This window comes from Lonchura striata, chromosome 1 (genome assembly GCF_046129695.1).
Source record: "Lonchura striata isolate bLonStr1 chromosome 1, bLonStr1.mat, whole genome shotgun sequence".
Classification (NCBI taxonomy): domain Eukaryota; kingdom Metazoa; phylum Chordata; class Aves; order Passeriformes; family Estrildidae; genus Lonchura; species Lonchura striata.
In genome coordinates this window covers 123,891,910-123,963,529 of record NC_134603.1, presented here as the reverse complement: position 1 = coordinate 123,963,529, position 71,620 = coordinate 123,891,910, and the positions used below count along the sequence as shown (strand labels likewise).

The window sequence follows — 71,620 nt, the reverse complement described above, 5'->3', positions numbered from 1 at the left end:
ATGAATTTAAATAGGGCCAGGGACAGCTGAGAAATGTTATGTTCCAAAGGCAACCTGTGCCTTAGGAGGACCCTGCCCTGTGTATTGCCAGAAGCTGGAAGAGCTCAGCACAGGAATGATCCCACCCTGATCCTCACACTCTTTTCATCAGTGCTGGGAACAAGTAGATGTAACGAGTGATCTTTATAGGCTGCAGCAATCCAAACACTAAATATAAATTCCACACAATTAACAAGTCCACTTACTATTAAAAATAGCAGTGAAAATGTGAACAATGTCTTTCTTCTCTCAAGGCTCGAGAGTGAAACTTCCTTGGAGCAGCTGCTGCAGGAAGTTTCATGTAAAGGCGACAGCTACAAAGCAAAGCCTCTGAAATCCAACGACCTTGGGAGTGAAGCTGAAGATTTCCCAACCCTCTTCTGTGACATATGCTTCCCTTACCACCAAGGAACTCCTCCTTTTCCTTTTGCGTGTGAATTTTCATAGGAATTGCAAGTTGTTTCTCAGACAGATGGGATGCTTGAGTCACTCCTTCCATTTTGTTTGACAGGAAAATGGGATTTGTTGGGTTTTTCAGGAAGAGAGAAGATCCATCCATCTTATCCTCCATAAGATCTTCTGTGTTGCTGATTTAAAGATTCAGAATCACACAATACAAGACCAGCAAAACTGCCCATTCTAAGACAAGAAGTTCATTTCTGGCTGTAGTTGTGAGGACAGTAGTTTAGAATTTTTTTATTGCATTACAGAAATCTGCATAATACCATTTACAAATACTGTTTATAAATAGATATGTTAGGGTGAGTGTCTTTACTCCTCATTTGTACAGGGCATATGGACTAGTGTGATGATAAACCCAGTACATGCACATTCAGGGTCTCTGGTTGGGCTAAATGTTTTCCTGATTCAGCATACCATGCTTTAATAATATAATTCAATTTTTCCTCATTTTTAATGTTATTTCAGCCTGTTAACATAATTTGGTGAGCTATTACAGTTGTTACAGCTGCTAGTTTTGCCCTTAATACTGATTTCACTTATGACCTCAGTCAGAACTAGATTTAAAGTTTGAGATGATGTAAGTGAATAAGGATTATTAGATTTATTCATACGGCAATTTAAATAAGAAACTGCCTGGCTTAGAATAAACGGTAAATGAAAAATGCATGTGATTTATAGACCTGTCCACTTTAAAGATTTATACACACAGTGGGATGATTAAGTAAGAGACAGACCTGATTACATGAAATATGTAATTTTTGTAATGCAATATTGGAAGCAAGCTGCTAAACAGCAGCAGCATAACAATGATTGCCCCAACAGCTTTTATTACAATATTACTGTACAGCTGGTATGCAGTCATGTAAACACAAGTAGCAGGTTTATGACCATTTCTTTTCCTTGACCACTGGTAGATGTTATGTTCCCATGAAAAGCATCTTCTCCCCTCAGAGGCTGCAGTCCCATCTCCTGGGAGCAGCCTGTGGGACTGGAGCTCCCCCCAGGCTTTGTCTATCCCTCCCATCTGAGCCCCATTTTCCTGTGTGTCTCTGCTTTCCTATAAATGTGTGTACGAGCACTCCCAAGGCTGCATGTCAAGATCACGATTAAACTCTTGATTAAACTCTTCTGTATCTGAAATAGGTAGAGATTTCTGAGGCTTGGCAGAAGCAATTGTGCCTCTCTGTCAGAAACTGAGAAGGTCCAGATGCATCATCACAGAAACAACAGGATTGGAAAAAATCCTGTCATTTTTCTACTACTTAACAGAAAGAAAAAGCTCTTCCTTTGCTCTCCATCAAGCTTGAAAAGCAAAAAACTAAATGCATTTCCTTTCATGGGTTTTAAGGGCAAAAGAAGGTATTGTAATTATTTAGTCTTTCTACCACAATATAATGCAAGCTGTGGATCTCCATTAAGCAATTCCAGCTGTCTTCCCCTTTAGCTGAGAACTTGGAGAAGCCCTCAATCTCACCACTGCAGCAGTAAAAGACCTTTATAAAAAACACCAGTGAGGTCTAAGCATTGCAACAACCTGTTGTGCCTCCTAAGGCACTATCTTTGCACACAAGAATAAAAGAACAATACAGTCTGGGATTATTGTGGTATATTTTGTGTGTGCATGTTTTCTCCATGTGGAGAATTGAAGACTACATGGGAAAAATGGATACATTGTGTACAGATATATTAGGCTATGCCATTCTATATGAATTAAGACACTTTTTAGAAGAAAGCTTAATAAGTGTGTTTCAAAACAGGGGGTCTTCCATAACATAATTTGCAGAGAGCGAATTGACCCAGAAAATTTTAATCTAAATCCCAATCTGATTTGTATAAAGTAATTTAATTTCCTCCCTAGTAGTTATATGGATTTTATCAATTATACCAATTAAATTGTCAAGCAGATTTATTGACCAGTCATCTACAAGACACTTTCTTTGATGTACTATTCTGGTGTCATCAACTGGTCATGAAAGTCCAGCCTTAGTATTTTGGAATCATTATGTGCAGCTCAAAAGAGAAGTTCTATTAAATGAATGTTATGAACCAAATATTGAAATGAGGATGGAAAGCTCCTTGTTTTGAATTGCAGACACAAAATTACAGATGCAATCTGTTTAGATGCTTAGCCATCCTACATGCATGCCACACATTTGATTTCTGACCTCTGAGTTGCACCTCAGTTAGAGATCTCATTGCTAATAGCTATTATCTAAATGCAATAATTCTTGCTAAAATGCATACCCAGTAAATTTCAAATATAAAAACTGAGGCATAAAATTAAGGCTTGGTTTTGAACTTGACAACTCCTGCTTTTCAGTATGTTGCATTTTCTCTGTTGCCTGAGTTCTAGACAAGGCGCAAAACTTTGTTCCTATCCATCCTGAAAAATTTTGTTATTAAAATAAATTTTACTTTGTCAGAACGTATTACTAGGATCAGACATCTTGCTTCTATTGAGTGAGTCACAGTGCAACTTCTTTGTGACTTTTTCCTAACTTTCTTCTACAAGTTTGCCAAATGAGGATACTACTAGAAAAGAACCAAGAAGTTAGAGATCTTTGTCATCAAGACAAGAACAGAATTTGTAGTTGATAATCAAAGGAGGTTGCTGTGGAGCATATTCTAAAGTCTAAAGACAAAAGTAAATGTAAGTAATGAATCTGACACCCTCTGGAGTGCTTTGGTGCCTGTTTGGTCAAAAGACTTGGCATATAGACTCCCCTCCCATTAGGGGTTCAGAGAATATACACCACAATCTGCAGCATATTTGGTCTCCTAAAATATTCTTCTAGAACTGGGGTTTTTTTTTAGAAACTAGACACCCAGCATGAGTAAGAGAAGGTAATGATCATCAATGAAACAAAGTCCTATGGTTTCAGTTGTACGGAACCACAGATCTGGTGGTTGGTATTATGTCCTATTATAACTAAACTTAAGCTTTCACTTTTCACTGTTGGCATAGAAGTCCAAATTTTGGTTCATGTCACTGCTTGAATTCTAGTCTTAAAATATTTGGAGAAGTTTGCAAAAATCAATAGATAGAGTGAGATGGCAAACAGAGCTGATATGTGAAAGACACATATTTTTTTGAAAGAAAAGAACATGTTCCCTAAGCATTGAAATTGGAAGCACTGGAAGCACTGGAAGCATTGAAGAGCAACCAGAACTATTCCAGAAACACTTGCCTGCATGCCTAATCTTTTTTTTTTCTTTTTGTTAAACCTGACTGTGAATGCAGCTTTAGCCAACAGACTTTAGCTCTAATGAATGATGTCCTGAAAGATATTTCATTATAAATATAAAAGAAAAATAACAGTTATGTCAGTGCCTAGCTCAGCCTTGAGGAGTAACCTTCAGGAAAGTTTAGCATACCTCCAGGGAAGTATGCTTGATGTCCTCGCTATGAAAATGTGGGACTAGTCTCTTATAGAATAAAGTGTTTGACTGTCAGTCATATGCATTATTAGATTATGTGTGGTCAGGTTTACTCAGAAAAATATGCTTTGTTGCTGGAAAGGTGCTATGAGTTCTTTGGTTTCTTCTGCTTGACACTTCTGCCTCTCACTTCCGTATCAGGGCCTGCACAGCCTTGCTGCTCCCAGCCTCAGTCAGGAAGCACCTGGCTTTCGTATCCTCTAAAAACAGCAGACCCTTTGCTCAACCTTATCAGTGATCAGCAGACCCTCCTTGCTCAATCCATCACTGGTAAGTTGTAAATGTGAAAAGTTCAAGCTGCTCTATCCCTGCTTAGGCAGAGCACCTCGCTGCAGAATCTTAGGGAACTGTTTTCTGCTACAGCAATTTAATAATTTGGGTTTGATTTCTGGGCTCCAGTGTTTATCCTATCTGTAATTACTCAGGATTGTGATTTAAGGAGACAGCATCTCATTCCTTATTATGACTTGAAATAATACATAAAAATATCTAATTTAAAATGCACATATTGGTATCATCTGAGCGCCTCAAGGAGCAGTATGGTACAGAAGAAAGAATCATTATTAAATGAACTCATTCATCAGGCAGGTCAGCATCTGACACCACAGGGGAAGCAAAACATAGTCAGGAGCAAGGTCCTTGTAAGACCCTACTCCAAAAAAAGACTGATGGATCGCAACTGGTCCTGAACAAAGTGAAGAGAAGGACATGAGCTGGCAGCAATTCCCATCTCCTTCTCTGCCAGCTCCTTTTGGCCACTAACATTGGTGATGCTGCTTTGTGAGCTGTGCAGCCAGCAGCACCTCGGTGGGTTACCCAGCAGGTGGCTGTACTGCCTGCACCAACTCACAAACCCATAAGGGATGGTTTCTTTTTTCATTGCTTTCTGTGAAGAGCTGTGCCATTAGTGAATTATAAAACATGCCCTACCAGGTGACCAAATAAAAGCTCTGTGTTTGAAATGGTGCCAAGTTTTCACTAACATTTCCTTTCTTTGAAATATTTAAAGAAGGCAAAGGATTTTTAGAGAGAAACTTGAGAAAGTAGTGGTTCTAATTTGATTATAGGATTTTAAGTCAATTTTATACTTAGAGTAAGTATTAATTCAATTTGCTCTATTAATTCCATTTATTCTATTCTCTTAATTCTGTGCATTCAATACAGACCAAGACAGAAAAGAGTAGTTCAGCCAACATGGAATTTGCACACAAATGCAGGTAGCAGTTTCTATTAGCAGAACTTGTCACTAGCAGAACTCATCACTAACAGAACCTGTGTTCCTTGTTGGTTCTTCAAATATTATTGTTATTGCTACTGTTAACATCATGTTGGCATTTTTGTAACAGCAACCATATTAAGGAATTTAAAATAAATATAAGATGCAGGACCCCAGCAGATAAAAGACATTTTAGCTTTTTATTTAGGCATGCATAAGTGGTGCCTTCCAACATACTCTTCACTGAGAATTGCTGCAAGATATTTTGCAAAAGATTTTCAACCAGGCAATAATGAGCTGGTTTGTGTACGTCATCCTAACTGTAAAGGATGCCATTGGAGAATACAAGCAGGTGCCTGAAAGAGACCTATACTGATGCTGAAAGTGTAATGTAAAAACAAAAAAAACAAAAAACACAACAAAAACCAACAAAACAAAACAAACAAAAAAAACCCAAAACCACAAAATACATAGGGTGGGATAAAAAAAACAAACAGAGAAATAAAGAGATGCTACTCAAAAGGTAAACACAGTATTAGCAATGCCTCTGTTTGCAATCAGCTTCCAAGAGAAAACGAATTATGAGACACATCTAGTTTCAACATGCATTTAGTCTAACCAAGGTGAAGATGCAGCCTTTACAAAGGTAGAAGCTGTTCTAGTAACATAAATAATATGACACTTTCTACCTTCTTCATCCTTTCTCTTTAAGCATCTCCAAGCCAAACAAGCTATATACAGTGCATTGTTGACACAAAGAAATCCAGTAGGAGAGAATCATAGAATTGTACATATTTGCGATATCAAAGAGGAAAAGACAGCAGAAAAATATTTAGGAATATTTAAATGTTTTGAAGATAGAGTTACAAAAAAATTGCTCAGGCAATTATCAATAACATAAAGGCAGCTTGACTTAGAAAACTCAGAACTGAAATCCCATGTTCCTGTTGAAATCTCCAGTCTAACAAACTCCTAAAACCGCTAAGTCTTTTAAGACTGAGGAAAACTGCAGAGCTACTTCTCTGAACTCTTTATGTTCCAGCAAATCCTCATGAGTCAAGACATATTCAGCATTTAGCCATGAACTCCATTGCTGGCTGGATGCTATCTTTCCAAATGCTGTGGCTCCTCTTTCACTTTGCACTATCTTTCCCTTCTATTCTAAGTTACCACAGTCTCAGTGACAAATTGTTCCTGGCATACAGCTGCATCAATTAGGAAAAAATAAATCAAATATAAAAACATCTTGAAAGCACCAAGTGTTCTGTCTCTACTGTTTTTCTCTACTTTGGCAGTTAGTGGCCAAAAGTAGAACAGTGCTTCAGGCTCTCAAGAGTTAAGGCATTGACTGCCTCCAAAAATCAGGACCTCTTATCACACCATATATCCTTGGATTCCACAGATGCCACTACTATGGAAGTGACAGCTTCAGCTGAAAATGAAGTGGAAATGTAGTTCTTTCTACTGACAAGTGCTAACCAGTTTTAGTACATTATGACTTCTGTCCTCTTCACAAACAAAGCCAACACATTTCTGCTACATGCATCAAATTATTTTATTTTCTGCATTTCAGTATATTTATTCTGTTTGAGATTGTTTAAAGGATTTCCTTCTTGGTTTGTTTTTGAGGTTTTCTTTTTATTCCGTCTTCTTTTGTTGTATTTTGTCTTTCGGTGTTTATTTAATATGGATCAATCACTTTTTTTTTAAATGGATCAATCACTTCTTACTTATCACTCTTTCCAGGAAGAAATCAAGTGTTCCTCAGGTTACAACTGTTATTTCTACAGCCTTGTACTCCAAATGTGTTTTTGTACATGAGTGCTGTCTTCTCCTCTGGCACATGCCGTTGTGACTGTGTTGGTAGGAGGAATTCCTGCTGAGCTGCAGCCTCAGCTGGTCCCCAGTAGTATCTGAAGAAGGAATAAAGCATTAAGGCACAGATCCACAAAAAGCCCATCTATACAGGGCTGCCACCAACTCTTCAGGTATTGAGATCAATTGACGTAACAAAAAGATGCCACAGAGGAACAAAGAGTGAATTTCCCAGACCTAAGGCTACTGGGACAGGACAAATGGCCTCACTTGTGGAGGATGGAGAGGGAGCTGGATCATACCCAGGCACACCTTAAAAAAGGCAGTGTTGAAGGTTGGATGTCTGCTGTGTTTTGAACTGTATGTCAACGAGAGAAAATGATACCTCCCATGGTTTTGAAAAGAATTGACATTTATTTTATGCTCTCCAGATGGTACAGAGATAAAACAACAAGTAGGTGGATGGTATGGGTCAAAAGAGAAAACCAGGACCCATCCCTTCCTGTGGGAGACTGCTGTGCATAGGCAGAGTGCCAGCATGGGGGGCAGCTTGTATAAGCATTTGGAGAAAGAGAGTTAGCAGCTTGAATCTAGGGGATGAGCTGTGAAAAGAAAGTGAGTTTCAGCCTTATACCACTTCTTGTCACACACTTAACTATAGCTAAATCTGTGAATGAGTGGCTCAATGTCCAGAGGACAAAGCTTTTTATTCTTTCAATTTCTAGAACTTAAGGTCTTTCTGTGTGGAGGCATAACTGACCTCCCACTCCTGAGGAGAGATAGATAGATAGATAGATAGATAGATAGATAGATAGATAGATAGATAGATAGATAGACAGACAGATGGACAGATTTAGTTCTGTATCTGATTATAACCCTTGCAAGGAGGCTTAAGGAGAGACAAGACATGAAAGCATGTGTGCATTACAGACCAGCTTAGGAGGACTTCATAAGCCACCCTCCCATGATCTGTGTCCAGCTCTATAAGCCATGGCCCCAGAAGCACTAATGCAGCTATTTCAGAGCCCTTCCAAAGCATTTGTAGTAAGAGCATAGCAAGATACATGATCCAGCCTGGTGTTTATGCAGTGATTTCACTGGCATTGTATCTGTGCATCTGACATAAAGGAGAGCTGGTTTGAGTAAGTGAAAGTGATAAAAATATGATGTGTATAAAACGGGTTCCAGGTTCATGCTCAGCTTGTGCCTTTTGACTCAGAAAAGGCCAGACCAGGCCACTGCAGATTCATTTGCTATTTTTTCTTGCTGCCCATACAAACACCTGTAATGAATTATTTTTTTTGCAAAGCACACAGCAAAAATTTAACCAAAATTAACAAAGGATTTTTCTTTTTTTCCTGTTTGTTTATAGCTAACACTGTTAGGTAATAACATAAAAGTGATAACTGAAACCACTTATACATAAATTTGTGAGAGAATTGTTAAGCCCACTACCAGTTGTAGAATCTTCTGTGACACAAAAAGCATGAAAGCGAGACTAGAACAGGGGCATCTGTTAGGGAAGTAATGAAACTATTGTTACTTGGTCACAGTCAGGGTGACAAACTTAATGTCATGGTAAGAAATCAGTCAGACAATAAAGTAGGAAAATTCTTACTGTCTAAAGCCAGGCAACAAATTCTTGTTATTTGTATGTTTGCAGCAGTACCTGCCTGCTCTAGGGGTCCAAACTAACACTTGCATTAGCTGCCACAAGGATTTCTACCCCAACACTTGCCTTCTGTAAATGCTCTGATGGTAAAGAGCCTGTTCCTCCTTTTCAACACTGGCATGAAGCACAAAGGCACAGTGGGGACCAAGGCACCAGGCTAGCACAGCAGATTCAACACCAAGCATTTGAGCAACATACTTATTAAAGCTGATGCTAATGCTTCCCTGAGAGAAGATTATCTAAAAGGTTACCTTGATAAAAAGCATGTTTCATGAGAAGTAGGTTTATAAATTGAAAGAATCCAGAATTATGTATGAAATGTCATATGCAAGCGACTTCGCTGATGTGTTATTGAATGAAATAAATTGTTATCAGAGTTTGGCATAAGAAAAAAACCCCAGTTATTTACTAGATTCACTGAATATTAGATTGAGTACTTGAAACTACGGAAAGATTTCTCTGGAATTAATGACTACAGATGCACTTAGGAGGCTGTAAACAGCTGGGATGTAATCGCCTGCAGCTCCATACATGAACTCATACATACACTCTTTGCTCTCTAGGAATTCATACCAGGAGTCTTGAAAACCATTGTGGCACTTACCTGGGCTATGTGTCCAGCTTTCTGGTATGCAGAGACAAGTGTAGGGAGCCACATGCCATAGGGATGTGGTCCATTACTCCATTTCCATTTGAGTAACTTGGGAGAAACACTGAGAAGTTACTACATTGCAAACTGAGGTAAAGAAGGAGAAGGCAGCTTTCATTTTTATGTGCCCAGGCAGCCAGGAGAACCAGCCATGTCCTAGATGACACATCAGGCACAGCATCACCAGCCAGACCAAGGGAGGGTGCTGTCCCACTCTCCTCTGCACCTGGGGTGGCCTCACCTCAAGTGCTGGGGCCAGTTTTCAGAACAACAGCATAAAAAACCCATTATGCTATTAGAGAGTGTCCAAAGGAGGGCCAACAGGATGGTGAAGGGTCTGGAGGGGAAGCCTTATGAGGAGGTCACTTGGTTTGCTCAGCCTGGAAAGAGGCAGACTGAGGGGAGACCTCACTGTGGTCTTCAACATCTTCATGAAGCTGAGGGGAAGCAGAGGGGCAAACACAGATCTCTTCACTGTCATGACCAGTGCCAGGACTCAAGGAAATTACACAAAGCTGAGTCAGGGGAGGTTTAGGTTGGATACCAGGTAAAAGCTTTTCATCCAGAGGGTGACTGGACACTGGAACAGGCTCCCCAGGGAAATGGTTGAAGCACCAATCCTGAGTTCAAGTAGCTTTTGGACAATGGTCTCAGGCACATGGTGAGATTCTTGGGGTGTCCAGTGCAGGGCCAGGAACTGGACTCAATGATCATGATTGATCTCTTCCAACCCAGCATTTTCTATGATTCTGTGATTTTTCACAGGCTCAGATCAAGCTTTTAGTCAGACATAGGGAAGCCAATTGACTCTTTTCCCTCAGCGATGAGCTGCCAGAGCAGACCAAACTGGTATAATTTGTCACATCGGCTGTTGCATTGTGTCGCCCTGTTCTTTTGAAAGTTTTAAAGTTCTTCTAAAAGTTTTCTATGCCTTCTGATGTTTACATATTTCTGCTGGAGTTTCTCACCCACTGTCATATAAATAATGATTGTTTTGCATTCGTCTTTGTGGGAGGAGAGAACTGAGGGACCAGTGTGGTTGGAGAGGAGGCAATTGCATCTTCCAATACACTGTCACTTTTGGAATTCTATATATTCTGAGGTCAGAAATAAAATTTCCTCTTTTCCCTCTTTTGCATCTAGCATGGATGTGTGAGTTATTTTTTGTCATAGTGTGACAGAGCTGAACTTGACTAAGAGGTTAGGGGAGGTGTCTTGTTTAAGGGGTTCATTCCAAAAGGAGAGTTCATGCTATGGCACTGTAATGGTCTTTGCGATTGATTTCTTAGTAAACATGCACACAAAGAATACTGACTTTGCAGATCAGGAGAAAGGGCTGATTGTCTATGTAGGCAGTGTCTGATGTGCAAAATAGTTCCAGCAGTTTTTGGGAGAGGGTACACAAGGGCTCTCTGAGACCAGTGCCTTCTCTGTGGGACAGTGCTAACTGAGCACACACTTGCTCATCACTGTTTTAGGGCAGGATTTTAAAGTTATGAATACTGGGAGCCAGGAACCTGAACAGAATCCCTAAATCTGCCACCATGGAATGTCTCCTGAGTGAAGGTTACCAGTTTAAGGTATCTGGGCAAGCCTGAGTCCCTCTCTAGTGGTCCATGTGTGTTGCTGAGTGTCATAAGGACCATGATTTAAAACTCAGTTGAGACGAAAACCAGCAGTTAAAAGCAACTGTAACTGTTCAGAGCTTCTATTAAACATTTTGAACACTAATTGTTGAAGACTAAACAATTGAACAGGCCTGTTTCATGTATATCCTTGCAGTGGCCTATAGTGGCCTTAAAGAGGCACTTGTCTTCCTTGGGGAGTGGGATGTGCCAAGTTCCTTCTCTGACTCTCACAAGAAATTCTACAGGCAAATTGAAATTCTTCAGTTGTCATATATTTTCTTATCATCAAAAGACTTGATCTACAAACATAAAAATTACAAGCAGATTTTGATCATGCTGAATCCCCTCACTCCAGCCAAAATTAAAGGTTTAATACCAATGTCTAATGTGGAATATAAGGGCTTGTGGTGGTTGTCTTGGCTTTTATGAAGTGAATCACAATTGCAAATATATTTACCTTAGCACACATATTTATTTTTCCCAGAGCAAAATCAATATTACTTCCACTTTAAAAGCCAGAGATCTCACTTAGGCATTTAAAAACAAACAAACAAAACAAAGAAAAGAAACAAAACGAAAACCAAAAAACAAATAAAAAAACCCCAAGCCAACCAACCAAAAACAAAACAAAAAAACCCAAGCCAACCAACCAAAAAAATAAAAAAAAACTAAAAAAACCCAAAAAAAATTGGCAATGGAAAACTGGAAGACTGTATCCTATTCCAGTACCTTTAGATTTTTTAAAGAAAGTTGTTACTTCGTTAGACTTCAATAAACAAGTTTTGCAATAAAACGTTAGAAATACTGTTAATACACTCATTGTGTGGTATCGCACTGGACCCCACAAAAAAAGGGAAATGTCATCTGCGATAACAGCAAAATTGAGCAACTACACCCGTTACACATAGAGTTATCACTGGAGAAGTGACACTGTCAGGGTCTGCCCGAACAGCCTAACGCTTTGCAAATACCAAAACAAGTCTGAAACACTCAGATAAGTAAAAGTGATGAGAAGTGACACAAGACCTTTTCAGAGGACAGAGAGAACACAACTGGAAAATCTATCTCTAGCATATGCGAGAGTAAGTTCCTATAGTGCTGGGTAGATGTGTTGAGGAAAACACAGTTCGATAGGTGAGAAAAAAAGGCACTGAAAAGATACTTAAAGCAGCAGGTTGATTGTAGTTAAAACCTGCATCTGAATCCTGTGACTTTATTAGGAGATTCTATTGACCGGGGGTTGTGGAGGATCTCTTAGCTTTTAATGTATTATTTTTTCATTTCCTTCCGGCTACTGCCCCTTGTAACTCGTCTCCTTTATTTCCAGCTCCCCTCAGCAGCCGCACGCTGCTCCTGCCCGGGGCGCGCAGGTGGGATCCCCGTCCCCGTCCCGCCCCGGCGCCGCCTCCCGCCCGCGGGAAGGGCCGGTGCGGCGGCGGCGAGAGGAGCGGGGGCAGCTGGAGCCGCGGAGCCGGGGCACACGCACCCGCCAAGGCCTGCGATGGGGCAGCGATGGGGCAGCGGTGGGGCAGCGATGGGGCAGCCAGACCCAGAGCCCCCGGCCCCGCCCGCCCCGCCCGGGTGGAGCCCTGCCCCGCCCCGCCGCGGCAGCAGGATGAGGCGGCGGCGGCCCCGGCCGAGGCGGCTGCCCCATGGCGGAGGTAAGCGGGGCACGGGCGGCTCCGGGCGGGCGGGCTGGGGTGTCCGTGGGGAGCGAGCGCTGGGGACGCTTTTCTGAGCCAGGCGCCGTTCCACAACGGAAAAAAAAAAAGACGGCAGGAGGGAGGCACAGGTCCGGCGGTGCGCTGGTTGGCCCGTGCCCTGCGCGTCCCGGGCGGCGGGGCCGGGCCGCCGCGCAGCCCGCGCTGCCGGAGCCCCGCGGAGCCTCCCGCACCGCAGCGCGGGCAGAGCTGCCCTGGCCCGGGCACGGCCCCAGCGCCGCTGTCACCTGCCGGGCAGGCTTGTAAGGCCGGGACGGACAGTTCTGCTTGGCATTTCCTCCGGCATCGCCGCTGTTTTCTTCATGTGGGCACACAGGCTTCTCAAGAACATCACGCATCTGCAGAAGCGCGGCTTCTCCGGAGTGTTTCGCATGGTGCACCCCTCACCTGGGCGCGGGGCACCTGTGCGTCGTAGTGCGCTAACAACACTTGCCAGGAGCATTTCTTAAGTATAGAGGGTCTAGGGCAAACCTCCGGGCTCCTTTTATCTGCTACCCGTTATCAGCGCGGCAGTTTCGGAGCCCGCCGTAAGCAACGAGCAGTGAGCAGCGCTGACCAGCTTCCCTGTTCGCACCTCGTGCGGTCCGTGCTGCGCTTCTGTCGCCTTGTGCCCGCTCGGGCCCTGTCCTGCACAGAGCTGAGGAATTGTGTACAGCTGTAGCTCCAAGATTAGCCGAGCCACTCAGCTGCGAGGCTGGCTTTTCCCGGTTAAATTGCTATTGGGAATAGAGTTTCATTGTTTCCTGCGTAGGTTATGATCTGGGATTTTTGTTGTGCACTTCGTGGATATAAAAGGTACAGGAGTGCCAAAACGGTGGGATTTTAACTCTGAAGTTCAGTACATTTTGAAATACCAAGTTGAACTACCAACATTTTTCAAGTTGATTTTGAACAATTGTGAATAGCTGATTCTTATTGTGAATTAATGGACCAGCATCAACTAGTAATTGTTTAATTTGTCATGCATGGTAGATTTTATTTTCCTTTTAAATTTTTCTTTTTTTTTTTTTCCCTATTTCCCCATGTGTTAACTTGGTTATTCTTGTAAAGTAGTTGCAAAACGAGTTTCAACACCCTGACTGTAAGAGATGACTCTTTTTATGTGGAGAGAAGATGATTCATTTCTTTGCTAAGTGTAGCTCTGGGCCTCTCTCTTTACCACAATGCATTTAAGTGAAATAATGTTTGGAGCAAGATAAGGCATTGTTCAGTCCTGAAATAAAGTGTAAAGAGACATCTGTCTAGAAACCCCCATGTCATTTCCACTTCACGTTTTGAAGTACATGGCAGGTCCAAAACATGAAACGCAGATTAAAAAGTAGATCTTTGTTTTTAAGGTGACCTTTGGTAGCTTTGACTGAGTCTACTTATGCTGCCAAAATGTTATTGTAAAAGTATAATGGATTCCAGAGTGGTTCAGCTGATTTATAACCTTCAATTTGCCTTTTATAAAAATAGATTTGAGCTATTTTTAGCATTTTTCTTATCCATACTAGATCAGGATGAAAAGTCTATGTAAACAGATGGAAGCATTTGGGTTTTTTCTGCTTAATATTGTGTGGCATCATGAAAAGTTTGCAGCTGGATTTTGCCATCCCTGGATTAATTTTATTCATTGGACTCCAGTCCCTGCTGAGAACATTTCTGGCAAAACAATGCAAGCTATTGGTCCTCATCTTCTGAGATCTAGTACTTAAAATTATTCTTGAATACAACTGCAGATGAAGATTAATTCACTGGCCAAAGCATGCTGTTGCAGCGTACTAAACTGCAGGGGTTTAAACTGTCCTGTGTTAAGATGAGGTGCAGTGTTAGAACAGCCTGAGCACTTTGGTTTTGACAAGGAGTAAAGTGAATAGGTGGATTCCTACACTCAGCTTGCTGCCCAGTGGTCTTGAATCAGCCCTAACTTTTGTATTCCCAGCAAACTATTTCATTCTGTTTGTTTCTGTAATCAAACATAGGCTTGCTGGTGAAATGCAAACCCCACAATATTTTATTGCTTTAGTAATAAAAAATATATTTCCTCTGAAGTTACACCCTTTAATGGAGAAAATCATCATACTATCTCAGTGTCTTGCAATTAGTTTTCTTAGATGGATGTATGTAGCAGGACCAGGGATAAAAGTGTTTGTACTGCTACAGAGACTGCATTTAAAAAGGGTTTTGTGTTCCAAGTTCTGCACTGCCCATACTGCTCTGTCCTGCATGCCCTACAACAGGTCAGAGCAGGTGTTGGTAGATGTGCCCTATGGCTAGGGGTGTTAGTTTAATGCCTCTGCACCGTTCTGACCTGGGTCAGCTACAGAATCAAAGCTTGTAGGTTTCGTTCTCAGGATGTTTAAGATTGAGACTAAGCTCCCTGAGAACCATGAGTTTAGAGGAAAAGAAATAAAAAAGCAATAAACATTTGCTTTGAATAACTGGAAAAACATTCGTTTCATGCAAGGAAATGGGTTCATTTCTGTAGTAATGAAAGGTGGTGTTTCAGGCCCTGCCTCTTTGCAGAACGCCTGAGTCCAAGAGTTCGGGCTCCAGTGGGCATGTTTGCTAAGGAAACAGATAAAAAGCCTAAGAGTGAGCCAGGTCTTTTCTTTGGAGTGATTATTTCTCATGCTGCTTTTTTTTTTTTTTTCTTTTTTTTTTTTTTTTTTTCTCCCAGTTCCCAGTGTTAGTGCTGCACCTAGTCTTTCTTCTCACAGTTTGCTGGAAAATGAGATTGCAGTCCTGGTTGTGCTTGCATTCTTTTTAAGAAAGGGTTTACAATGGGAGCACCACTTGCTCCTTAATATTCAGCACCTGTTTGAATGCTGGCATCCCCTATTGAAAACAGGGTGCCTGACTATTTTGTTCTACTCAAACCTACTCACACAATTTAGTAGGCCATGTGTGAGTAGGCCACACTGAATTACTCACACAGGTAAAGTTGGGCATATCTGCTTATTTTTCCCCAATGTGAAGGAAAGTAAGGTATTGTCGGATTGCTCAAAGAAATAGCTTATTATAAGGAAAACTAAAACTGAAATTTAGAGACACTGTGTGGCTGTGTACATTTTGAAGTTTTAAACTCAGAAAGAACCAAAAAAAAAGGGGAGGCAGGAGGAAGACACATAGCTGACACAGGGTATAGGTCTTATATTGGTGGGGAAAAGAGAAGCCATTCTACAGGCACATAACTTGGGTTGCATTCCATGCCCCACTCTGCCAACTGCATTTTCCTTAAGCTTCTCAATGTAACACTGCCTCAACAACACTTCTGAAAGCTCTTACACTAACCCCTAAGTCCATGTGAAAAATGAATGAGACACATTTTCCAAAGCACCTTAAAAAATGTGGGGGGAAACTGGAGGCCTCAGTGCTACAAGATGTGGCATCAGTCCTATGTGTATGGTCATAGTATTCCCTCCCAAAGAGAGAAAGTCTCAAGAAGCTTGTCACACAGCAGTGTCTTAGCTGAAGGTCTTGCAAGTGTTCAGAACTGCACTAGTTGGTTCAGTGATTTTCTTTTCCCTTTTCTGTATATCAGTATTCCTGTGTGTGCAAGTATGTGTTTATGTGTGTATGTAGACATTTGAAGAAAGGGAGTTTAAAAACTCAATGGTTTCTTTATCTCTTGTGGAATATATGTGGGAGAATATTTGGATTAGCAAGAATGGAATGTGTAGCTCTTCAACTTTTTCTCTGTGTTAGTCTTACAGTAAAAATGTTTGTTCCAAATCACATGAACCCCAGGCAGTGATGCTGCCTGTGCCAGCAGAAGAGGCAGTACTTGAATGAGAGCAGGCGTTGCTGTGCTAGGTCATTGCACTCTGTGTGAAACAAGATCCAGCTCAGGGTGGGATAGAGAAGGAAGGTTCTGCTCCCACACAAGTCAGGTAGGTTTGTTATATCTGAATGTATTGCATTCTTTCAACAGATCTTTGAGGCCTTTCCCAAAAGCTGAATTCCTGTACTCGATTAAACAACACCCACTTTAATTAATAATTAACAGCATAACATTGCTGTTGTTTATGAATTACAAAATTTAAGGAAGAAGATGCACAGTGGATAATTTGTATTGTTTGTACCATTGTCTCTATGTTACTTTTTAGACACGGCAGTTTGAGTCAAACTGAGTATGACGTTATGTAAAACCTCATACAAGTACAATTATTTGAATACCATCAACAGCAGAGTTTTATGGTATTAAAGCACTAGAAGGGGGAATCCATCCCAGACTTTGAACACCATTTGAAGTATTTATATTGAGTGAGAATAATTTGGGTTATGGATTTATTTTTTTTTTCCTTGGTGAGTGTCAAAGTTTGGTAAAGTAAGGGTTAAGTAGGAACCAGGTAGGCTTTTCTCTGAAGATTTTTCTTCAAAGGCTGTTTTTGTAATCCATTTGAGAGCTTCCCACTGAAGCTGTGTGCTTAAATTACAGAATATATTTCAAATTATTCTTTTCTTTTTTTCTTCTGGATTCTTTTGGAGCAGTAGGACATGGCAATATTACTGTGGAGAGACATCTGGAAGTAGACAAATGGGATGAGTCCCTGCTTGTGAATGGTCCTTACCTGTTAGCCAGAGCTCGCCTTAAGGAGGTGTGGGAAGGACTTAATGGCTTTTCAGAAAGAGGTGGCATAAGAGAAGAACCTCAAAGTTAGTTTTGCAAGGGTTTGAAAGAGCCTAGTCAAAGGAGTGTTCAGGGAGGGTGTTAAAGGAAGTTGGAGTTGTGGTGTAGGGCTGACTTGCAACAGCATTTTCCTGCTCTCTGGAGAGTAGCCAAGGTATTGCCAGTGCAGGGGGTGGATGAAAAGTGCCTGTGAGAGTAGATGAGGGGAATATCACGCATAAAGGAAGAATTAGGGTGTTGTAAATGTGGAAAGTAGAAGAGGAATTACAGGTGAGGGTCAGGAGGAGGGTGGAGATACTCAAGATACTAGGGGAGCTGAAGCGTCAGACTGACTTCTAACAGTGCTCTCTATTCAGAGCTGTGAGTTGGCAGGCATTTGGTGTTGCAGAGAGGCTGATAGCTTGGAAAAGCTGGGAGCTGGATAAGCTGGATACCTGAGAAAGTATGTTTGCCTGGGAGGACTCAAAAGGAAGACATCTGGAACTGAATTGCAGACAGTTTTATCTAAAAGGGTCTCTGGGTAATTTTGTCTTTATTCGGTACTGACTACATCATGCCAATAAGGGTATACAGCCCACTCTATGGTAAAGGTAGAGCAGGAAGGGAGGGAGGTATCTTACAGAACCCCAATGTCAAGTAGTTCACTGACCACAGAAGAAAGCATTTTGGGACACCAGAGGCATAGAAAGATGTTTTGGGTTTGGTTGTTTGGTTTTTGTTTTTGTTTTTTTTTGGGGGGGGGAGGGGGCACGATTGGTTTGGTTTGTTTGTCTTTTTACTGTGCTCTGTCTGAAAGAGTGACTGAATAAACTTAATTACCCTCATCACGTTTACTCTCAGGGATGTTCATACTTTACTGATAACAAAATTGGACAGAAAACAAACTTTAAAACACAATTTGAAGTATTAGGAAGCAAGCATTCTTTATTCTCAGTGTGCTGAACACACCCAAAAAATATATCCTCTAATCAAATGTATTGTGAAACTTTTCAACAAGATATTTATACAGTCAAGACCATATGTATTCATTACAGTGTACTAGCTAATACATAAACATCACTTTTCCTAGAACTAATTTGCATGCATGTGCCTCTTACTGGAAGCCCTTTTATGGTCCTAGAGGGCTGTCTGAAGGAGTCTCTGGTGGTCATACTCACTGAGTGCCCCCATCGTGACAGATGACCTTGCCTTCAACTTGCCTTAAGGCATGTGCTGTTACTTCTTATTATGTGGCTTTGCCACAAAAGCCAATATATTCCTCATTATCTACTTATCCACTGGTTGCAGCTGTATTTAGCATCCTGTGTGTCTACTTTTGCATTCTTTTATCTATTTTGCTAGTCAGTCTTTAGGCTCTATTTAGCAACTTTGAGGGAAACTGAAAATTTCTATTCTTTATGTTGTCTGTCATTACAATGAAATTGGTTTCTGGTGAAAAACATCTGCACATGACCAAATGGCTGGAGTGTGCACCTGTTTGGTGTATTTGTTAGAAGTGGTTTTAAAAGCTCATTTTGAAGGGGTTGTTGAGCTATTTTCAACATGAAAACTGATGTTTTAATTGAAGTAAATGGCAACATTATTAGTCTCTATATCTTCAACGTGTACCTGTCTCTGCCTCCATCTGGGGGGTAGGTTGGTGTTAATTTTGTGTTGGAACAGAGTGCACACAGTATGTGTGTTTTGTAATAGCTGACACAGCTGGCCCATGCTATCTAAAGCCCTGAAATGCATGTGGTTGGAGAGGTGCCATCATCTCAGTGCAGCACATAGGAGGGCTCACACAGGGAGTGTTTGGTGGCAGCCCAGATGGCATTATTAGGATTTACAGTAGATATGACATAAATGTTCGATAGGTGCTACATTTGGAGTCACATCTATGAACTATTTGATTTACTCAGTTGCATTGCCTACCTAGCATGGTTTACTGTCATTTTTAAGCCGAGTCATATATAACATGGAAGTTACTTTGATATTTGGTGTGTCCATTTACCATTCTACCCTCCATGCATTCTAAACCGTAGCTGCATTTCCAAAAATAAAGTACTCTTCTCTTCTGGTGTCCACCATTCCACCCTCCATACCTCTGAAACCCTAGCTGCATTTCAAAAAATAAAGTACTTTTCTGTTCTGGTGTTTTCAGGATATTTTAGGGCTTATTATGAATATAGAGAAACAGCAAGAAACATTTGTCTTCCTGTTTTTCTTATCTATTAAGTAGATATCAGTTTCTAAGATTATCACATATTTAAAGTACACAGGCAAAGAGCAAGATCACTAGAATTAGAACTGAATTATATCAGATACACATAATTATATTTAATTATTAATTGTATTTTATTCTACCAAGTAGTAAAGTGAAACTACTGGCTATGTTACTAGGAGCTGTTTTGCTTAACTTCTGCTGGTATTGTGCAAACTTAAAGAAGTTTCAACACAAACCATTCTATGATTCTATTTTGGAAATGCTACTTAATTATTCAAAACGTGGCAAAGAGCACCAGGCCTGTGCCACATCTTTTCAGCTAATAATGAGAGGGCTAATTCTACAGAGAAGTGAACTTAGTAATGGAGAAGGGACAAAAGTTTGTAGAAAACCATCTCAAAGGTTAATGACATCAATGGAGCAGTTTAAAACTTAACAACTAAAATAAAGAGAGCATAATGTAGAGTAATTGGAAGATAGCACTTGAACAGGATACACGAGTAAACAGCACCAAAAAAATTGGTTTTTGCAAATAATTGTGGTTGTGTGCCTTTGCTCCAGCACTGAGGTATCTGTAGGGATAACTCAAAGTCTGACTGCAGTGAAGCAGCTTTGCAGGGGCAGGTACTCCCTGCCTCTCAGTGCTGTCTGTGCACCCAGGCAAGCCACCCTGTCTGCTCTGCTCTCTTCCAGCGAGACCTTTCTGTTACTCCAGAGCTACTTCAAATACTTCTGTGCACTTGTAGCCCTGGGTTGTGTAGTTCTAGTCCTGTGTGCCAAACGCACACAGATAAATAGCTGAAAACAGATTGATTATGCTTTGTGCTGCTCCTTCAGAGAGATCTTCTTCACCCATCCAATACATCACAGTAGACCTTTTTTTATTTTGGTCTCATTACAAGTTCTGCTCCCTGTACATTCTTTTAAGGACAGCAGATAAGACATGGGTGTAGGAAGCAAGAGGAGGAGATATGTGAGGATAGTTTGATGTCAAGTACACGCAGTTCATGCTGAGATCAATTCTCTGGTTTACTTAATTGGAAATGGAATGTTCTGTTTTTAACATAGAATAAGAACCTCTGGAAACCTGCCTGCATGCTTCCAATTAAGTGTAGGCCAGGCCACCCACAAAACCATACTTTCTCTCACTTCCACATTGATTCTTGTCCCTCCTTAAGTAGCAGATTTGGCATAAAGTACTGTTTTTAATATCCCAAAGACTGACAAACTGAAGCCTGTAGCTGACCTGTGGTAAGCTGTACCTTAAGGAAAGGGCAAGTGCAGGGTTAAAGCCCAGCCCACCATGTACAAGGCTGGTGGATAATTTGGTAAATCATATTCAGTCTCAGACCACGTTCTTTAATGAAACTGAAAATATTAGATGGCAGAAGCAAGATGAAAATTTCAGATACTTGGAATTTTATTTTTTTATTATTATTTTATGATGAGAATTTGAGTGTAACTCCCTGGCTTTGTGCTTGGACAGAAGTCCTTCCAAATGCAAATGAAAGGCTGCCTTCGGGTGGGGTTGCAGTTTACCATTTGGAAACAGCCTGCTGTTGGAGGCATGAACTTCCACACCCTCCAGCGGTAGAAGTGGAAAGGCTTCTGCAGTAGATGGGTTTGGTGGTATTATTAAGTCTTCTACAATCAGCAAAAATTAAGTCTTTTTCTCTATACAGAAACAACCACATGGTGTCCCAATTTCTTGGGCTCAGTGGTATTACTTAACTCAATTACTGTTTCTTCTATTACCTGTGTTGCAAAATAAGGATGAGAAGGACAGAAATACTGAATGTGTCAGTACAGTGCTGAGTAAATGCTATCTACACCTAATCCTTCTTGTTAATTCAATTAATAATTGAATTTATTAATTTAATTGATTAATATCCAGACTCTGTAATAAAGCTTTTGTCATTAGATGTACATCCACTCTGTAGAATTAAGGTATCTTTAATGAAATGCCTTATTCAAAAACATGGTGTGACTGTTTCTTGGGGAGACACCCCTCCTGTTCTCCCCATAGCAGTAGTCCAGCAGCCAGTCCCAAGTGATACAGCAGGCATGGAAGGAAGCATTCTGTTGAGCTGTGCTGGTCATTCTCAATCACTGAGGAAGAACAAGCTGGTGCAAAGGGTAATAAAGAGCAAAAACCTTTAGCAGCATAATCCACGGGATTTTTGTGAACAGCCAAAACAGAGAAATGAAGGCAAAAAGGTTCTGGTTGATTGCTGTATAGAGTGCTTCGTTGAAATGATCCCATGGGTGAAAATTTGCAATGTGAAATATCTTGTGTGTGCTGTATCTATACCACCGCTGTTGTGAAAACCTGGCTACAGGGCCAGGATCCTTAGCAAGTGCTCTGGTAATGGTGAAAAGTTTTTTCAAGGGCTGGAAAACTTATTGTAGTAATAACTAGCCATGAGTATATTTTAATATCATCTGCTAGAGGAAGAAATGGTGTTAGTAAGACTCATCTTCAGAGCCACCCAGTGCAGCAATATGAAGCTCACTCAGAAGAGATGACACATTCTCTTTGGTAAGCTACAGGGAATGGGCATGACTGCCAGTGTGAGACCCTGCTTCTCTCCCTTCCCCACTGGCACCTCTGCTCCATTCACCTCAGCAGGAGCCCTGTGCAAAGATCAGCGGGAGATTCTGACCTCCATTCTGTGCTTAAGGCCAAGAATCTTGTAGGCAAATGGTTGTGATCCTGTAGTGCAGCTGTTTGCTCTCAGCCTGGAAACTATGTGTACCATGACACCATCTATGGCTGAGTAGAGAAAATAGATATATTTTTTCCTAAAAATGGATGTAGACTCTGGATAAATTCCAAAATCTGTAGTCAGAAATATTCTCCATTTCCTCAGCAGACAGCAGTTTAATATACTGCTAAGACCTGAAAATTCAGTTATTTTTGACATCTCGAGGAAATTAATACAAGACAGTTTTCACAAATTTCTGTGAGCTTCAGGAGCATTTAGTTTCCCTTCAGAAAGGAGATGTCCCATCAGGTACATCAGAAATTTAGATGTCCTCACAGTGGTTTGGGAAAACCATCTCCATTGTAGACTTTAGCAGACCAGTATAATCTGCAGTTTTCCACCATAAGAAAGTTGAACTGTGAGGATTTTGAATTATCTGTAGGACACATCATGAGCTCTTCCCAAAGCTCCCCCAAGCTTTTCTTTTCCCTGGCAGGGGAATAGATTTATATCCCTGGAAATTTTAAAAGGAGCAATTAAGTTTGTGATTCATATATCTTCTATATACAAACCCAGTGCTTGCAGTTGATTTTTAGAGGCATCACATTATAGATGCCACATTTCTAACTATTTCCTGCATTTGCCTCTTCTGCAGCCAGTAGAGGAATGAATTTGCTCTGTTATCCAGGAGCTGAATGCTGTGCCACAGCAGCAGCTTTCCGGGCCATTTGGCTCCAGAGGAGCTGCTTAAGATCTTTAACAGCAGTTGTCCTTGACTTCTTATTCACTTTTGATGATCATGAATTTTATTAATTAGAGTATTAACAGGTCACATTATTTTGACAAGTATTTGGTTGGTTCTCTGTAGAATTAAAGCCTAGCCCTGATCTTGCAAGCACATAAGTATGTGACTATTGTCATGCCTGTGATCTGCTCATTGGACTCATTCAAGTGTTTGCAAGCAGCTATTTGCTAAGTACTGCTACTTTCTCAGTGTCTGTGTAGTACATGCCCTCTCCACTTTAACTACATAAACTGTTGGTTAGGTTTGTTTTGTTGTTATTGTTGTTTTGCACATGTGTATGTCTGTTTTTAGGCAAGTAAATTTGTTTTCTCATATTTGGCAATAAAAAAACCCACCTGGTCACTTCCACATGCAGCTGACAAAGAAGACATAATGTATTGGAATATAATTTCTAATGAGTAGAAACTGTTAGGCATCACTGAAGGGAACTCTTCACTCTTACATCAGAATGACAGATGAGTGCCCTGTAGATCTGTTTATTTTTACAAATGGCTGTTTATAAAGCCAAAGTTTTCTTCCAGTCTTGAAAAGAAAGTACAGAAAAATTGAAAGCCAACAAATGAAATTAGTTTAAAATAAAATCAGGTTTCATATTTTTAAATATTTAAATAGAATGCACAAAATTGAAAATAATGTTAATTTGTTTTAAGGTTATATTGAATTTTTCTCCAAAGTCCTGTTTTAAAACTTTTTATATTTACTTTTTAATGTGTTTTGTATGAAGGAACAATTTTAAAACTATTATATGTTTTGATGACTATTACAACTGCAGGTTTTATATAGTTCATGCTTTCATAACAAACCTGTAAAGTAAATTTTTTGCTGAGATTTTTAGAACTGAATACTATCTCATGTTTGCTGCTGTTGAAAACTTCTTTTCTGCTCCTACCATAGCATTTTGCTGGGAATACCTGGAACTAATGCAGTGTGGCCACTTGGTTTCCCAGCTGCCATTCCACTGAGTGTCACGTTTTAATAACACAGACTTGCCCTGCAAAAGCTGAAATATTGAAAATATTTTTAAATCTAAATGCACACTTGAAAAATAGGAATTACCACTGATTCCTTGTTACTCTAGCAATACTCCAGACCTATATAATTAACAATTAAGAAGTCTGATGATACAAATATAGATAAAATTTGAAAATTGTTTCCAAGGCCGCTGTATTTGAACAATCTCATCACTGGAGATTAAAAATCTCCATCATTTGGATAAATGAAAATGGGTAATGTCTACATGGAAGTGATGGGAAACAGAGTTGCTACTACAATACAGGTAAGCAAGGAATTTTGCTAACTGGCCATGTATAATTGCAGGTTTTAAGATTCCATCATTGAGTATCTGTCTGGCTTGGATATGTTGTTGTGAAATGACCTCCAAAAGACACTGATAGTCCAAACTTTTCATGAAATCACATCATGGTTATTTGGTTTAGAAGAATTAGTTTCCAGCATCCATTTCTACTGCAGATGGGTTCAGTGCCTGGGCACCAAAACAAGAGGTGGTGGCTACCCCCTGAACTGACACTGGTCTTATTCTGCCCCCAAATTCTACACACTCAGTTCATCCACATGACCTGTTCAGTGCATATTTTATTTGGAATGCTATCACTGGAGAAAAAAAAAGTGCCTTTAAAAGATTAATTTTGAGAGCATGCTGTGTAATAGAACCATTTTATTCGTGTCTTCAGGATGTTGACCTGAAAGTATGTCAGGGAGCTTTGGATGATTGCTGTCCACCTCTGGGACAGGATCAACTGGAACTGCAAGAAGAAGAGAAAGACATATATCAAGTAAGTGATGAAACAAAAGGGAAGAAGGGAAAACTGAAGAGGAAGTGAGGCAGGATACAGAACTTATCACTAAGATAAATAGTATTAAAGGGTTTTGAAAGGAATGATTTATTTCCTCTTGTTATTTGAAGTGTCCCTTGCCAGGGCAGGAAAGAAATTATCACTTCAGACAATGCTTTGTGAATAATGCGCTTGTATACCTTTTTGAAAATTGCCTCCTTTCTTCAATCCCCCACTATTTTTTGAGTAGTTGAAATATTCAGATGTTTACAGGAAACACTTGCAACTAATTATTTTTTAATCTGGGTTTATTTTTCTCTGTTGTGAAGGTGTGCTTTTGGGCAAGGATGGTTTTGCCTACAAACACTAGAGACATGGATGCTAAATTATACTGCTCTCACCATTTATATAAAGCTTAATGCTCAGATGTAGAATTAAATTTGGGACACTGAACTGTTCTCTCTAAGAGCTACAATGAAAAGGGCACTCAGTTTTCTTGAGACTTTGTGAGAGCTGAGTACATCTGATCCAGGTGTCTTGCCAGCCTCTCTGCCACTCCCCTGAGAGCTTGGCTTTGAAAAAGTACTTGATTTTTCCACACTGGTGGGGAGGTACAGCTTCAAAGGAAAGCCCATTTCTGATGTTGTGGGCTGGGTAGGGATGGTCAGGCCATGGAGCTGTTCTGCTCATTCTAGCAACATGTCGTCTCCCATCTGGATGAAGACTTGATGGTGGAGTCAGCAGCAGTATTGCATTGTGCTCTATTTCCTCTCAGACTTTGATTTTTTACCTCCTTTAGGTAAAATAATTGTGCTTTACACCATGTTTCCCTTTTTGTCACAGAGCAACAGCAACCATGGGGATTCCCTTCTCTCCTTAGAAGGCTATTTACAGCTTCTGTCATCACAGGTGGAAAACATGCTAGAGGTAAATGAGAAAATACAGGTATTGCCTGCTAATAGATTGGAATATAGTCAGCAATTACTCTGTTTTATCAAATAAAACCACCACAGCCTACCCTACCCACTCTGGGAATTTACTGGCAAATCAATGTAGTAAAACTTACCTGAGACTGCTCAAGATGCTACTATCCACCTTTTACAACAGGTCTCATTAGGTTTACTTGAAAAATCTCCTCCACCAATTTGTCTGGTGTATATGCTGTGTCTTTATTGTGATCTGGTATTCAAAGTTGGATGGAACTACTGGACAACTCAATTAGTTCAACTAATAGTTGCCTTTCTAAAAACTAATACCAGTTTGTATTTATGCAGCAGCTCCTGGTGTGTTTCTCTAGAGCAACACTGATTTATTACACATTTATTTATTGGGTATTTGTGGTGAAAGATTACATTTGTCATAAATATTGGGTCAAGCGCTTACAGGGTTGCTACTCAAGAACAACAGATCATCTTCACTGCAAATCAGGTCAGTCAGCGTTAACAGTGAACCCATTTATATTTTTTTGGGGTTTCTGGTTTTTTTTTTTAATCTTGTGGCCCTCTGATACTATATTTTACTTTCTGTGTGTCCATCTTCACAAAAACCAGTTGTTACTTTAATTGAAGTTTCTCTCTTCTCCTACAGCTCATAGCTGCAACTATTGACCATGAAGCTACTCCCTACATTCCTTTTTTGCAATACTTCAAGGGCATCTTATATACGCTTCCCATCATAGGATCCTCTTCCAGAGTCATAAGTGTTTTCAATATAACTTCATGCTTATTGGTTTTGGGAATCTCTAGCTTGGATAGCACCTTCTAGCCCATAAATTAGCCTCCTCTTCTGTTCAGTTCTGGAAATGGATTGCACACTAACAAGATGTCCAAGTTCATCAGTTTAGCTTTCTCTGTTCTCAAAATTTGAAAGGAATTTGGCTGTAGCCTTTATACAGCTATTACAATACACAGTAACATCCTGCATATTTTATTTAACATCATTAATACAGTGCCATCTTGTGACAGTCTATCTCTTGAATATGGATTGATTGTTTCTGCCAATTATCAAGTCTTTACAGTGAGTGGGATTTTTTGATAGCTGACTTATGACTAATCATGCTTTTCAAGAGATTAGTTGAAAATAGCATCTCTGTCTCGCAGACTGCAGGTGGTCTAGTACAAGGTAACCCCCTAGGAGAAATAAGGCAAGACCTTCTTCTGTTACCTGAGCTCCCAATAAGCATAATAGAGAACTTAAGATGTTCTGGTCCTTACGGTACATCATTCCTTCCCTGTGGAAAGTGCTTTTTACATGTTCACTGAATGGCAATCAGAAAGTTCTTTCCTGAAACACAGTAAAGACACTCAACTATAGAGGAATCCTACACACTTCCTATTTGATGGATGTACATTCTCAAGTACTTTGTATCGATCTATTTCATGACTACTCTGCTTGTCAGCAAGCACCCGACATAATCTTGGACACTGACTTTGTGCTTCTAAGACCCAGCAACTATAACTCAGGTCCAGAAAAGGTGGGCCTTAGGGCTACAGCATTACCAGTCCAGTTTATTGTTTGAACATCAGGGCTGAAGCATCATATATCAGCCTTGGTTTTGTAAAAAAATCTTGAGTAGTAATTTAAAGTCAAGACATCCACAAAAGGTGCGACTTGGTGGGGGGGATGTTACCTACAAACTGATCAGTATAACAGTTCAGCGGAGTTTTGGATGCAGTAAACTTCAGTTAAATGGAACTAAACCAAATGTGGCACCTCACAGCTCTGAAAACTTACAAACTGTGAAATAAGTAGTGAGTCTGGAACAGCACAGTCTTAATGTTCCCATCTTCCACTGCTTTTTTCTTCACCACAGTCCTTATGGTTAACTTCTTCAGATGAGCTGTTTATGTTCTTTAAAAAGTTAGTTTTCTAACAGTTCAGCACCTTGACCTAGCTCACCCTTGAATCATCAATACCACTACCAGGGAAGGGTCATGACCACTCCTCCTAGCAGGACTTTTATCTTAGATCAGAACAGACAGAACACATAGGCCATAGTTTGTACACTTGACAATAGTCCCATTTTTACCTCTCAACCCTCATCAGTCCCACCCTGTCCTTTGCAAGTCATCCTCCCATTCCTTCAGTCACTTCTGCACTCTTCCTTCTTCCTTTTGCCATATGCCAATATAGATTATGCTTTATACAAATGGGAAACAGCATTCCAGATAGCTAGGAGTTTAACATACAAAAATTTGGCTTTAATAGAATCAAGGAGTGGAATGTTAAAAAATAAATTGATTGTGACTGTGTAAGGGAGGGGTGTAGAAGCATTCATTTTATGAAAGATCTCGTTTTTCCCCCTTTCATCTTGTAGGTGAACTTATTGGAAGATACACAAGTTGCTACTCCTAGTAGAGGCCAAGACCCATCATCCTCACACCACAATATAAATTTGACCCAGACATTTCAGAACAGTTTCAGTCCTCCTGATGCCATGCTACTAAGAACAGACTACCCCACTCAATTAAATTCAAAACCAAGACTCTTACAAAGGCAAGAGTTTTTCCCTCAATCAAGCTCTGATAACACAAGTTCAGAATCACAATTTCACGGGTCAAATTTGACAGGGCTGTTTTCAGTTGCTGACCTTAGAAATCTAACAGCCCATGATGATAATAATTTTGATGAAATTAAGCTCATGTCTTTGGCTTTGGAGGAAGGCTTTAGTCCTACAGAAGTTTCCCAGATCTTTGAAGAGCCTGGCTCAGATTCAGGACTGTCTTTGAATTCAAGTCACAGCACCACCTCTTACTCAGTCTGCTATGAAGGTTCTGTTGGATACAGCAGCAGTATTAAATCTGCTCCTTTGCATGGCTTAGGAGCTGTTGGTGGCCACTGCCAAGAAAAGATTAAGCACAGCCATGTGGAATATCCAGGTGTTGCAGAGTGTCCTACAGAAGTTCTTCAGCAGTTTCTCCATAATCACACTTATAATCAGCTGCCAAGTCAAGCAGCATCTACTCTAGAGCATCATCAACAGATGTGGATGAAGAAATCAAATGAAGTAAAGGATAGGTGCCATAATTCTACTGCTACAAACCGGAGCAGGGATGAATGTCGTGCAAAGGCTCTGAGAATACCATTTTCAGTCGAGGAAATTGTGAGCATGTCCGTTGACTCTTTCAATACCATGCTAGCACAGAACCAGCTGACAGAAACTCAGGTATCACTTCTACGTGACATCAGACGAAGAGGAAAAAACAAGGTAGCTGCCCAAAAATGTCGTAAACGCAAACTGAATGCAATTCTTAACTTGGAAGAAGATGTGTGTAATCTTCAAACACAAAAGGAGAGCCTTAAAAAGGAGCACTCCCAGTGTAGCAAATCAATCAACCAGATAAAGCAAAAATTAAACAACTTGTACCATGACATTTTCAGCAGACTAAGGGATGACCAGGGTCGACCTGTTAACCCACGCCAATATGTCATTCATTGCAGTAGCAATGGTAGTGTTTTCATAATACCCAAGCACTTGGCCAAATCTGAACAGAACCAAGATAATAGAAAAGAGTAGAAACAAAAGTAAGATGACTGGAGATCACCTCAATCACTTTTGCCTGAAAGCATGATAAGATTACTTGTGTGAAGACTAAGGGTGAGTGATTACAGCAGTTCAAACAGAAACAACTACACCTGAGGAGAAACACTCTATGTTCAAGGGTCTGGCAAACTCAACCATGATCTGTTAGAAGGTCCTTGAGCTGAGGCTTCTGGATGAGGAAATCTGTTTAATTTTAGTTAGAATTAAAGGAGCTAGACCATGAGTGTAGTGTAGCTTTATAGACCAATGTTAAAACTAGCAATTTAGTTACTGGTAATGGGGGGCAGAGGGGAGAACATCAGTGAGGGATGAAAGTCAACTTCGGATCAATGTTACACATGCAAAAAAATGTTTTAGTCTTGAATACCTGACTGTTTTACAGAAAATGACCTTATTTTATTCTCTAACACTGAAAGAAAAAATATAGTTGAGTGCATCTTCAACTTAAATTAACTGTGGATTTACAAAGGCTCAAGAGGTAACTGCATGCTTTGCATTTATTCAGGACGGCTCTGGTTTTCCTTTGAGAGCAGTCCAGGAGGCTACTGCATTTTTCCTCACTACTTTCAGGATCATAACTCCGAGCAAAGATGATCTGCCACTTAATTTTACAACTCATACACTCAACCTGCAAACATACTGAAAAATACTGCCTGATTCAGTATTTTCTTATCTTCATCCTCTGCAACTAAATAATTCTCAACTTTTTTCCACAACAACGACCAATAGTGAAGGAGTTCTGTTTCTTAGTGACTGTGATATTTATTTGTGTGCCTTCTCTTTTCCTCCCATTTTGACACCTTCCTCAAGAAGTACTTGTGTTTTTCTCTGTGGCTTTTTTAACTGATGTTTTTAAAATGTCTTAAATGTTCCAGATTTAATTTTTTAAAATATACATTTTACTTAGTTTTTAAATTAAATTGAACCAAATTACTAATTATCTATACTTGTAATTACAAGGTTACACTCGGATAGTTCTCCAAATAAAGTTTTTTCGTTTGACATTTATTTGTGCCCTTAGAAAGGAGAAGTTTTATTCACTTACATACTTACAACATCCTATCCTTTCAGACTGTTTTACAGTCTGAAAAAGGTCTGCAAAAGAGATGGCCTAAAAAGCCTGTAATGAATGATAAGGAAGGAATGTTGAGGTATATTATTATGAAAATAACTACTAATATTAATTTCTAGATAACAAATACTTCTTGTTAATTTTATAATTAAAACACATAAAACTGGTATTTAAAAAGTTTTCATTGGTCATGGCATGATTACAATGGACTAAACTTACATTCAGGTATATTAAAAATATCACTTGAACCAATCACATAACAACTACACATAAAAGGTTAAATGCCAAATTACACCTGCTGAAGAAGCAAACTGCCAGTAGCATGAAAGTCACATTAGCTGTTTGCACTTATCTGTAACAACTGATACTATCAAGTGACATTTTCTGAAAAGAGGGCCCTAAGATAGTGCCAAGTGCGCTGAATTATCAATAATGAAATCAGCCTTTTTGAACAATTTTCTCAGCATTTTCTATTAAAAGATTTATTTAAGTAAATTTGTATATGCGTTCTTTATTGGTTTCACCAGAGTCTCAAATTGATAAGTGTAAATTCATAGCAGAAAGTCCCATTCCTGAGGCTATGCAATTTCTTGCTGTTGGTTAAGCACCAGTGTGACATATCTAGCCTAATTGGTATTCACATAGGATTTGTTTACTGGCTAGACCACAAACTCCAACCATAACATGCAATGGGTATCAGATACGTATGATGAAATTCACTGCTCATGTGCATAAATTCTGATAGCTAATACATTAGGCTCACAACTGAGAAATCCAGAAAGCCAAGTATTTCTGCTTTAGGGCCTCACATGGGAAAGTTAATTAAAAAAAAAAAAAAAAAAAAAAAAAAAAAGCTACACTTTTTGGTGCCCGCTCCTTCAGTAGCAGCAGCAGGTCAGCTCTCTGGGGTTTTTTTTAAGGCCAGCTGCTAACAGAGTCTTGCATATACCAAACTGGGAAATAGCTGCACAGTTAAATTTTGGTACATGCCAAAAATAAAGCATCCTGTAACCCTTTCAGAACACAATTACTAATGGAAAGCAGCTTACTCCAACTGATCCATTTAAGACATCAGCCCCAATCCCATTCCATTCCCTGAAAATCTGTAGATTGTAAAGGACTGAGAACTGCCCTCAGCTAATTGAACTGTCATTATTGCCCAGTAACTGTATTTCTCTGATGTATGAACCTCAGTTCCTCAGAACCCAACGAACAACTCTACTCCTACAAAAACTGAGCTGAAATACTGATTTTGGGTGGACTGCAACAGTAGTAATGTCTGGATGCGTATTTTTTCAAACCATCAGCTGCCTGCACACAGGACAAAACCATAGGCAGAATTCAAACAAATGTCCTGGTTTTAACTGGAGTAAACAGTCATTAGAGGTGTCTTCCCTTTCTGCAACTAGCCTGGTGTTTAAAGAAAATTCCAAACAGACATAATACACACACAAAGTCCACACCAAACAAAAATTCCCAAACATGGCCTGGTCTTGGCTATGCTTTACCAGTTCCATATCCTCAGAAGATGGTTAGGGTAGAGAGCTTAGGCTTTTAATACACTTTATGTACTGGCCTTAGGCCGTATTTACAACCTCTGTACTAAAATAGACACTACAAAATCGAGCTTTTCAAGTAAACGGGACCGACCAAAGTTATTACTGAAAGGGCGGTAAAATGTGGGTAACACCTGGCTAAAGCCTCTCTTATTGACAGATCAAGACTTTCACAAAATCAAAATCCCAAGTGTACCAACCAGGAACTTTATTGAGTGGAAGGACACAATATGGTATCAAACGTACTCTGCAGCCAGATGTAACAAAGTCATTAAGCTGCATCCTACCTTACTAGTACTGTTGAAACAGAAGTCTCTGAAGTTAGACTGAAAACACTTTTAAAATATAACTAGGAACCACTATGCTGACGATTGTAAACATAGCTGCTGACAACAGCAACAAAAACCAGAAATACCAAAGTGGGAGTGATCATTAAAATACTGTTCCCATGGCAAAGCTTTTAAGTAGTCTGTAACACTTCAGTGGTAAAATGCATTTTTGTTGTGTTTGTAAGAGCTTATCTGCAAGAGGTTAGGAAAGTCAGATTAAGGAAAAAACACTATGTAGACCATACTCCCGTTATTTGTGGCAGGAACATGTACTAAGAAGCATTACCTGCTGGCTGCTCCAAGATTCACACCTGCTCTGGAGAAACATCCACCAGCAGTAAATACAAGCAGAGTACTCCATCAAACTGCAACACCCAATCCATGCTTTTTGCCCACAGCGGCATCCTCCCAACAAGAGCTCCCAGAACAGACACAGCATTCTGCTGAAACATTACACACACACTTTGAATGACCACTACAGTACTGCACTGAAGTGCAGCTTTAAAATTTATGTTTATTCAATAGATTTGGCTTTTTACAGTGCCAAATTTTACAAGCTAACGATATTCCTGCTCAAGAGCTTACAATCTAGTTTTAGATGGGGGAACGAGAAGAACAAACTTCAATAAGGAAAAGAATGGACAAAGCCCTTCATGAATATCAACTTGTCAAACTTTGTACCAAAACACACAAACACTAATCAATTCATCCTGTGGGAGTCAGAAGTACAGTTCTAATAAGAATCTTGAGGACAGAGCTGGCAGAGACCTATAAATGAGGCAACAGGACACTCAACACCAGGTTGTAGAGAGAAACTGTTTATTAATAGAAATGGCAGATGTAACCAGGTGAAGTCTTATTACTGTAGTGTATACCTCATGAAGTACTGCAACTTGACACCTGCTGCACTAGAACTCCATGAAGAGCACCAGCCACCCATCTTCATAGAAGAATGCTCCAAAATGAACCTCACAGAGGTGGGGGGGGAGGGAAAGAGTGCTGGTAACAGCAATTTTCTACAACTTTCCCCCAGTCACCCTTTTTCATACAGTGAATCAGCCTGGGAGGTCACACAAGCTACTTTGTGATGAGGTGCCCAAACACTGTTGACCTAATATCCACAGCACTCTATGGCAAGTCACACAGGTATTATTTATACAATGCTAATAAACAAACCAGATAAACAAACCCGTTCTTGCTCTTTAACTGGAGTAAGTAACTCCTGACAAAATTTCTGTGCAACACAAACCAACAGTAGCTGCAAAGCAAAAATGCGACTGTTAAAAGGGACAGTATTTCAGGCAAAATGGATTATCACTTAGGCAAACTTTTCCATGTAACACACCTATGCATTCCTAGACATACTGAATGTTATGGCTCAATAAACATTCCTCCCTTGGGTGGAAAAGAAGTAACAGCACTACTATGGGGGGTTTCACTTGCATCACGCACTCTGCTTCAAAGACCAAATGGAATACTAAACCTACAGAGAATGCACAGCCCCAGTATATTCCCAGCAAATTATCCTCTTCCAATGAGGCAAATCTGACAACTGTTTGAAAACTCAGATCCAGTTCGGGGGCTTGGGTTTTCTTCCCCAGAAGAAGTATGACTTCATCACCAAGACATCATGTACATTCATCATCAAACTAAAAGAAGACAGGCTTTCCTACACATAACAAAGTCCAAGTCCTGTTCATTTTACAGTATTAACAGCAATTGTTCACATTTTCCTGGAATGTTTTTTAGCACCTGCAGCACAATAGAAGTGAACAAAATTCAACTTTCATTGTAAGTAACGCAAAGTCTGAGTGGCCTGAACCCTACTAGTGACCTCTTTTCACCATCACTTTATAAATACAAGTCATACTCGATTTTTGGGCATTCTCTGGCTCACACAGAAGTTAGCAACAAGTTACGTTGTTTTTCTTTCTTCCCTCAGTTTGCAGCACAAAGTGTTCGCTGGAGGAAAACTACTAGTACTGACAACCTGATCCTCAGCTGTTAGTACCTAGAAACTCTGTAATGTTATACTTACTTGGAAGACAAAGTCTGTAGTGACAAAATTGTTAACCACACAATACTGCTTTCATTTGAAGTTGCTAACTTCTAGTATCAGGTTGACTCAAAACTGTGACTTGTCTCCCACATTTGTTGGTGACCATTGTTGACTGTCATGTGCCTTAATTTTTAGGACCATACCAAGAGAAAAGTTACGAAAGTTCAACAGCAGGACCTCAGGAAACTTAAAGACACCAGGTTTTCAAGACTTGAAATATGCAGTAATTTCATTTTTGCACAGTGCTGTCCCCCCTACACACTCCCTTCCCCTACTGCCATCAGATCGAAATGACAACATCCCCCCTATTGGAAACATACTCAATTAAAGTAAAATTTAAACCTTATTGCTACACTACCAAAATAGTATTTTAAACAAAAAAATAATTATTGCCCTTTGAAGTCGTTTTGTTAGTTTTTCATAAAGGTGTATGAATGCGGACTGGCCAACTGTGAAGAAAAAACCTCCGTCAACTAAATCTAAGTTATGGGAAAGGCAAATTCTTTTATGATCTGGTCATTCTGTTGGGAAAGAAGAAAGTAAAGCAGATTTGCGTGTCTTCATTTTCTGCTTCCACTGCAGCCCACCGGTTACCTATTCAAGTATTTCAAGTTCAACTTAAGAAAGAGAAAAAAACTTTATGTGAATCCTTAAACAGTATTATAAGGGTTAAAGACATGATGATTCTGCCAAAGCATATAAATTCCAAGGTTTGAATAAACCATGCATGAAGATAAGTGGTTAAAATAGTATAACCTCAAGGTACCTTCCCTTAAATACACTCCCAACTGAAGCTTTCTCAAGCTCACACTTGGTGTTTGTTTTAATGGTTTTGGTTTGGCCATTTTTGTTTTGGTATTTTCTGCGCACCCCTGAATGCAACTATGGGTAATACAGTTTTACACAGCAGGAACTCTACATTCCAGTCAGTATGTCTGTCTTCATGCTAAAAGCACTTTAAAAGTGAAAAAAAAAGCTCTTGTCCTATTGCAATCTGACAAACTTGACTTAGGTCGTAGTTTTGTTAACAGGAAAGTATGAGGTAATATAAAACACACACAAAAAAAAAAAAAAAAAGAAGCTACTTTTAAGCACTTGTGTCCAACAGCAAAGACATCAGCACTTTTAAATTTGCAGCACTGTTTCTCCCAAAAGAGAACAGATGTCCATGGTCAGAGAAACAAGTTCCATGAACACACGTATCAAACTGATTCTGTTTTAAATTCACCTCAAAATGGAATGTTTCAAATCATGAAAGGGTCTAAACATAAACATTATTTAATGTTAGATACACACTAAGTCTTTATTAAGCATTACACTAGAACTACTTTGGTATAAAAATACTTTATTTTAAAGCTATGAAAGTTATAAATATATGTAGTTAAACTTTCTACTCACAGAATGTTTGCTACTTTAACATTAGTGATTTGTTTCTCCTAATGAATCTGAATTTTATTCGAAAGGTTTACAAGACATTACTGTAATTTAAAAAACCCATCATTACAGGGAGCTGTACTAATTGTGATGTTTTATCAGTATTCATTTAACCTCTAGATTTTTAATGAAGGCAGCAAAAACAACTATTTTCTGATGATACAGAATTTCTTATTTCTTGAAGCGTTTCTGTGGTTGACCACTTCTTCATTAGTTACCTGCAGCATGGCACCTTCCTGCCAAAGAAAAAAAAAGTGTATCTGAAGATGTTTATCACATATGTCTAAACCAAATTATCAATAGGGGAACTTCAGCCATTTTTTAAAAAAAAAGTATAAGCAGTTCACTGGTGTGTCTAACACAAAAGGAACAGGACTTTTGTTAGCTGAGTCCACGTTCTTCAATGGGTAGCCTTTTAGAGGCTATGAACTTTGAAATTAAGGCATTTTTGGTTGCCTTTTTTTTTGGATAGGTTTTGTTGATTTTTATTTAAAACCAAATCTAGTAGAGTGTGCCACCCTTACTCTGAATAATTCATTCATTACTTGATACAATTTCCATCAATTTGAGGTGCAAACATTCAATGCAATGAGAGTAAGGCTGACTAAATTTGGCACTAAGGTTTGTTAGCTGCAAGAACTATAAAAAATGGTGGAAACCTCAACATTCTAGCCAAATTCCAATTTACATAAATACATTGTACACTTATGAAATACCACCTGCAGTTTCATTTGAAGGTTTTACTTGCCCTCATAAAGAACTGCTTATGCAGCTGTTAAAAGAATGGACGACACATTCCTTCACAGAGGCAGATGTATTCTGTGGTGAAATTTTTCCTTACACGTAAACAGTCTAGTTACTTGGGAACCTTCAGGATGAAATGTGTTATATAGAATAGATTACAGCAGACAAGACACGTAACAACATAGTTCATTTTCAACAGCACAGAACTACCTTCATTGCATTACCTTGCAACCACCATAATGCATAGACTCCCAAGAAAAAAGAAAATGTTGCAGGATGCAAAAATAAAGTTGTATGATTTAATTAACTTGTGACCTACCATTTTAACTACCAACACCAGGGATGGAACCCTTGCAAAGCTTTACTAATGGACACTTGCAGGTCTCATTTGTTCAACTGTAGCAGTGTACAGTGGCAGCAGTCTATGCTTGTCCAGGGTTCATATCATAGCTAGATTCCAGTAGGAAAAAAATATGTTAAGTATCTGAAATTAACAAATTTTTTTTGTAAAAAATAATTTAATAATACAATAAAACAGGATTTACAAGTTTCTTTTCAATTTGTAATTGTTAATTCAATTCATTGCTATATGTTAAACTACATAATGATAATCACTATACTGAAAGAATACTGTCATACATTATTAATTTCTCGGTTTTGAAACATTTAGAAAGGAAAAGTAAATAAGATCTTACCTAAAGAAGTTTAACTGAAGCTTAGAACTATTTTGCTCTACACCCTCAGCCTTCGTTGCCATCCTTATAAACAATCTACCGCAGTTAAAGCTTTGCAGAGATACAGCACAGCTTTTTAAGACTGGCTGAACTTTTAGTGACGTTTTCAAGAGTTCTCTTGTACTAGACCTGCGTCCCTGGAAGAGTACCTTGCAGGGGCTTTTTCCTTTCCTTGCCATTGAAGAAGCAGCATCTAAAAAATCTAAAAAGGTGTTTCTCCTTGCAGAGATACCCCTTAAGTTACCTAGATATTTTAAACCTGGTAATTTACAGACAACATACTTTTTCTCACCAGCATTAAATTTTACACGTACAACAACATCTTTGTATTATTTGTGGGACCTTATACTACCCACTCCTTGCCTTATTTTACAGTATTAAAAAAAAAATCTAAAATTACACAATATTTCCTTTAGAATTATTTTATTAAAATCATCAATGTACAACAGCTTCTTAACTCTACACACGCACTTAAATTTTTAAAAGGAAAACGTTATGTCTTATTACACCATGATCCTGGCTAAAAGCTTTTCAAAACTTTGAGAAAAATCTTAAAAAAGGTTTCACATGTCACCTGAAACTTACAAATTTAACATTATCAAAGGAATGCTTCTACACTTACAAAGACCACTAGAAAGAAACAACAATTAAAAAGCTAAGAAACTGTCTCAAAGGCATTTTTACAATCCTTCCTCCACAGTAAGGTAATGTTATTAAATAATCCAAATCCATTCACAAAATGGCTCTCTGCATCTGCTCTGGTGTCTTCTGCCATATCACTGCATATTTATGCATGACTGAGATAAGTGTTTCCTTAACATTGTTATTTCGATAACCTGAAGCTGTTCTGTTACCTCTGGGCTCTCATCCTCTCCTATTTATACAGTGAAGCCTGTTTCAACAGAAGTAAAGAGTAAAAAAATAGGTTATGAAATTATTCATCTAACCATTTTTTAAAGGAAAGATAATATCCTAAAAAGCTTTTAACTCCTGCAGCTACTCTCAAGAATCACTGCAATTTTAACAGTTAAAAACATACTTACCCATGGCATGCTTGAAGAAACTCAGTAACGGCTCCTCCCTCCATATCCACCACTTCCTCCACTGCCCCCGGGACCATAGTTCCCTGCAGTTGCAGAACACAAAATGGAATGGTCCCATCAGTACATTTTTTTAATCTAGGAAAGGTTGTGACTGAAGCAATCAAAGCTTGACTAATTGGAAAGTAACATCTGCTTTACTTCCAGGGACAGCATTTGCAACACAGACTTCTAACATCTAACACGGTCTTCCTCTAAAGAACCTCCAAAGACTGCCACAGGAAGCAACTATATGCTGAAATCTTAGAAGATTCAACAGTGCCACATGTAATTTGATGCACTGTGCTATCTTGAACCTGTGAGGGCTGAATTTGCTTGCAGGCTAAACTTTACAAGAAAGGGCTTCATGTTTCAGTTTCCATTTCACAAACCTAATATTCCGTATTAAGTAATTCTTAGACAACAAAAAGCAGGACATCTCAGAAAAAAAAGGCACAAGAGAAAGATACAAAGAACTCACAGCAAATATGCTGGAAATTAAGTACCTAGACTAGACTCTAGTTACTTAATTATTCTAGTAACTAGACTCTCTCCAAATAGTGTGAGCTGACAGCAATGAACATGAAATAGACTATTTAAACTCGAAATTCTACAACACTGTGCAAAAAGTTAGTATGTTTTATGTTTCAAAGTAATAAAAATTAATTTTCCTGATGTTACTAACAAAAAAATTTATAAACTTTTGGGCAATGTAGTTTTCAATGTATATACAAGGTTAAATGTTGCTGGTACAAGTAACAAATTGTGATTAGACATGTAGTTAACAAGGTATATACAGGGTTGGATGCTGTTGATACAAGTAACATATTGTGATTAGTTATTTTAAAACTCAGTACTGTTGTGCATGTATAAAAGGGGAGTGGAACCGGAGAGGAGATGCCAATCTTTGTAGAGGGGGCAGAGAAGCTTCCAGAAGTATTGCATCATGGAGCACAGCCAGAGCTTGAATCAAGATTGGAAGAGAGACCTATCAATAGGAGGCGAGAATCCCAAAACAACTGGCCAAGACTGTACCAAATCATGGGCCAATCAGCAACAGAGAAACAGACTTAGCACGGATTCTGAGCGCCCCAGTCAGGAGACAAGAGAGAGACTTTAAAAAGCCTGGGGTGTCTGACACCCGGGTCTTTCCTCGGAGCCGGTTTCCTCGGAAACAGCCCTAGGTTACACTTACTAAGTTGTTGAAACAGTCTCCGGACTAGCCAGAGGCTTTTGCTTCCAGTTGTTGGGTTTGTAATAAACAGGCTTACTTGTTTTTAATTAACTGGCCTCCTTTTTTTGTTACTTTAAAAGTTTTCCTTGTAAGCCTGTCCGTAACACTGAGACAAGCTTTACAAACTCAAGATGAGACACTGAAGCAAACTTGCAGAAAGAACACAGGCACTGCAGCCCATCTATTGCAGAAGTTATCCAATTTCTGCATATCCACCTTGGAATCACATAGAATAACCTGGATTGGAAGGGACCTCTCAAGGTCATCTTTTCCAATGCCTCTGCCATGGGCAGGGTTATCTGTCACTAGACCAGGATGCTCAAAGCCCCACCCACATAACCCTGCCTTGAACACTGCCAGCAATGGGGCACTCACACCACCTCTGAGCAACCTGTTCCAGCGCCTCATCACCCTCAGAGTAAATTTTTTCCTAATATCTAATCTCAGTCTACCATTTTTTAGTTCAACAGTTACCCCATGTTTTCTCTTCTATTTCCCCCAAAGTCCTAGAAGTCCACCCAACTCCGGCCAAAAATAAATACACAGGACATATACAATACCTCCACCATATGGTCCCCCCATGTTCCTGCTGCCACCAAAATTTCCACTCTTCATAGGACCATAATTTGAAGGTTGTTGGTTGTAGTTGCCAAAATCATTATAGTTTCCACTTCCATAATTGCCTGTATTATCAACACAAAAGGGGAGCAATAACTACATGAGTTAAACTGGATGCAACACTCAAAGACACTCCATTCTAAAAATTGTAAATTAAGTACAAACTCACATGTATTCCAGCAGTGCATGCACCAATGTTTTCATTCTATTTCATACTACTTGAAAAACAACAGCTTCCTTACACAACACTTCCGAACTACCCTCCCCCCTACCCAAATGACTTGCAGTAAGTTTTAACTGAAATGCTTGAACATGAACACTAAGCCTACCTCCTCCATAGTTGTCATAACCACCTCCATAGCCCCCACCCTGGTTGCCATAACCAGGTCCTCCTCCACCATAGCCTCCTCTTCCTCCTCCATAACCAGGACTGCCACCAAAGTTGCCACCTGTGAGAACATAATCCTTTTAAATGAGCTTTTCAATATAAAATGCACCAAAATTATACATAAGGAATATTTTTCCGTTTAGAAGAACAAAGAGAAAGAAAAAGGTAGTTTTCTAAGGGAATTTCTATGGACAGTATTTTTTAAAGCACACACCAACTCCCTCCCTAACTGAACTATGACCAAACCCCAACAATCAGACTGCCTAAAGACCTCAACTGAAAGATTTAAGGAAAATCTTCATTTTCTAGGAAATTTAAGACCCACTCTTATCCTAAAGAAAAGAATATTGTCCAAGAAATAACCATACAATTTGCCATATGGGAATCTGACATAAGCCAACAACCATGTACATTTTTCAAGCCAACAAAATGTTGTAATTCAGATAAATTTTATACATATGTATATAAATATGCAAGTGTTTCTTAATGAGAGAAAAATAAATCACCACAACAGCAAACTAACCTCCAGGTCCTCCACCATACCCATTATATCCATCACCAAATCCACGGCCGCTTCCATATCCATCTATTAGGAGAAAAAAACCCAAAGGATTTCAATTTACCTGTAGCAAACGAGTCCAATTCTCAAACTCTTATGACCATAAGAGCTAAATGGCAGAAATTTTCAATTTCTGTACAATTAACTTCAGAAAAATAAAGCGAAACATCCAGTCATCACTCTACATTTTTCCTTTTCTTATGTTTGTATGGTACCCAGTTTTAAAATGTCAGGCAAGTGCTGCAGAGAACCAGAGAAATCTGACCTTCTTAGCAAATAATTTATATTACTTTTGGCTTTCAATAGAAGCTAAAAAAAATCCTCAAAAACAACTAAAAAACAACAAACAAAACAAAACAAAAAAACCAAAACACAACTTCACTTACAAATTACTTTCCCCAAAAATTCTCTCAACTGCTACAGGTGCATTTAAGTTAAACAGAACCACAGCAGACAAAGTTATCCAGAACCAGAAAGACACGTTAATAAGGTAAAAAATGTAAATGCTACAAACATGCCTGTCTTACCAGCTCCCCCTCTGAAATTGCTGCCGGGTCCTGGACCAAAGTTGCCACCACCTCCACGAGCATCACCAAAACCAAAGTTCCCTGTATCAGTTTAACATTTATAAGTAGTGAGATTGTGGAAAACGAACACAAAAATCAACCACAAACTGTTACTTATTACATATAACCATTATTATACATACCTCCTCTCCCACTCCTAGAATTTTGAACCTCCTGCATTTCCTGTCTAGAGAGGGCTTTCCTTACTTCTGCATTATGTCCATTGATGGTGTGGTACTTCTGCACTGTAACCGTATCAAGTAACAGGCTATCAGCATTTAACTGGCAAGAAGTCAGAATATCAGACTTCCAATCCAAACACATTCTGAATCATACGAAACAACACAAAATGCCATACAATTTTTTAACAAGGATGACAACACATTCAAAATACACATTCCCACACAATTTAGCAACCTGTGATGTAGCAAATACAGGCATGTAACTAATCCCATTGTCTCTAAGTTTAGCTTTACACCAAGGCTGTATATTTTTAAATTATTTTATTATTTTTATATTATTATTTTTATTATTTTATTATTATTAATAATACTATCCAAAGAAAGAGTGAAATTACTTACATACAATTTTATCCACAGGATCGTGGTCATCAAATGTAACAAATCCAAACCCTCTCTTTTTACCAGACTGTCTGTCTGTAATGATTTCAATAGTGTCGATTTTTCCATACTCCTCAAAGTAGTCACGAAGGTGGTGCTCTTCAGTGTCCTCTTTAATACCACCAACAAATAATTTTTTCACAGTAACATGAGCACCAGGTTTTCCAGACTCCTGTTAAAAGAAATTTCTAAATTAGCACAAAAAAACCCAATTTCATAAAGCACCATTTTACCTGGATTTCAGGAATAGAATTCAGATAAACTACAATTTTTTTCAAGCACTTTTATGCAGCATGACCTTGCAAGCTAAATTAGGGGCCCTTTTGAGAGGAAAGTAACACAGGGTTACTTTGAGGTCTCTACTCCTCTTTTTATATCAAAGCTTTAAAAGCACTGAAAAACTATACAGATCAACTGTTTGAAAGCACTACAAGTATTTAATAAGTTAGAGCATGACTTTTGTAATTATTTAGACAAAGATGCATCAGCTTCTTCTGCCCAATTCCACAACAGCAGTGAACTCACATTCCACTTGTATCAAGGTCCTTCAACCTCAGCAAATTCACAACTATGCATTTTAACACCATTAAACAGTATATACACATGCTGCTGTAATTACCTTTTTCCAAAGCTAACCAACCCTGCATTCTGCAGAGAATGGAAAGGATTACGATTTCCATTTCCCCATACCTTTGGACAGCTCATTCAAAACCAGCTCATCAGTCCAAACGTATTAAACACCTCAGTCCAACCTTAATCTGGTAAACCCTCCCAGAGCTTCTGTGTGGTGAACAGAACTTGCCTTATAACCCACTCTTGCTCCTCAAGTACCTCTGTGCCACAGTAACCTGGCTTACATGTTCACTTCATTCCTGTACACAAACCCCTAATTTGCATCCTGAATGGAAATCAAGTATGTCTGTGGCTAAAACCAGCACAAGTCCACACACGATTCTGTACATCAGCAGTGGAAAAGTTTCCCGACTACATTCTCTGGTTTTATCTACCTTTTAGAAATACCCTAGAAGGATCTTGGAATAGTCAGGAAGACTGACAGGAGTTTATTAATTTGAGGCTTGTAATAGGAACTATTCCAGGGAAGAGTTACTCTGGAATCTGCATAACTACGGATATTCAACATAACACATTTGCTAAAACACTTTTCACACCCCAGATGTGCTCCTTGCAGACATGATTCCACAACCAGAATAACATAATAATTCACTGTAATAATAGACATTTATATAAGAGACCAAAAGTATGGGAAATAGTACCCCAACTATGGGCTTTGAACAGGTAATTTAAACCCAGCCAATTTCAAACAAGAACAAAGCCTAACAATCTGACCAAAAGAGGTATTTTTCAAAGCATGAGAAGCATCTGCTTTCAAAGCTATACTCACCTCTCTAGCCACAGCTCTCTTAGGCTCAACCACCCTTCCATCAATCGTGTGAGGTCTTGCAGCCATAGCTGCATCAACTTCAGCCATGGAAGAGAATGTTACAAAACCAAACCCCCTTGATCTTTTGCTTGCAGGATCCCTCATTACCTAAAATCAATAAAGACATTTAAACTATTTATACCTGTCTCATATTAAGCTTTTTGCTAACACGATTAAGAGTAAATGTGTAAGCTTAAAACACAATTATAGTAAAGTAGCAGACACTGTTCATTTAATATGAATGACACTGCTTGGGATCAAAGCAATTCAAACCACTGTTGTCCTCCAATACTTAGTGAACTCAGAAATGCTGCTAGATCAGTGAGGTGCATTTATATTTATGTTCATTTTTGCAAAAAAATTACACAATTTCTTTTAAGCTTCATGAAGACCACAGACTTTAAAACCTGTGTTATTACTTACTGCTCCCAAGACAATTCAGCATAGAACTTCTACCAGAGCCACCATCCCTGTCGGTATTTAGAAGACACACAAACGCAGTGCTTATGGGTGTGGTTTAGTGATAAACTTGTCAGTGCTTGGTTCAACAGTCAACGACCTAAATGGTTTCTTTCAACCTTAATAACTCTATGAAAACATCAGAGAAAGACATCTTTTTCCAGCTTTACTGAAGCTGCTTACTACAATACCAGCTTTTTGCCAAATGTTACCAACCACACAGATGTAACAGTGCTCTCTGTAAGTACCTCCTAATGCACTTCAGACAACAATACTGAAGTTGAACTGTTGAAATCAGTGGTGAGATAATCTGGGAGAATTTGACAGAAAACAGATTGTGAATGTTCCCTAACTCGATTTTACAAGAGTAAAATTTATGCACTGCTACAATGAACTGAACAGTGTATAAACTGTGTACCATTAAAAGCTAATATTCCATCTTCTCTAAGCTACCCAGAAATTCAAACATTTAAAATTCCTACACATCCCATGCCATTGCTATGTACTGGTATGCTAAACTTACCACACAGTCTGTAAGCTTTCCCCATTGCTCATAGTAACTTCTCAAGCTTTCTTCTGTGGTTTCAAAGCTTAAGCCGCCAATGAACAGTTTGCGGAACTGCTCCTTTTCCCTCTGCCACAGGAAAAAAAAGATTACATGAATGTAATTTGAAACACCTCCTCTGCATTAGCAAACCAGACACTATCCAAGATTTTCTTAAGCATCAAAGACTTTCAGTAAGACTTATTTTCAAAATGTGACCTGCTTTTATAAAGGCTCTACCCCTAATAAAGAAATTAAGCAATTTATGCAATTCTATAGATCCACTTTTACAATACATATTTTTTTAGTCCTTTTTCCTGTGTCTCCCTCCAGATATCAAGAACAAGGGACCACACTTGAAGACTTTGAGAACATCCCTCTGTAAGACCCATATGAGATGCTTTTTAAAGAAAATGAAAATGAGAACTTTGAGATTTGTTTTTATTACAAAAAATACTGTCTGATTCTATCCCGGATAACATTCATTTATAAAAACCATCCTGGCTTAAATTGTTTTACATTAATACTACCTTACTATTCATCCAAGGCATTTTAAGTAAAAATCAACTAAAGGCAACTAAATATTTTCTACAACAGGTTAAAAATTCGTATTTTCCTCCATAATTACTAAAACAAGTGAAACTCAAGCATTTGTAAAATTAATCTGGGATCCCACACCTCTGGAATTATCAACAAACCTATACATTCTCACCAGGAGTACCATTAAAATAATTTTTCTCGAAGTAGAAATGTGAGTAATACATATTCATATCCACTAATATCATGCTTTCAATAACACTTTAATTTCTTGCAGGGAAATGATCACTGCACTTGTTAAGCCGAGAACTATTATGCAATGACAACAGCATCATAAAAAACCCACACAAACCCAACAAAAACACGACCAGTAATAAAGTACTGCATTTACTTTTTTGTATTTATTGGTAAACTAAAGCAGAAAGGAGAACCTTCTGACTTCTACCAGTTCAAAGCACTTTTACAGAAACTTTTTACACAAAGCAGGCCTTTTAATTGCCAGTTTCTACATACAAAAGTATCACTAGCTCATACATGTGAAAATTTCATGCCAAATACTTAAAAAATGCACTAACAAGTAGTCCCCTTCCACACATTTATTATTTTGGAATGTTGTTTTGAAGAGAACTCTTCTGGACAAGAGAACTCAAACCAAATCACTTCAGCTTTATACTGTTAACTAACTTTAATAATCAAGAAAATATGCTTGGGCCTTTGGCTGTGTTTTCATTAGTGTAGTGGTTGCTTTATATACAACTCAAACATTACAGCAGGAGGTGTAACTGACAAACACAACATGATTAATTGTGCAATGGGGATTAAGATAAATTTTAAAAAAAGAACTAGAAAAACACTGAGACTAAGAAAACAAGCAAAATATTTCTGTGTACATATGCTTTTGGAAGAATTAAGCCAATCTGCACACAGACCAATGTATTTTCTGAAGTTGTCCAAGGTAGGCCTGGATCAAGATGCATGTAACACAGTACAATTACCGTAGGCAGTGACAACCCAGGGTTTTTTTTTCAAAATACACCTCTGTATTACCAGCCTTTCATACTGCAGTCTGACAAGGAAGTCAACTTTCTCCCCTCCTTCTTCCAAATACATACTCTATTTAAGATTGATCAGTTCAAATTTCTCTTGAAAAATATTTGACTCTGCTGTTGGATCTAGTTATTTTTCTTCTAAGAACACAAAGAAAGCTAGTACTGTCTCCTCCTTAGACAAAAGGACAAGCAAAATAAGACACATGTTCACAAGCAGCAGACACATGTTTCAACTAATTCCTTTTCACCTCATCACATAAAAGGAACAAAGAACACTGCACACCAGACCAGTATAAAAAAAACATATTCACCATATGTCATAGTATTATTTATTAATTTTGAGTAAAAGAGCAAAGAAAAATTTTTAAGCAACAATACTGCAAAAATAAAAATCCTCCCTTCAGTTCTGCTGCTTGAGAATTAGGGACCACTTGCTTACAGTTGGATATAAAAATGTGGTTTTTTTTGTAGATCTATGAAATCTATTACCACCCATTTAATAAAGGACATTATTATAAAAATATGAGAATTAAGTAAGTTTAGTAGACAGGCAGGATTTTTTCCAGTGTTATTGTTACCCCCTGAAAACAGCTACAAACCTGCAAACAGAACTCAAGAAACAATTGTAAAATTATAAAATATACAATAACAATTATAAAAATATACTACATATAACTAACAGACATTAAACAGAATAGTAATGCATTTTACAGATGTATTTAGGGTCATGATCTACCCAGAACATCTAAGCACCACACGTCAGAAAACAGCAATAACGAAATTAATTACCAGTTCTTTAATGAAAACCACTGTGCGAAAACAGCACACACGCTGCTCCACTAACACGAAATCTCTAGATGCAGATAAACTATCTGTCTCAAATGAGCCAGTCTGAAGAAGCTCTGGTTGGCCTAACACTAACCTACCAAAGTCCAGAGAGTTCTGCACATCTAAAGTTTGTGCTGAAGGTATAAAATGTACAATAACTATCATCATGCCAGTGTCTCATAGAGTCCTAAGGAAAATACTCTTTTGCTACAGACAGACACCTCATACCTAGGAAAGGCCACAATATAAAAGCTGGAGGTTAACACCTCTTTCAAGATTTCCACAGTATGGCCCGTGGCAGGAACAAAGCACTAAGGGAAATTTCTACCTCTGTAGGATCTTCATGCGTGTGTATTTTAAGCTTTACTCCACAGTCTTAAAGCAACTTGAAAGCACTGAAAAACGCATAGCCTTTACTAAAAAATTAATCACCAGAGAAAGGAAAGGTGTTTCACATAGCTGTAACGTGCGCAGACACAATCCACGCTGACAGCGGAATTAAGAACTCGGGTAACAGCAATGTTTACCGGAGACGAGCGAGGGGGAATCCCTGAACTCCAGAGCTCCGCAACCCCTCAGCGGCAGCTCGCTCGCCGCCTGTGGCGGCCGGGACGCAGCGGCCGCGCCGGCTCCACCATGTGGCGGCAGCGGGAACACCGCGGCCCCGAGCCGGGCGGGGAAAATGGCGCCCGGGAGCAGCCGCCGCCTCCAGGGACAGCGCTGCGAATTGCTGCCAGCGTACACCTACACACACGGTACTAAGGCCTCTCCAGCGCTCCTTCTCGCCCCCGTGCATACCAGACGACTACAGCTGACGCCCGCCTTGCCCACTCTGCCGGAGGGATCCCCAGTGCCTCTCGCAGACGCGAGTCCCAGCCAGGCCGCCATTTTACCCCTCCCCCTCGCCACCGCCATTACCCGCAGCGCCGCTCGGCCGCTCCGCGCCTCGGGGGGCCAAGACGGCCCCCCCAGCCCGCGGGGCTCAGACTCCCCCCGCTCCTCCGACACCTCAGCAGCAGCGCAGCTAATAGCCATGGCCACGGGCTCAAGAACGCGCTGTCCGCCATGCGCGGTTACCGCAGCTTCCGCCGCCTCGCCCGGCTGTGCGCCAGCCCCAGTCGCCGCTTCCAAAACCTTCCTCTGCGCAAAGACATCCAGCATCCGCCCCGCGCTGCGACCGGCGGCAGCGCCTGGACTTGTGCGGACGACTCAAGCTTGCTTGTAATTCTGAGTCCCGAAAAAATTCACTCTGTCTACACAAGCAAACGCGTCTCCCTCCTTAAAAGCAAGGTCTAAATCCACCCATTCCACGTACCATGTTCTTCATGGTTTATGTATTCCCGCTCGAGAGTACCGTACAACTGGTCGGTAATGGCTGCCTGAGCTGTTACGTAATTTGAAATTCAGCTCCGCGTAGTGTTAGCGCCCTCGTACTCCAGCTCGGGCTCGCTTCCGAGGTTTAATTAATTAAAAAAAAAAAAAAAAAAGAAAAAAAAAAAGAAAAAAAAAACTACAGGATCTGGAGCTTAAATATCTCCAAAGGGGCTGCAATTCTGAATAATGCCCCTACGTGTTTTTATCGTGTAATGAAAGTCATCGACTCCGTTAGTAATGGCCGTCTCCGAAATGAGCCGAAGGAGCTGTCGTCGTCGAGCTTATCCGCTTCGACAGCCGCCGGAAAAAGCCGAACCAGGAATGGAAGCCCATTCGACTCGCTTCGGTAATTTCCGGAATCTGCCGCAGCACGCGAAAATGGCGCTCGGGGCCAGCTCGGCAATTTCCGGACAGAAAGACGCAGCAAGTCACCGACTACTTCAGCCAACTCGGCAGTTTCTGACCATCGACAGGCTCGCGAGACGTGCCCGAGCGCAGCCGTAGCGGCCTCGAACGCTACTGGCACTCAATTTTGTTTGGTTTTTTTTATGGAAATTGACAAAAGGCCCCGAAGGCACAAACCTCGGCGTTATTATTAGTCGGGGGCGGCAGCGCATCGCTCCCCGAAACCTCGCCCTGGCCCCCTTCCTCCTCCGCCCAGGCAGGAGGAAGTGAAAGTTACACAGATTTTGGCACAAGTGCGATATATCGCGGGGCCCCGGCGGAGGGAGGCGGACTTCGCCGCAGCTCGCTCCGCTCTAGCCCGCACCATCGGCATCGGGCGTGCTGCCCGCTCCGCCGCGCTGTCCTCTTCTTCTCCTTCATCCCCTCCTTTTTTCCCTCTCCGGCGGCCCTACGCGCACCGCGACAAAGGGTGAGTGCTGCCGCCCCGCGCGCCAAAGAAATGGCGCTGGAGCAGCTCCTTTCTTCCCGCCCCCTCTGCTCCCCCTCCCTTTCAGCTTCACCGCGGATCCACCCGCAGCTCTCCTGGCTGCAGTGAAGGCTCCCCAGCCGACTCCCCCGACCCCTTTTCCCACTTATGAATGAGTTCTCGGGCCCCAGAGCCCCGCAGCTTCCCGAGCCCCCTTCCCTCCCCCCGCCCTTGCTCACACCCAGGCCTCCCCGCCGCAACGCGGGAAATGGCCGCCCTCCAAAGGGGGCCCCTCCAAACGAGCTTCAAACCTACGCCAGCGCTCCTCGCCTGCCCTCCCCACGCCCGGGGCCCGCCCGGCCGCCCCGATCGAGGGCCTCGCTCCGCGGCGGCGGGCAGCATCGGCCCGAAGCGCATTCGCTGCGGCCGCCATGATGGCGGCCGTGGCTCTCGGGGTCCGCCAACCCCGCCCGCTCCCCCAGGCTTACCCAGTCGCTTTCCCTGTCGCCGCGAGGCATCTTCCTTCTTTTGGACGCCTGGCGCGGTCCTGCGCTCGCCCCGCGTTGGAGAGACGTCTTGGCCCCCCTCCTGTGCCGGCGGCGACGACGGTCGGAGGTTGTAGCGGCTCGCGCGTAGGCGGCGGCGGCGTCGTGCGCTCTGCCCCGTCACAGCCGCCGGCGCGCAGAGCTCGCCCGGCCCAGCCCAGCCCAGCCCGCCACCGCCGCGCCGCTCTCCGCCCTCCGCTCCCGCCCTCCCTCTCTCGCTCCCTCCCTGCCCCCACCCCCCGCCTCAGCCCCCCGCGGATGTCGCTGTTGCTGCTGCCGCCGCCGCTCAGTGCGCGCAGGGCGGGAGCCAGGAGGAGACAGGAGACCTAAGCGGCTGGGCACCATTGAAGTCTGTATCCTTCTCTCTCTCTCTCTCTCCCTCTTTTCTTTCGCTGCAGCCGCTTCCTTTCACCCCATTCACCCTCGAGTCCCTTTCCCTGACTCCCCTTTCCTCTGCGGCTCGCTGCGGGCCGCCGCGGGGAGATGCGGAGCGCAACCCGCCCGCCTCCCCCCACCGCCGCTTCTTCCCCACCCCCGCTTCCTTGGCGGTGGGGGGTGGCGGGCGGAGCGGAGCTGTCGGGGAATCGGGGCTTCGGCACCCGCTCGGGGAGGGAGGGAGGGAGGGAGGCAGGCCGGCGCCCGGGCACGCGGGCGCTGTCGCCCCAGGGGAAGGAGAGCAGTGCCGGGGGCGGGGGCAGCGGCACCCGCGCGGCAGACAAAGCCGGCCCGCCGGCGGTCCCTACGTGTGCTCGGCCCGGGGAAGACGTGAAGGGGCGGGGGGAAGATGGCGTGGAGGGGCCCTGTCAGCGGCGGCGGAAGCGGCCCAGGCCTGCGTCCCCGTTACCTCGCCCGGGGCAGCCCCGCCGGCCTCATGTGCGCCCGCCGCAGGCCCGAGGCGCAGCAGGCCTCCGCAGGGCTGCCTCTGGTTTGTGGCGGGGGGGATTGTTGCTATTGGGTTTTGGGTTTTTTTTTTTTTACCCCTTTCTGCTGCCTCTCCGGGGGACGCAAGGCAAGACCTTCGGCACTGGCGCCCTGGCCCCGGCCCTTTTCCCACCTCGCCTAACCCACCGCCCATGCGGCTGCCAAAATCCGCCTCCCGTGTCAGGGGAGGATTGGGCGGGATTGCTGAGTCCGGAAGGCTTTCTGGCCTTAAAGGACTTTTCTGCTTTACCCAGGCATATGGGGAATTCTAGCATTTCTATAGCTCGCTGCGGGGCGGTGACAATACATGCCTATGGAGCTGGTCGGTATGAGAAATGACATGGAAAAGGGGATGGATTGTGTTCAACCTAATTTGCATAGGTTAAATATGTAGTATGTACATCTTAGCTGAGTTAATATTGTTTTAGGACCTTAACTCTTGCCAACTTGAGAATCAGAAGGCAACATTATAGTTGCATTAAGAGAAATATTTGCTGTTTATAAGAATTTGCTACCATGTAAGAATAATGGGTGATTCATTGCACCACAAATATATATATCTTCCCCATCAGATATTTACAGTTAATATACCTTAGGTATGTCTTCAATTGCTAGAATTTGAGCTCTGTTTCTATTTGGTTTAAGGAAATGAGCATCCCTGATGGTCCTCCCCCTTTTCCCTAGAAACATGTCTATGCTTTTGAAGGCCTTGGGAAAAATTTTTTTCAACCCTATATACCACCTTGTCAGTATCATTTATCCTGGCTAGCCTAATGGTGCATTACTGGGTTATGCCGGACAAAGTAGTAACCTACTTTTTGTTCTGGATTTAATCCGTGTAAGAAATGTTGTATGCAGTGAATACATGGGGGTTGGAACAAGGACCATGCTTGTCTTGGGATGCCTTTCTTTGAGTAATGCAAACTTCCTTTTAATTGTCATGCATTTTTCTAGTAAAAGCTCTGCAAGTCTGCAATAAAAATGGCCTCCAATAAAACTACATTGGTAAGTTCATGCACACCTAAAGTATATAAGGATTTAATCAACATATTTTTCTTCAAACTTATAACTTGGCATCTCCATTTAAAAGATACATCCACATCTCCCCTCCCCAGCATTATTCTGACCAAATTTCAGATCCAGAAAGTAAGGCTACTAGAAAGGACATTGTCTTTGGTTTTAATAAATCTGCCATTTCTAAAGAGAAACGTGTTGAGAAAAAAGTATGAAAGGACTCTGCACTATTTCATCTATTCTACAATAGAAAATACTGAGGATTTTTTTTAGCCTCCTTTCAGCATACCATGTAATTCATCATACATGTAAAAAATAAAGTCTAAATCATGTATTCACTTAATTTCTCCCAGTGTATTTGGAGAAAAATATTTGCCTGACAAAAGGCAATCTTTACAGATGGAAAGTAACATTATTGAGAAATGATGTGGCATAATTAAGATGCCTTTTGAAATGCTTTTTAACAAATAACAGTTTCTTTGAATTTCATAGGAGCAGAGATTATCAGATGTCAACCCTTCCTGGACCATTTTAATGATGCATTCATGGATCTCAAGTCCTCTAAAGCTTTGCTTGACATTAAAATATGGACTTCCAATGGCAGTTGGTTGCTGGTTGCAGTTCAACTAATACTGATACATAGTTTCATGAAAGACAGACCTGTAGAAGTATATTGTGAGATGTATCTGAGATTGAGATGGGGAAGCAAGCCAAAATATATGTGCACAATTCAAAACTCCAGCAGCAGAACAGCTGGTTTATAATAGTCTCGAAAGGCCTGTTCTTAAATTTACAGAAATGTTTACTCAGTTCAAAATATATTCAAAACTTTTATTAACTCCTGGCTTAGAAGTGCAACGGAGTGCTTCCTCTGTGTTGTACTGGTTTAAAATATTTCACCGAGATGAATGTCTAAACTTTCTGTTAGTAATTGATTGTCCACTTATCCCTAATTTGAAGAAGAGAAGAAGTTAGCCAGCCTGGGAAAGGGTGCTTTGGAGAGAGGAAAAAAATCTTTTGAATGTGGTATTTTTAATCTTTTGATGTTATTGAGAATTTTGCTGTACAGGTCAGGAAAATCAGTTATGGTTCCCATGGGAACCATAACTAATTCTGCTTAGTTATATATTTGCATGCAAAACCTAAATATGTTAAGGGGTAGGGTAGCTCTAGAGCTGTAATTCCAATTTTCTTACATCTTGTATGTTAAAATTTTACACCACAGTGTCACATCAGTGTTTTAACCTTGCCCCTCAACGAAAGAGTGTTTATCCATAGATCTACATCTGTCATATGTGGTGTCATATGACTCCTGAATGCAGAAAGAGAAGCAAGCTATACATGAGCCTTCAATGGTCAAATGTCCAATTTACAGTTTACAATGTGCAGCCCTAGAGAGGAGAGCTTCAGGGGTCAAGTGGACATTTAGTATGCTTTAAGTTCAGTCAGGTGTCACAATTCACTTGTGGGCTGAGATTTGCATGGGCTTGTATAATCCCAGAATGTACAGGTTTTTAACATGTTCAGTATTTCTGCAGGCTCTGCAATCAAGTGTTATCCTAATAGGCTCAAGAGTTTGAAGAGCAGTGCTGATGCACAAGACCTAATAAATCTCTAACATTTAAAACAGAAGCAGCATACTTTTTATTTTGCTATTTCTTACTGCACTTCAAGAAAAAAATACAGACCCCCCCCCCCCATGATACTCATTTTCCTCTGTGGAAGATACTTAAGATACTTAAGTTTTAGAAAGTAAAAAAAAAATTGTTGCTTTGATACAGAAATCCAAAACATTGATCTTTAAGTGACAAGAATTAGTGAAGCCGAAAAGAGTACCAGAAAACAGTCTTCCATTGAATCAAAGAATTTTAGTCCAACGGAGAATACAGATGGAGATGTTCCCCACATGTAGCCTGCTTGCCTCATCACCAGTAATTATAATGTTATTACTATGGTATAGTGAGTCTGTCTTTTTCTGTGTTGTCGTTTTTCCCTCTGCTACTTTTATTGTTTGTTTATTTTCCTCATATCTACCCCTTTCTATTTCACACTTCCATTTTTTGAAAGAAGCTGCCCTCATAGAAGCCTTGGACATCTTCATGTTGTATTTCCCTTCAATATCAGTCTTGTATTCTTTTTCCTGTAGAGGCAAAAAAAGCCAATATGCTTAAGTTAACACTTTTCAGACATGAATGCTGTGGTCAAAATACACCTGGGATATGCAGGCACTTAAAATCTAATTGGAAATACATGCTCTGTTCTCTCTTCTATGCTGTCAAATCAAAAACATGATGGCCATGTGAGATATATACAGAAACTTGCTATTTAAATGAGAAACTAAAAACTTTTTCTCATATGTGTTGTTTGAACCTTCAATTTATGGGTTGCTAACCATAAAGAGTAAAGTATTTTGGGGAGGGAGGGAATAATTAATTATGAAAAATAAGGGGTACAGAGACAGGGCTTTGGCAAGAGAATCATCTTCCAGTCTTCACTAAAAGAAGACAGTTTTTGTTCTAACATACATTTTTTTTTACCTTTCACCACATCAAGACAAAATTCCACTAAGTCTGAAAGTTTGAAAATTTCAGAATTGCAGTGTTGTCAAACTAACCCACATTAGAGAGGACTAGAGAATGGCTAACCAGCAAATAGAGGTGCTTTGTGGTATATGCTTGTCTGTGTTCTGTTGTAGAAGAAGTGCTTTAGTGAGGAATTAGTTCTGTCCACTTTGATTTAGGGTGCTGTATAACTATATTTTAGGAGCTTAATAATTAGTTTATGGTGCCACTTGACAATTTCTATATAAGATGCAGTCCAAAATGGCAAGCAAACTGCTTTTGGTCTGCTAGTCCTCCAGAACTATGATACAGCATAATAGGCTAAGATTACAAACAAGGAAATTCTGAAATGTGTCCTTCTACTGCTATTTAATTATGCCTTATAAAACTGGGAATGCCTTGAGGATGATGTGGATGTAATATTTGTTTTAAAAACTTAAGAATATTACCTGAACTATCACATGTAAACTTTAAAACACTTGAAAAGTTTTGTAAGTTAGCAAAATTCCATTTATGTGCTAAGTGCTGTACAAAAGTGTAGCAGTCTTAAATTTATGCACCTTTGTGACATCTCTTTGTAAGTTACATGGGTGCATGGCTAAGAATGGGAAGGGACTGCAGTAATGGAATGCTTCTAGCATGTGTCCTGTTCAGTAGTTGCGGGTTTATTGAGTATTTTGCTTGTTGTAGCAATACATCATAAACTTTGCTGCCATCAGTTTCTCCTTGGTTTTTTTTTTTGGTTTTTTTTTTGGGAAAGGTAGAAACCACCTTTTTTCAGTACCATCCCTTTTCTATTTTATGCATTTTCACAGTTTCCTTATTAGTTCTCTTTACTTCTGCCTTGCCCTCTGCCTTTTCACAGGCATAGAGTTAACTTTTAGAAGCTTCCTGATGTTTTGAGCATGTAGCACTGATAATTAAATTTTTAAGGAGACTATAGTCACTGAGTATGTAGACAAAAAAATTTTCTCCTTTTTAAAAGCTGGTGTTGGGTATCTTATTAAGCAACTGAAAAAACCCAAAAGATTAACATGTCTTGCTCAGGTTACCTGACCACATGCACTAACATGAAAGGAGTCTGAGCTTCTGGTTTTAGTGTTAATAAGCCAGTGAAGTAACTGTGTAAAGCAAAGGAAAAAAAGAAAAATGTCGTTCTGAATTTCTTTTGTAGCACAAAATGGGAAAGAAACAGAATGGCAAAGGTAAAAAAGTTGAAGAGGCAGAGCCTGAAGAATTTGTTGTGGAGAAAGTCCTGGACAGACGTGTTGTAAATGGAAAGGTGGAATACTACTTGAAGTGGAAAGGATTTACAGAGTAAGGCATTATTTTTTTTTCCTTTTTCTGATAAAATGATAAACACCATTGATTTGAAACTGTCCAAAGAGCTTGGATGATGGGCATCCACTTTAAAGAACCTTGAGGGAAGGACATCCCTAAATGCATAGTCAAGTGAGACAGTCAAGTATGAAAATAAAATAGAAGATAATGTAGTTCATTGTTCACGCTATATAAAATATTTGAGGACTTTTACCAAGTTCTTACTGATTGTTCTTTTACCACTCTGATAGAGTCACTCTGATAGAGTTTGTGTCCATAGCTATCAAGGTCAGATAGACTGACAGTTATCATATGCGAAGCAGAATGAATGGTACTTCTGAGTAACAAATCATGCAGGATTAAAAACTTCAGGCAGATCTGAAGCAGATAGTTTGCTGATTAATAATTTTAATGAACTGTTCTCAAATGAACTGAATTTGCCTCTGGAGTGGTTGCCTTCATTAGGCATACTTGAAAGGCATTTTTGAGTGTCTTTCCCAGGACTTATATATGTATGTGAAAACTTTGCAGTAGACTTAAGAAGCTGATTGTTTAAGAAGGAATGCAATTGTGCCTCCTTCCAGTGATGCTCTGTGACAGCTTGCTTTACCAGCTGAAAGAAGAATTTGTGCATAAATGGTTATGTATGCTGTGATATTATTGTTGCATACCTCCCGAAGTGAGTGCATTGCAACATTGTGCACTCTGGCATCATGAAATATGTGTAGTGATATGTGCATAAATGCAAAGCACAATGTGTTTAGTATTTTGAATTCGGAATAATATGTTATTGTAATGGAAAATAATTTGTAGGTATCCTGCTGGTGCAGTAGTGCTGTGCCAGTATTTGCATGTGGGATGCATAATGGTTGTAGGGAGCTTTCTTAAAATTTTAGTTAGAAAATGCATACTCACTGAAACATGTGCAGTGCCCAGCTCTGCCCCCCTTTGTTCCCTCCTGCAGTCACTCAGCTGAAGGAAGCAGATAGTTCTAGGTATAGTTGTGTTCAGTGCTCAGAGACAACTTTAGAGTGTTCCTCATGTCTGAAAGCTTTTATATAGATATATATGTATGTATGTATTTATACTTAGGCTATTTGTAATGACTGCTGTGTACACTCTGTTTTCTGTTAGTCTTTAGTATTCATATCATATTGTTTATTTTCATGGACAGTCTTTAGAGGAACCGGGGAAGTGAGTCAGTTTAAATGGACAGTTAATTTTGGTAGGGTGCAGATTGCTTGTTTCAACTCTCATACCCCGCTGAGAACACAGGTGTTAATACAGCTGCTTTTTGTGTTACCTTCAGGTTAAGAACATTGTTTTTCAATACTACTGGAGCATTCTTTCAGTCATCAAATGCAGTACATGAAAGCTACTAAAGGTGGCAATATAAATGTCCTTAGGGTTTAACAGACCTACCTTATATTGTGAGAAAAAAAATTAAGTTGCTTATTTTAAGGGGAGCCATGGGGCTAGTTTTGTATTTTTCTTTACCTAGTTTTACATAAATGTGTGTATGTTTCAGTGCTGACAACACTTGGGAACCTGAAGAGAACTTAGATTGTCCAGAGCTAATTGAAGCTTTTCTGAACTCTCAGAAAGCTGGTAAAGAAAAAACAGATGGTGCCAAAAGAAAATCTTTGTCAGATAGCGAATCTGATGATAGTAAATCAAAGAAAAAGCGTGATTCTGTAAGTATGTATTCACATGTTAAGCTTCTGTTTCCTCCATCTCTCCCCTACCTCTCCATCCCCCAAAAATCATGTTGTGGCTTTGAGAATGAGACTGAACACTCATTTAAAACTGTAAAAATTTCATAGCATCTGGGTCTGTGGTTTGAAAAGGGTGTATGTTCATTATGGTTAATGAGACTGTCCAAATGGTTAGTAAAGGATGATTGACTGACATGATGATTAAAAGTTCTTACATTGTCCCATAACATTTAGTGAATAATTGAAAGTAAGACTGGTTAAGAGTTATTAATTAATGGTACTAAGTGATAGGTTTATATTAGAGCAAAAGTTCCATGAATGGAACAAAGATGAAGTTCTGGTTTGCTGCTATATTTAATAGATGATTTTGAATGGGTGTGTGGCAAGATGGCCAAACGTGAAAACCAGTCATTTACTTAGACTAGGAGCAGCCGTAATGGTGGAGAAGGAGTAGAAGGGGTGAGTGAAAAAAACTTACCTTTCCTGAGAAGTCTGGATTTCTCCTTCAGTTTAAATGCATAGGCAACTTGACACATTCAGTGCTGATAAGTACAGAATAATGCACACATAGTAATGTGTTCAACAGTTCACATTTTCTTCCATAAACTTTTGGACTAGTAGTTTGAAACCTGACACTGCCAATCATTTTCATGTACTGCAGACAGCAGACAGTTGGACACGTGGTTACTGTCAAAAAGGTTGGAAGGCATCAGAAAGAATAGTTCATTAATAATACAAAGAATATTTTGCTTTCTGTGTAGAGGCAGTTGTTTGACTTCATCTGGTACAATAGTGGCCACTGTCTCTAAAAGAATATTGTGAATCTATAAAGGAGCTAATACAGGAAATAGCTGTGATATTTTTTGTCACCGGTGTGATGTCAGTGAGCCAAAGAGAGTTGAGGTGTTCCCCAAGGGTGCAGTTTCATTGTTGGTTTAGCCAACCCAAGCCTGTTTTACTGAAAAGGATGTGCTTTTTCTACTTCCAGGCATGCATTTTTGCTGTTCTGTTTTTATTTTTATTGACCATGCTTGTTCGTTTATCTACTGAAATTATTTTAGACCATTTGTTTCATCTACTGTATTTTCAGAAATAAATGCTGGAAACATGGATATAAAATCCTTTATTATTAACCTACCTCTCAGTTACTTGGTTTGAAGATTGGTCATGAAAAAATAATTATAGATGTGTAATTATAGATTTGATGGGTTTTTAAGGCTGCATTTTTTCATTCTGATACACAAACATACACATGAATGTATGTACAAAAATTTGTGTATCTAGTACCAAAATAGAATTTTGTCTTAAACTAGATAACCATCTTCTAATTTACTAGGTTGATAAACCAAGAGGGTTTGCAAGGGGTCTTGATCCTGAGCGGATAATTGGGGCTACGGATAGCAGTGGAGAGCTTATGTTCCTCATGAAATGGTAAGTCTTATATCCACAGTTCTTGTCCGTAAAGGGAGGGCAGGCAGCTGCACTTAGCCTAAAGAGACAACTTCATCTTAGGAATAAGACACAGAAGCTGGTGGTCTCCTTATTAACCTTGTATTCTTAGAAGAACAAGCTCTCTATATTCAGTTAGGACTTAATCCCTCTTCCTTCAAAACCCAAAATATCTTTCATTTTTGTTCATTCAGTTTTACTTTGAAAAGTAATTTCTGATAAAATAGGGAGAAATTGGCATTTGTGTGGAAGAAACTGGATCTTGGTAATGCTCTTGCAGAGGGAATGGCAGGCAGAAATCCAGCTTTGCATATTTCAATAGGCAGAATGCAGCTGCTGGATAGCCAGCTGTTTAACCAAGCATAGTGCCAGCTGTTCTGCATACATCAAAGTGGAATTGGAAGCAGCTAGGGGAGAAAGCAGAGGTGGAGATGAAGAATAAACAATATGGAGAGGCTTGACATTATGGGCTGGTAAGAGGTGAGAGTCATGTGGGGAATTGGTGTTGCTGGGAGGGTAGGTGGGAACCAGCTTCATTAGCTAGAGTGTTGGGAAAATGATTTCTTGTTATGTGAACAAAAATTGACATTTGCTGAGAGTCATATTTCTTAAGGTGATAAGAAGGATGGCTTTCCACAGCCTTTGAGAAGGGCAGATTTTCAGAATGGAGTCAAACTGAATGATCTGAGACATGATTTGTCTTGGGATTTACCTGGACTGCTGAAGACTAGTGCTGTGGGAAATTGTCTCCCTTCTTGCATTCTCAAATGCTTTATAAATTTTATGTGAAACTTAGAAAAGTTCCAAAACAAAGACCATGAGTGTTTGAATTTCTGTAGTGATAATTGGCAATATCAAACACAGAGGACTTTTTATTTGTTTAGTTTAGTTTAGTTGCCGTTGATTCGTTTTTCATAATTGGTCTTAGGTAACAAACATGGATATGAGTTTGTATGCACAAGGTTGACTTTTAAAAGCAGCATACACTTCAAAATGGAATCTGAAGCATGTCAAACCTAGCAAGCTTGGTTTGTTTACCCCAAGACAGCATCAAGAATAATAGTATGAAATACAGGAATTTACTTGCATAAACAGTAAATGTAATTTGCATGTAAGTACCACCTCTTAAGATTGGTTGGTCCTATTGATTTTTAAGTCTTACTTTGAAGCTTTGATTAGTCTTTAAAAGACAAAATTAACTGAGTTTTGTTTCTTTTGTTACATACTCCAGTACGTAACCAGTGTAACTGATTCCCTTTGAATAGCATTTTCCTTTCAAAGAGAAGAAAACATAGGAAGGGAAGAACAATGGAGCTATAAAGCATCGTCATTATCATTAGCATGGCAAGTCTTGGTAGCGTTAGGGAAAGGTATACTGGAAACTGATTTCTAGCTGACATTCTTTTCAGAACTTAGGACTTAAGAAGAGCTGCTTAATGGTTTGAAGTATTGATTATTAATTTTCTTAAATTTGCTCTCTTCTACATCAGGAAAGACTCTGATGAGGCAGATCTGGTGCTGGCCAAAGAAGCTAATGTGAAGTGTCCTCAGATCGTAATCGCTTTTTATGAAGAGCGGCTAACTTGGCATTCATGCCCAGAAGATGAAGCACAATAATTGTTTGCATTGCTTTTTTTATATATAAAAATATTAAAGCCCAAAATTTGATTTATTAGCAATGTGAGAAGCATACATTCTAACAAGTTTCAAATTTGATATTTTTTTGAAGTAGTATGTTTTGCATCAACATCAATATATAAAAATATTAAAACCCAAAATTTGATTTATTAGCAATGTGAGAAACATACATTCTAACAAGTTTCAAATTTGGTATTTTTTTGAAGTAGTATGTTTTGCATCAACATCAAGTAAATAAAAGCTTTCTGCAACTTGTTTCATTTACCACAAGAGAGCATTTGATACTACTACTTCCTCCATATTAGGTAAAAGCTTTTATAAAACATTGATGAGCTTCCTTAGTTATTACAGATTCATGAGTGTCTAAACAAACTCACAGATGTTTTGTAGTCTTCTATACTATTGATGTGCATGTATCTTCTTTACCCAAACCTAGCCCTTTAAACCTGTAAGGTCATTCTTTTTAGTATTCGGGATCACTTGGTCTTAAGAAGACCAGGTGAAAACTAACTTTGTAGTAATTTGAATGTTATCAGACTGTATATTGTTTACTTTATTGTAAATACTGGTGAGCAGTGGTCAATAAAATAGTTTTATATTCTTCCTTTATACTGATAGGCTGTGACTCTTTTGAAGAGGAGTATTTCTCAACTTTTGATATGTTAAACTCCATTTGTAATATATTTAACTGTAAGTTGTTCTCTTGGGGGGTAGGTTGATAATTAATATTACCCCACTGCTACTCTTATCACAATACCAGACAAGTACCAGGCTTTGATTATCTGCTGGGGGGGGGTTTGTGAATACTGCCTGAGACACGGGGTTTTTTTAGTCAGGAAGGGCCTGTAACGTTAATATGCTTTGGGTACTCCTGTAAGTCACAGATTGCAACCACACAACTTAGGTAAAGCAGTTGGTCACAAGGCCAAGTAGCCTGTGCATACTAGGAAATATTTGACATGTATTGACAGTATTAGTCCTTGCTTTATCTTCAGTTCTTAATAAGAGGCTATAGTGTACTCTAGGGCTGGTTCAGATGGAATTATTCTTCAGGCCATCACCTCAGGAATACTTGCATAGCTCAGCTTTTAAAGTGGAACATTTAAATGAACATACTTAAGTCATATACCTGGAGCAAAAGACTTTCTTTCTATTTCAGATTGAATTTTGAAATCAGTCCTGTAATCAGCTGCTTGGATAATACCTTCAGAAGGGCAGAAATAAAGGGTGGGAAGCCCTGGAAGAGTAGAGTTGCCATTCATCTTTTCACTTCCCTTTATTTAAACACCATCTTTGTGTTTTGACTACCATAGTATAGTTTGCCTTAAGATGTGTTCATATGTCAGTTGGCCATGATTATTTCAGAATTATCCTTAATTTAAGGTTTTGACTAAAAAAAATATAATCCTGTAGTACACTGTCGGTGAACTCCTAGAATGTATTTGGGTTGAAAGGCACCATGAAGATCATCTAGTTCCACCCTGCCTACCATAGGGAGGAACACCTTTCACTAGACCAGGTTACTCAGAGTCCCATCAACCTGGCCTTGAACACTTCCAGGGATGGGTTGTCAACAACTTCTCTGGCCAACCTGTTCCAGTGGCTCACCACCCTCAGAGTAAAACATTTCTTCCCATAATATATAACCTAACACTACTCGTGGTTTGAAGCCTTTTCCCCTTGTCCTGTCAATACATGCCTTTGTAATTCCTCTCCAGCCTTGTTGTAAATCTCCTTTAGGTCCTGGAAAGTTCTTTTAAGTCTCATTGGAGCCTTCTCTTCTCCAGGCTTAACAATCCCAACTTTCTCAGCCTTTCTTCACAGGAGAGGTGCTTACAACCCTCTGATATCTTTGTGGCCCTTCTCGAAGGTGAGACAGTTGGGATTGCCTGGGTATGTTTTTTCAGAAAATAAAAAAGAGATATTCCTGGAAATCCTCATATAGTGTGCATAGCCTGAAGAGTGAAGGAAGGAATCCAGTCTGTGCTTAATGTACTGTTTCACAAATCATTACTATAATTTGTCCTTTCAACAGTTTCAAAAGCCAGTTATATTGTGATACAAAGCCTGCCACCATAGTACACCTACTTATAGTTAAACAGCAGTGGCTAAATTTGCTATGTGAACTTTTTCCTAAAGATCTTTTATTACAGGCTTTGGGCAGAATTCAGTCTCTTATTTGTGGCTCTAGGAAAAATCTGATATCCCTGTTAACATGGGGCTCCCTTGCACCAGGTAATGATAATTTCAGCACTTAACTAACCTCACTTGCCTATTCCTTAGACAAATCACCCTGACTTCATCACATTTAAGACTTCTACAGAGTTCATGGCTTAGTTTTTGGGAAGCCTGTAATAGGAATATTTATACACCTAGTATATAGGATTCTGAAATCCTTGCTTTTTTATCCAGTAGCTTGATACATACATGGGCTAAAGAGGAATTTCAAAGCAGCTTGTATTCTCCTGTCAGTTTCTTCAGTATGGAGTACTTTGTAAAGAGTCTTAAAACTTCCTGTACTAGTTGCATTTTACTGCCTGAAATTTTGCAGTTTCTGTAACACATTTCAAGTGTGGATATCAAGTCTGTGTGAAGTTGCTGATTTGATGCAATACAGGTTAAACAGTTGTTTTTAATTATTGGTTATTGTTAGTGGTAGACAAAGATTTTTGTTGAGAGGTTGGTTCTCAATTTGTAACCCTTAAAATACAGATTTGTAACTATATACAGCTTTTTACATTATATTTGGTTCTCCTGACAATAAAAATACACTGAATTCACTTTTAAACAACTTTGCAGCTTGTTAGACAGTTCTTTAGATTGCTGATTTTTTTATGTTATGATGGTAAATATGCTGATTGATATTTGTTTCCTTTTTTTTCCTCCTCACTTTGTGTCAAAATCGGTTTTGCTAGTAATGAAATGCAACACTTTAAAGTTACAAGTTATGTAAAGTTATGCTGAATGTGCTGCATACATAGGCAAAAAGTTAACAAATGTTATTAATTCAAAATTAACTGATTCAATAAATGAGATATCTTCTGTAGTTAGTTGAGTTTTGTGGAGGTTTCTCGTCATTGTCTCCTTTCTTATACCAAACCAAATGGGCTTCAGGCTGTCATTTTGTGATTGCTCCGTGTTAATGGTGCTGTCTTGAAAAAAAAAACCACACAAATCACAAAAATCCCAGTAGTTCTTGCTCCAATGCCTTCACTCTGGCTAAAGAAAATATGCAGGTTAAACATAACTGGGTAGTGCTAGATTGTTATGATATCATCCTCTTATAGCCTGGTTCCTACTTCTTTGCTAGGAAAGAATAAAACTCATACTTTGTTAATTAGTATTGTATTACTTGCAAATTAATTAGAGTAATTGCTGTTAAATTGAATAAAACAAGTATGTTACCTGCAAAAAAAATTATTAACATTGCAAGTGATTTTTATCAGTTCAGCACAAATGGATTCTGCATGCTTTGTGGTAATTCTTATAGATTTATGGTGCAGTTCTCCTTAAAACTCTGTGACAGTTTCTTAGCAATAGATTATAATTCATTCAGGGCTTAACATATGTTATCATAACTTGAAATGTAGCTAGAACTACATTTTTCCTTTAATTGCAAATTATCTAACTTGCTTACCTGAATTGGGCTCTTGCAACATAAAAGATTGTACTCCTTTCCTATTCAAAGACCTTTCTCCAATATTCTCAGCGTTGTCCTTGCCATTGGTGTCCCTCTCTTTCTGTTTAATATGTCTTCTCAAAATGTCACCTTTTACCCAACTCCTGAATTTAGCTGCTTATGTTAAGATATGTCTACTCTCATGACACAGGCCTCTAAACTTTAGCTAGTAGCCAAGCCAGATGTCCCCAGATTTGTTTCTTAGGTCCCACTCCTGAAGTGAAAAGTTGCTGCACAGACCTACTTCACCTCAGAAGCTGAAGTGGAATACCATGGAAGTAGGGCTGTGTGGCTTTTGGAACAAAATGTTACAGGATCAAACAACCATGTTTTTCTGTCTAGTTTTATAAAGCTATAACTACCAGCTCAAGGAGTTAGGCTTTGTTTTGCAGAGTGAATATCCAGACTAGCTCTTTTATAGGTTTACCTGACTGATGTATAATTTCACAAGCAGTTTCCACCTGACAGTGTTTTCCTATTCTCCTAACCTTTTCTTGTGACAACACTTGAGGCCATGCAGTATTGGAGCCAAAGGTGTTTGGTAGTACCTTCATGTCAGCAGGACCAGGAAAAAGTTGCAGAGGCTTTGTGCTTCATTCCTGCTGCCTCTTGTTGGCGCAATCCCAGCCATCAATTTGAGTATTACCACATCCTTTTGAAGTTTAAATGGAAAACTTCCACGTTCCCCAATGCCTGTCAGGAACTCATATGAAAGCATTCTGGGCTCTGATTTCAAATAAATGATAGATGGTTTAGAAAAAGTAATAAGTTATGCCAAGCAAAATTGAAACACTTGTCCCCCAAAAAAGCCTGCAATTGTTCCAGTCTGATGCAAGTAGAAATGGTGCTTTTCTTCCTTGTACAGTGCTGTAGCATTTCTTAACTTGGTGAGAGAATTGGATATGATTCCCAGGGCTCCAGATGGCCCCTGCCAGATGGAAGCTTATATTGTCTTAAGATGCTGGCGTTGATAGTTTGGGAATGCAATAACATTTTGTGATGAATTTTCTTACTAGATAAAGTAAGCGGTCAAGTACTTGCATGCATTGCAGTGTCTGCCAAAATATTTTGATCTGGTGAAGAGGTCACCCTTATGAGGATGGGATGGCAGAGTTTGGTTTCTTTTTTTTTTTTTTTTTACCTTGACTGAATTTGTAAATCCCTGATTTACTTAGACCAGAGGAGGCATCATTGGCTTCTATACATAATTTCTCCTTCCCAGAAATGTTATCCAGGTGCATTGCTCTGCACAGTTACAATTTCAAATGTGTATGTAGTTTTGGTCCAGAATCTTTGTTGAAAAGCACTTGTTGCCTGAGTTTCTATAAGCAGGATCAACAATCAGGAAGTTCTGTCTTTATAAAGAAAATGGATATTAAAGAAATTTAGAATCAAAGAATTATTTAGGTTGGAAAAGACCTTTAAGGTCATTGAGTCCAAACATTAACCCAGCACTGCCAAGTCCATTGCTAAACCGTGTCCCTAAGTGTCACATATACACATCTTTTAAATACCTCTAGGGATGGTGAATCTACTACTTCTCATGGGCAGCCTGTTCCAATGACCGACAAGCCTTTCAGCAAAAAAAAACTTCCCTACTATTCAATCTAAACCTCCTCTGGTGCAACTTGAGGCTCTTTCCTCTCATCATGTAGCTTGTTTGGGAAAAGAGCCTGACCTCAGCCTAGCTACAAACTCTTTTCAGGCAGCTATAGAGAGTGACAAGAGCCCTCTGAACCGCCTGTTCTCCAGGCTAAGCAGCCCGAGCTACCTCAGACATCCCACACAGCACTCACTCTCCAGACCCCTCCCCAGCTCCGTTGCCCTTCTCTGGACTCGCTTCAGGCCCTCAATGTCTTTCTTGTCATGAGGGGCCCAAAACTGGACACAAGATTTGAGGTGTGGCCTCGGCAGTGCCGCGTACAGAGTGACAATCACTGCCCTGGTCCTGCTGGACACTATCCTTGATTCAAGCCAGGCTGCCATTGGCCTTCTTGACCACCTGGGCACATGCTGGGCCCACGTTCACCTGCTGTCCCCAGGTCCTTTTCTGGTGGGCCACTTTTCAGCCACTCTGCCCTAGCCTGTAGTGCTGCATGGGATTGTTGTGACTCAAATAAATGTAGGACCCAACAATTTGCCTTGTTGAACCTCACACCATGGGCCTTGGCCTATCAATCCAGCCTGTCCAGATCCCTCTGCAGAGCCTTCCTACCCTCCTGCAGTTCAACACTCCTGCTCACCTTAGTGTTGTCCATGAACTGACTGAGGATGCACTCGATCCCCTCATCTGCATCATCAATAAAGATACAGAACAAGACAATTCCAGTGCTGAGCCCTTTGGAACCTCTTGTGACTTACCAACAACTGGATGTAGCACTATTCATCATCATTCTCTGGGATTTGCCATCCAACCAGATTTTTACCCAGTGAACAGTGCACCTGTCCAAGCCAAGAGCAACTGTTTTCTCTGGGAGAATGCTGTGAGAAGCATGTCAAAGACTTTGCTGAAGTGCAGATGACAAAATCCACAGCCTTTCCTTCTTCACTAAGTGGATCACAAGATCACAGGTGATCAGGGTGGTCAGCCCATGCTGGCTGGGCATGCATAATCCCCTGGTTATTCTGTGCTTGCTGGCACTCAAGGTGAGCTGCTCACTAACCTTCCCCAGCACCAAGGTTAGACTGACAATCCTGTAGTTTCCCAAATCCTTCCAGCCCCTCATACAGGTGGGTGTCACATTTGCTGACTTCCAGTCAACTCAAATCTCCCTGGTTATCAGGGGCTGCTGGCTGCTGCTAAATGATGGATAGTGGCTTGCTGAGCATTTTCATCAGCTTCCTCTGTACCTTTAGATTAATCTCATCTGGCCCCACAGACTTGTGTTTGTCTAAGTGGTGTAGCAGGTTGATGGCCATTTCCCCTTGGATTATGGGAGCTTCATTCTGCTACCTGTCCCTGTCTTCCAGCTCAAGAGGCCATATACTCCAAGAACAACTGGACTTACCATTAAATACTGCAGCAAAGAAGGCATTAATATCACAGACTGAGCTTTAGCCAAAGCTATCTGATTTTCCCCACTGGTTCATCTTTTGCATATGGCTTTAACATTTCTCTGTTGAAGAATGACCAGCCTTCCTGGACCCGTTTGCCCCTCCAGACTTCTAAGGGGCAATGTTAGTCAGGGCCATCCAGAAGTCCAAGGTGCAGCTCTGCTGACCCTCTTTCTTGCTTGTCTGGGAATTAAAAACTCTATCAGTGATTGCTGTATCACAAGATAGGATGTGGAGACTGAATGCAATGTAGTATCACACAACTGTAAGTGGAGCACCATCACCCATCCAGAGCAAAGATGAATTGTGTCTCTTTGGATGGAAAATAAGCAAATTACCATACTCTCAGCTTGAAGATATTTTAAATTCTAGAACTGAGAATAATTTTTCACACATTTAAAGGCATATGTCTGCTCTGGGAAATCATAATGAAAAGATGTTGGGAATTTTCTTCTCAATAATTTCTAGATTAAATTATTTCAATCAGAAGTAGCCTCTTTCTTTTTTCAAAAAAGTCACTATTTCTTATTATATTCTTCTAGAGCCCACCTTTCCCCTTCTGTGTCCACCCCTGCCCCCTGTGTCCTGGATGGGCCTGGGATGTGCAAAGCAGAGAGATGATGTCCTGGATGGACCCCTCACTTCTACATCAGAGTTTGTCATGCATAATGCTGGGCCTAAAATACATAACTATTCTATTTTATTCATAGAATCATAGAATGGGTGGGTTGGAAACCTTAAACATGACCTAGTTTCAATTCCCCCACTGTAGGCAGGGGAATTTGTCCTGCTTTCTCTAGACCAAGTTTCTCAGAGCTCCATCCAACCTGGCCTTAAATGCTTCCAGGGATGGAGCATCCACAACTTCTTGGAGCATTCTATTCCAGGGCCTCATCACCCTCACAGTAAAGATTTTCTTCTGTTATCTTCCCTGAACTCACAATTAGTTGAATAAAAATTACACCATTATTTGCATGAAATGCCAGGGTTTTTCAGCTACAAAAACCACTTTCAAGAAGACAAATCAAGAAGGTTACAAGTGGAAACAGGATTTTATTTTTCTGAAACTGTTTCAGAGTTGATGCTCACAATCATTAAAACAATGTGCATGTGTGGTCAGGCAGGCTTGTAGCATTTCAGAAATCTATTGCATTTGTTGCAGGGAGTGTTTATATTGCTGGTGTTAATTACATTGATGTGTCTAGTCTGAGGATTTATTTGTTGCATTACAGCTTGAATGCAACACTTCACTGATTGCTGCTTAATTCCATATTGTTGATAGATCAATAAAGCATTTTATCCCAATTTGGTTTAAAGCTCTGCGGACTGAGCAGGTTTTCACTGCAAAACTCAAGAAAAAAAAAGAGTTTAAAAACCTCAGCAAAGTATCACTTAAGAGTTTGGTATAGAAGGCAGATATTTAGAGACTGATAACAAATCACTCTGGAAATGTTGTTCACATCCTTGAAATGCATAATGACTGTTGATCTCTTCCCCAGTAAGGCTTATTTCTTGAGTGGTCTTCAGAGGAAAAGGGAGAGTCACTGTGTTTGTTTTTGGAGATGTTGCTGTAGGCTACAGAGGACAACCCCAGCTGGGCTCCTATCTGAAATTAGAAAATTTTTGTGCTTGCTTGACCAAACTGTTCTTTTAGGCACAACACCACTATTCACATTCAAAGCAACAGTAGAAAATGCTACTATCTCTGCCTACTCCTGGAACAAAATGAGCAAAATCACCTCTCAGAAATCACTGCGGTAAAAGTATCTACACACAGCTACATACATCTATATCTATCTATATATCTCTATCTACCTACAAATCTATATCTCTGTGTCTGTTTGTATATATATATATCTATCTATCTATATCTATCTATCTATCTATCTATCTATCTATCTATCTATCTATACATATCTATATCTATCTATCTATCTATCTATGTATATATATATATATATATATATATATATATATATATATATATATATATATATATATATACCCATCTGCTGGGTTAGTGCAAATAAACCTTGACATTACAGCAGTACTGGAAGTCCAATTGAAGGTGTGTGCTGAGGACACCAGTTCAATACACCAGCACTGCAGCCAAGGCAGAGGAGACAAGCTGGATAGAACTGCAGCAGCAATGCTATTGCAAAAGGGAAACACAATTAAAAGCAGGAAGCAGGAGAAGCCATGAAAGGACATGTTGCTGATTCATACTATATCTTGAATTGGTTCTCAGGGAAAAGGCATGACCTTCCTTCTGCATAATTTTTGCAGGTACTGAATCAATTTTGCACATAGAGTTGCATACCAGTTCTACACTGCCATAAGAAAGGAGCTGTTACACAAAATTGGATGAGGTCTGATTCTACCAGACCCTACTCTAATTCGAGACTTTGTGTTCAGTGGATTGTTTACCATCATTTAAAATTATTGACCTGAAACCAAAAAACCCTGCAAAAAAGCATGTCTTAATGTTTCAGAAAAGCTGAAATCATAGATACATAGAGGAATCTTCTTTGTGTAACAAAGAAATTATAGTTTTTTTAATTAATTTTTAATCAAAGTTGCAGTTCAGGTTTTCAGTTAATTTTCATTTATTTGAGTAATTGAAAAAAAAAAAAAAACAGATGCAGACATACACCTGTAAAACTAGAAAGGATACATTTTTCACCAGAGCAAGAAAACCAATCACCCTATATGCTGAATCTTTAAAATTAATACTCCAACAGTTGCACTAAACTATATATCCTTTGAAGGTAGATTCAAGGGAGAAATAGCATCTCACATTGTTGTCACAGACATCCTGCAGTTCTTGCAGGAACATCACTGTCTGTTACTGAGCTGCATTTCTGATTATTCTCTATGATTCCATCTACTGCAGCTGATTAATCTGCAGTCTTGGATGTTGTTGCTAAATATTTCTTGATTTTGGCAAGTCACAGCATGGTTGATTTTCTAGTAAATTTATTTTTCTGAACTCAAAATTTTATATTTGGCAACTCCCTCATTTCTCTCACTGCAGTGTAAAATCCAAGAAATAATAGGTCAGTTCAACTCTCTGGATAAGGAAATTTAAGGCAAGAGATACTACAAAGATACATCTGAGAATGAATGTAAAGGTGAATAAACAGTACTTGCTTCCTTAAGAAATTAGGAATTACAAATTTTGGTTTTCAATATAATTCTCAGTGATGTTGGCCCTAATAGACTAAGTTGCAAATTTTCAAGTATTCCATGAATGATGTTAGAAAGCTAGATCTTCTTTTCCATTAATGACAACCAAAAGCTAGTTTAAACTAGATAACTACAGTTAAGCACAAATAAAACAGGAACATACTGAGAAACACATAAAAGCAGTTCACAGCTACAGAGAACAATAACACTTACTATTACAATACTGATTTGTATTGTCTTTTGCTGCCCCATAGGCAATAACAATTTCTTCTTTAGTGTGCACATGCTATGGTCAGCAAATTAAAAATATCTCATTTTTGTGCACAATCTGTTTCAAAAGAAAACAGGAGTATGTCACCAATCAAGACAAATATAGTTATGGAGGCTACTATACAGGAGCCAATATGTTCACATAAGTTGGACAAAAGAAGGCTGCTAAATGAATTTTATTCTTCCACTGTCTTCCATTCAAATGCTACTTGGATTTCTTTACTCAGCCTTTTAAATTACCAATCAAAAAGCAGGCAATGAATTGTGACTTTGGTTTTCACAGAACCACCAAATGCTCTTTGTACTAAATGTACTGGGAACGTGAAGAACTGAAAACCTATCAAATTAAAACCTTCAATCACCAAGCACCACAAGAAGCCTGGGCAGGACGCAACATTTCTGTTGAACAAAAGCCAGGTGAAACAGTGTGCAGGAAGCACGTTTCCAGTCACCTGGAAGTGCTTGTGTCCTGACAGTGATGATAACCACTGTATTAATGACCCAGGTGGAGGTGCTTAAAACTTTTGCTTTTATGGAGTAATACCTGGTAGCTCTTAGATAAATAGCAGAATTCATGTGCTTCCCATTGAAATCTGCTGTTTCTCTGAACTGTCACATATGTACAGGTGGCATGTGCATATTACTGCTTAGAAAATGTATGCTATCCCCTCAATATAGAAAATAACCTAGTTAAATCTATCTCTTTTTTTTTGAATGGGTTGTTAACTTACAGATGATTTTACCCTTTCAGGGGCAACAGAGAACACAATTGCTAGGTTTTCGCATTTAAACACGTGGTCATATATAAGACATAATTTAAATATCTCAGGTGTTGCTGCTTTTATTTCACCTCCTGTGGTGAGTCA

The 71,620-nt window shown here is 39.8% G+C and overlaps 3 protein-coding genes across 10 annotated transcripts; 2 read left to right on the top strand and 1 right to left on the bottom strand.

Moving 5' to 3' along the window:
- Positions 1-12,528: 12,528 nt before the first annotated feature.
- Positions 12,529-29,567, top strand: NFE2L3 (NFE2 like bZIP transcription factor 3). The gene is made up of 4 exons (XM_021538219.3): positions 12,529-12,580; positions 24,663-24,764; positions 25,608-25,691; positions 28,081-29,567. The coding sequence occupies exons 1-4, from the start codon at positions 12,572-12,574 to the stop codon at positions 29,278-29,280; spliced, it is 1,395 nt and encodes a 464-aa protein (XP_021393894.1). The 5' UTR covers positions 12,529-12,571; the 3' UTR covers positions 29,281-29,567.
- Positions 29,568-35,651: 6,084 nt separating this feature from the next.
- On the bottom strand, positions 35,652-50,109 carry HNRNPA2B1 (heterogeneous nuclear ribonucleoprotein A2/B1). Of its 5 annotated transcripts, XR_013340962.1 has the most exons (12): positions 49,891-50,109; positions 44,723-44,833; positions 43,702-43,848; positions 42,261-42,471; positions 41,823-41,924; positions 41,632-41,721; positions 41,078-41,140; positions 40,496-40,615; positions 40,109-40,231; positions 38,279-38,361; positions 36,821-38,127; positions 35,652-35,993 (listed from the first exon to the last, which is right to left on the bottom strand). XR_013340962.1 is itself a non-coding variant. In XM_021538213.3 (11 exons), the coding sequence occupies exons 1-10, from the start codon at positions 49,918-49,920 to the stop codon at positions 38,300-38,302; spliced, it is 1,059 nt and encodes a 352-aa protein (XP_021393888.1). In that variant the 5' UTR covers positions 49,921-50,109; the 3' UTR covers positions 35,652-38,127; positions 38,279-38,299. The 5 variants fall into 5 exon arrangements, 4 of the variants coding, with proteins under 4 accessions (XP_021393888.1, XP_021393890.1, XP_031359715.1 ...); XM_021538213.3 differs by having other exon boundaries at positions 35,652-38,127; XM_021538215.3 differs by having other exon boundaries at positions 35,652-36,951.
- A 66-nt stretch (positions 50,110-50,175) lies between these two features.
- Positions 50,176-63,611, top strand: CBX3 (chromobox 3). Of its 4 annotated transcripts, XM_031503858.2 has the most exons (7): positions 50,177-50,296; positions 51,823-51,873; positions 53,664-53,813; positions 55,618-55,760; positions 57,292-57,457; positions 58,815-58,909; positions 60,418-63,611. In XM_031503858.2, exons 3-7 carry the CDS (start codon positions 53,772-53,774, stop codon positions 60,542-60,544), a joined length of 573 nt encoding a protein of 190 aa, XP_031359718.1. In that variant the 5' UTR covers positions 50,177-50,296; positions 51,823-51,873; positions 53,664-53,771; the 3' UTR covers positions 60,545-63,611. The 4 variants fall into 4 exon arrangements, with proteins under 4 accessions (XP_021393884.1, XP_021393885.1, XP_021393886.1 ...); XM_021538209.3 differs by lacking the exon at positions 51,823-51,873 and having other exon boundaries at positions 50,176-50,296; XM_021538210.3 differs by lacking the exon at positions 53,664-53,813 and having other exon boundaries at positions 50,176-50,296.
- The last annotated feature ends 8,009 nt before the right edge of the window (positions 63,612-71,620 follow it).

Bases quoted from the DNA above. Each gene is read 5' to 3' on its own strand.
- NFE2L3 (XM_021538219.3), top strand. The intron at 24,765-25,607 runs GTAAGTGATGAA...TTTTTGTCACAG, and splicing joins AAGAGAAAGACATATATCAA to AGCAACAGCAACCATGGGGA. The intron at 25,692-28,080 runs GTAAATGAGAAA...TTCATCTTGTAG, and splicing joins AGGTGGAAAACATGCTAGAG to GTGAACTTATTGGAAGATAC.
- HNRNPA2B1 (XM_021538213.3), bottom strand. From the start codon at position 49,920: ATGCCTCGCGGCGACAGGGAAAGCGACTGG. The intron at 41,722-41,822 runs GTATGTATAATA...AAACTGATACAG, and splicing joins TTCTAGGAGTGGGAGAGGAG to GGAACTTTGGTTTTGGTGAT. The intron at 38,362-40,108 runs GTATTGTATATG...CTGCAACTGCAG, and splicing joins GGGGGGACCATATGGTGGAG to GGAACTATGGTCCCGGGGGC.
- CBX3 (XM_021538209.3), top strand. From the start codon at position 53,772: ATGGAGATGTTCCCCACATGTAGCCTGCTTGCCTCATCACCA. The intron at 53,814-55,617 runs GTAATTATAATG...TTTCTTTTGTAG, and splicing joins GCCTGCTTGCCTCATCACCA to CACAAAATGGGAAAGAAACA. The intron at 57,458-58,814 runs GTAAGTATGTAT...CTAATTTACTAG, and splicing joins CAAAGAAAAAGCGTGATTCT to GTTGATAAACCAAGAGGGTT.